The sequence below is a fragment of the Stegostoma tigrinum genome, unplaced genomic scaffold (assembly GCF_030684315.1).
Source record: "Stegostoma tigrinum isolate sSteTig4 unplaced genomic scaffold, sSteTig4.hap1 scaffold_537, whole genome shotgun sequence".
NCBI lineage: Eukaryota > Metazoa > Chordata > Chondrichthyes > Orectolobiformes > Stegostomatidae > Stegostoma > Stegostoma tigrinum.
This window is the reverse complement of record NW_026728469.1, coordinates 1-50,771: the sequence shown is the minus strand read 5'-3', so window position 1 is coordinate 50,771 and position 50,771 is coordinate 1. Positions and strand designations below refer to the sequence as shown.

Sequence of the window (50,771 nt, the reverse complement as noted above, 5' to 3'; positions counted from 1 at the left end):
TAATTAGGTGACTAATCAAGATCGTGTATCTGAAGTTCTCAACAAAGCCATCACCGCGCTCAAATTTGAACCCGAGCGTCCTCAGCAATTTGCTCTAGCACAGATCATTGAATCAAATAAAGGTGAGCAGTGGAAATTGCTTCAATTTAAGTTAAATCTATTTCTGAACAGCATAACCACTGCAAGGGAATTGATATTTTCTTTTGATTTCACCAAAAAGCTGCAGATATCTAAATTTGTATCATTGAACATATCCAAGCATGTTCAGCAGGATTCAAGTCTGAGGAATGTAAAGCCAATAAACAACTAATATCTGCACCTAATAAAAGCAAATTATTTCATCAGATTGCCCTAAAGCCAAATCAGAACAAAGAATCACAAATGCTGGAAATCAGAAACTGCTGGAAAAGCACAGCAGCAGTAGCAGCACTTGTAGAGAGAAGTCAGGGTTAGTGTTTGGAGTCCAGTAGCCCTTTTGTAAAACTACCTAAAGCCATATTGAGCGAAGGATGTACATCAGGATTTGGGTGTGGCATTAAATCCTGAATTATTTGCATTGTTAGCACATTGTTCTGCTTTGTTCATTCTTATTTTAACTGGTTATTCCAAAATAAATGTTTCCTGTTGCTGAAATTAATCTGTTCTTCCCCTCTTTTTGGCCCGTGGCTGAGAGACCAGAAACATGGATGGGGTCACTGCTGTCAAGTTGCTAATCTGTCGCAACCCTCCCCCAACCATTTCCTGGTGAAAAGTAGAAACGAGGTCTCATGGGTTTAATTCTGCTGTGGTTTAAAACTTGCCATCCAGGCTGTGTTAAGCAGAATGCATTATGAAAATGAAGTGTCCCAATGCCTTTGCAGCATGCTATCCCTGTCAGATTTCACAGAAAAGAAAAATCAGTTCCCTGGATGTAAGTCTCACTGACAAAGCTGGAATTTATTCTGCATCCATCATAGCCCTCAGAAAATGGCCATTCACTGGATCACTAACTCGTGTTTGATTTAGGTGCCCTCAGTGGTGTTAGTTTCAAGATTCCAACACAATGCTGAAGGAGCGGATAGCTTTTCTCAGTGTTTTCACGTTGAACACACTGCACCTTTTTGTGTTTGATGCTGGTATCAGCAGAAGTGACCTTGTAGCTGCTGGGTCATTCGTGAATCAATTGGGGTTTTGCATTGTTCTGTAGTAAGGAAAATCTGACATCTTTACCTGGGCTACTGTATGCTGACTCTTCACAGCCTCATATCTGGCCCAATAAAGCCACTGAATTGTACAAACTGTCATGAAGAAGGCATGTGCCATCGGACAGTGAGAGGTTTGAAATGGATTTTAGTCTTGACAAACAATGCTCATCCTGAGAATGGGTCTCAGATACAATGGTTTTCAGTTATTGAGTTTACCTAATTTGGTATAACTCCAAGATTTTCTCTTGTGTTTTGTAATACGTTCTGAATCCTTGCAGTACGTTTGTTCTGTTCCTCCCAGCCATTGATATTTCCGTACCCAGGAAGCAGTTGGATCTGTGCACAATCAATATGATGAAAACACGTGTGAATAATAATGTGCTTTCCCTCTGCTTTTTCAGTGCTCATACTTCCGGCCGATGCCATCCTGTATTATGCAATGAACAAGGAAGTGAGTCACGACTTCATCCTGAGATTCACTGAAAGAAGATCTTCATGTCTATGCAAGTTTTAGCTGTAAGAAATATAATGTTTCATGGGACTCTGTTGGATCTAAAATCTCTGCTCAGTATCAAAAACCCTGCAATATATGAATAAATTACTTTGGCAGTGTTCTACTTTAAATTATTGGACAATTTGGAGAGAGTGACTTGACTTCAGACAATTGCTTAACATTAACTTTTGAGTCCAGTGCTTGTTTGTCCTTTTCAAACATCTTGCACATCAGCTATTTTTTCTGGAATGCTGGAGAATTGAACCCTGCCACCGGTCTTCTATGAACATCACAGTCATGTATCAATTGGTTGGATGAGAAAAAGAATCTTCTACTTATCAATCTTGTTGACCAATTGTGATTGAATTTGCCTGGGTTCCTCAATGGTTGTTTGGTTAAAAAGCAAACCAGCCATTTGTTCAGCCAATGGCAGGATGATGAATACTTCAACTGAAGTGTTTGGTTTGGCCTTTAAACTCTTCAGCACTCCATTCCTGCCTTCAATATTTTTATTTCTCCAGTGGTTTAAACTAATTTGGACAGAATGCCATTGACATGCCTTCAACAAAGGGTAACTACAAAAAATAATAGAGTTGTTTATTACTGCCAGTCATATTGCACTTGTTTCAGACCTTAACTGTTTTTACTTAATGTTCAATTTTACAACAATTTAACATAAAATTATTGTGCCATAGTGGGACATATGAGTGAGACTGTGTGAGTGAGAGTCAGAGTAAGCGATGTGTGAGTGAGACTGTGAGTGTGTGTAAGAGTGAGACTGTGAAGTTAGAGTAAGACTGTATATGTGAGTGAGACTGAATGACAGTCAGTGTGAGACTGTGTGAGTGATGCTAAGAGTTTGTGTGAGTGGGTGTGAGAGAGTGGGACTGTACGAAGTCAGAGTGAGACTGTGAGTGAGACCATATGTGTGAGTGAGACTGTGAGAGAGAGAGTCAGAGTTAGATTGAGAGAGAGAGACCAGGGATTTGTATGTGAATGAAACTGTGCATTTGTGAGAGTGAGACCATATGTATGACTAAGAACATGTGTGAGTGAGAGAGTCTGAGTGGGACTGTGTGTGAGTGGGTCTGTGGGTGAGTGAGTGAGTCTGTGTGTCAGTGAGTCAGAGTGAGACTGAGAGAGAGAGAGAGTAGGAATTTGTATGTGAATGAGACCATGCATTTGTGAGAGTGAAAACGTGTGTGACTAAGAACATGTGTGTGAGTGAGAGAGTCTGAGTGGGCCCGTGTGTGAGTGGGCCTGTGTGTGAGTGAGTCAGAGTGAGACTGAGAGAGAAAGAGTAGGAATTTGTATGTGAATGAGACTGTGCATTTGTGAGAGTGAGGCCATGTGTGTGAATAAGAATGTGTGTGTGTGAGAGAGACTGAGGGAGACTGTGTGTGAGTGAGACTGTGTTAGTGAGACTGCGAGTGATCCGATGTGAGTGTGACTGTGAGTGAGAGTTTGAGTGACACAGTGAGATTAATTGAGAATGTATGATTGAGTGTGAGACTGAATATTAGTCAGACTGAATAAGATTGTGTGAGAATGTATGAGTGAGAGAGCATGTGTAATTGAGTGAGTTTGAACAAGACCATGTGTGATTGAGACTGTGAACTCAGAGTGAGATTGTGTATGAGTGAGGCTATGTGAATGTGAGAGGCAAGGTGTGTGAGAGTGAAATCGTGGGAAGTCAGAGTGATACTGTGTGTTTGAACCTCCAAGGAAGACCGTGTGAGGGTGAGACTATGTACGGGTGAGACTGCATGCGAGTGAGACAGCGTTATGAGTGAGACTGTGTGCGAGTGAGATTATGTACAGGTGAGATTGCGTGCGAGTGAGACTGTGCGCAGGTGAGACTCTGTGTGAGTGAGTCTCTGTGTGGGTGAGACTGTGCACTCAAATGAGACTGGCTAAGGTATCAGAGACAGCCTGTGTGAGTGAGACTGAGTTGGTGCGTGAGAGTCAAAATTGGGCATGTGTGTTATTGAGCCTGAGTTTGTGCGTGTGACACAATGTGAGTGTCTGTGTGGGAGGGAGTCAAACTACGTGTATGAGACTGTGTGAAGTGAGAATGAGACTGTATGTGTGAGACTGACACCATGTGTGTGAGTGAAAAAGTCAGAGTGAGACTGTGTATGCGTGTGACTGAAGCTGCAAAGTCAGCGTGATACTGTATGAGTGAGAGTGTGTGAGATTAGGTTGGATTCCCTACATTGTGGAAACAGGACCTTTGACCCCACAAGTCCACACTGCCCCTTGAAGCATCCCACCCAGACCCATCCCCCTACAACCCACACACCCCCGAACACTACCGGCAATTTAGCGTGGCCGATGCACCTCGCCTGCACATCTTTGGACTGTGGGAGGAAACCGGAGCACCCAGAGGAAACCCACGCAGACATGGGGAGAATGTACAAACTCCACACAGACACTCACCGGAGGCTGGAATCGAACCCGGGTCCCTGGCGCTGTGAGGCTGCAGTGCTAACCACTAAGACACCGTGCCACCCTTGAGATTGTGCTTGTGATACTGTGTGAGACTGAGTGTGAATAAGACTGTTTGAGAGTGTGAGGGAAGGGAGTCAGTCCATGTGTGTGAATGAGTCCATATTTGTGAGTGAAACTGAGTGTGAGTGAGGCTGCGTGAAGTGTGAGTCAGACTGACTGAGTGTGTGTGAGTGACTATAACAGGCTGAGTGAGACAATGTGTGTAAGTGTGAGACTGAATGAAACTGTCAGAGTGTAAGAGTGAGAGAGTGTGTGTATGAGAGGATATATCTGTAAAGTGCAAGCCATCTCAGGGGGAAAAAAAACTAACAAACTAACCATTTATCCAGACCATTAGGTGGGATGATGAGTACTTCAGCTGGCCTGTTTGGCTCGGTCTTTAAAGTCTCCAGCCAACCTTTTGTTTCCAGAGGCTTTAACTAATTCTGCATTAAAAACCCATTGATATGTTTTTAACTGACTGCAACTGCAAGAAATAACAGCATTGTTTATTATTGCCAGTGGTATTGCACTTGTTTGAGACTTTAATTAGTGCTCAGCTTTATAATGAATTTATTTTGAATGGTTATGTTGTGAGATGCGCGCGTGTGTAAGAGAATATATATTTGTAAAGTGCAAACCATTTTGGGGATAAAAGGTATTTAAAAGATGCACAGGGGACCAGATCACCTCAGACATGAATACTGAAATACACTTGTGTTCCTAGTTTATCTGCTTATGTTCCATTACTCAGACCTGTCATTGTTTCAAGTGGGTCTCATTGGTTAACAGCCTAATCTGACACTCATTCATTGACCTTTTTATCTTCATGCAATCACATCTCACGTGCAGAACAGTGTTGGTTATGTATATTCACTTTTCAAATGGATCCAAAACAAAAATCCATTCAAAGTAGCAAAATATCAGGAATTTTTAACAGTATTTGAGTCTCTGTCAAATTCACATTTGCACGATGTATAAATTAACACCAGGAACAACAAGCACTTTAACATTTCTGGCATTCCTTTCTTCCACAGGCAATGTTCGAGCCTCCTTCCCAATGTGAATCAATGAGCTCTGGTGAGGAAGGGCGTTAGAGAGCTCACCGCCCTGATTTTTGAGAGGTCGTATGTATTTTATTTCCTTCTCCTCCTGTAAATCGCTTGGTGCTCGACATAGGATTCACTAATTAGACATTTACACATAACCACTTTAAAATTAAAATGGTTCAACATCGAGGCTATGCCAACAATACCAGCCACAGATAGAAGAGAAAATCATCTGAGTTCTTTGTCTAAGTTTGTTTCTAAAAATAGTGTTCAATAAATGTTTTCAATGTTCTTACATTTGTTTTAAATTAAAAAACTTAAATTGCAATCTTTTGTTTCATTCTTTTGAAGTAGAAGACAAATTCTGGGCTGAGGGAGTATACTTCATATCTAATTAGCGCTGCTTCACTAAATATAACCTCCTATCAGCAATTTGTGTTGAGAGCTCACCTCCACGAACCATGTATCAGGGGCAATTGACAGTCATAATCCTAGAGAGCAAGGCAGGTACCTTGGCACCACGCAGGAAATCTCTATTTGTGGGGTGGGGGGGGCAGCTGATGGAGAAACTGGTTGAACAAATAATGGCTCTGACAGGATTGGAAGAGTTTGTTTGCAATATGTGGGAAAGGTGCCTCCATTAAAAATGGCCTCTGATATCCGTCTACTCACTTGCATCACTGACCCCATGCCATTTGTAAAATGCAAGCTTTAGTGCAAAGGTCACATTGGCCTTGATGCACTTTCAAAGAATTTCTGTGCAAGACTGTTGAATAATGGTGTTTGCAGTGACTGTCACATCAGCGCTGTGGGGAAACTCGTGCTGGCACAAGCATTGGTGGGACAGATAAAAGAGTTAGCTCCAGGAATAGTGGGTGTACTGTTGTAGTTTTCCTCATCTTTGGATTCTGGGGAAGTATCTGGAAAACTGCCAATGTGACACCCCTATTCAAAAAGAGAGGGAGGCAAAAGGCAGGTAACTTTAGGCCAAACATTTAATGTTGAAAAGGTGTTGGGATCAATCATTAAGGAAATAATAACAGTGCATTTGGAAAGCAATAATCTAATTAAACAGAGTCATCATGACTCCATGAAAGAGAAATCATGTCTGACTGTTAGTTTTTTGAAGAATGCTGAACCAGAGCAGTTCGGGAGGAACCAGTACATGTGTTGTATTTGGACTTTGAGTATGTGTTCAACAAGGTGCCTCACAAAAGGTTCAGCCTTACGATAAAAACCATGGTGTTGGAGGTGGTAAGTTGACATGGACGGAGAATTGGCTAACAGCCAGGAAGCAGTGAGCAGGGATTAGAGGTTCTTTTCCAACTTGGTGACCAGTGGAGTTTCACAGGGATCAGTACTGGGACGGCAACTGTTTACAACAAATATAAATAACTTGGGTCAATAGAGTGTAAGCACCTGGGCCAAATTTGCAGAAAACATAAAAATAAGTAGAAAGGCGGGTTGTGAGAGAGATACAAACAGTTCACAATGAAATATTGCTATTTGAGTAGACGAAAAGCAAATGGATTATAATGTGGGAAAGTGCAAATTTGGTATATTTGGAAAGACGAATAAAGGAGTTGTTTTATTCAAATGAAAAAAAAAAGCAGAAATCTGCAACAAAGTTAATTGAGTTCCTTGTGCACAAAACACAGGAAGCTAGCACACAGATGCAGCAGGTCAACATGAAGACTAATCGAATATTGGCCCTTACTTTAAGGGGTTGGAATGTAAGACGAGGGAGGTGTGCTGGTGGGACACATTTGAACTATGTCAGCAGTTTTTCCTCCCTTATTTAAAGGATATCATTTTACTGGAGGCAGCACTAAGAACGGTCACTAGATGATCTCCAATGTGTTGGGATGACCTTATGAGCAAAGGCTAAACAGATTGGGACACGACTGTCTGGAATTTAAAAAAAAACGAGGATGTGATTTTGTTAGAACATAGAACATAGAACAGTACAGCACAGAACAGGCCCTTCAGCCCACAATGTTGTGCCGACCATTGATCCTCATGTATGCACCCTCAAATTTCTGTGACCATATGCATGTCCAGCAGTCTCTTAAAAGACCCCAATGACCTTGCTTCCACAACCGCTGCTGGCAACGCATTCCATGCTCTCACAACTCTCTGTGTAAAGAACCTGCCTCTGACATCCCCTCTCTACTTTCCTCTAACCAGCTTAAAACTATGACCCCTCGTTTTAGCCATTTCTGCCCTGGGAAATAGTCTCTGGCTATCACCTCTATCTATGCCTCTCATTATCTTATATACCTCAATTAGGTCCCCTCTCCTCCTCCTTTTCTCCAATGAAAAGAGACCGAGCTGAGTCAACCTCTCTTCATAAGATAAGCCCTCCAGTCCAGGCAGCATCCTGGTACACCTCCTCTGCACCCTCTCCAAAGCATCCACATCTTTCCTATAATAGGGCGACCAGAACTGGACGCAGTATTCCAAGTGCGGTCTAACCAAAGTTTTATAGAGCTGCAACAAGATCTCACGACTCTTAAACTCAATCCCCCTGTTAATGAAAGCCAAAACACCATATGCTTTCTTAACAACCCTGTCCACTTGGGTGCCCATTTTAAGGGATCTATGTTTCTGCACACCAAGATCCCTCTGTTCCTCCACACTGCCAAGAATCCTATCCTTAATACTGTACTCAGCTTTCAAATTCGACCTTCCAAAATGCATCACCTCGCATTTATCCAGGTTGAACTCCATCTGCCACCTCTCAGCCCATCTCTGCATCCTGTCAATATCCCGCTGCAGCCTACAACAGCCCTCTATACTGTCAACGACACCTCTGACCTTTGTGTCATCTGCAAACTTGCTGACCCAGTTGAATTGTACAGGATTCTTAAGAGGCTTGACAGGGTGAATGTTGAAAGGATATTCCCTTCATGGGAGACTTTATGACCAGAGGGCGTAGTCCCCAAATATAAGGTGCCATGTTAGAACTGAATCTGAGAAGTAGCTTTATTGTCACATATACTCAAATGCCAAGTACTGGGCCATTTTAGGTCCAGAAGTACCCAGGTTAAGATTCTTAAGTACAAAGTCTTGGTCAGGAAGACAATTAGAAAAATAAAGAAAGAAAAGTTCCAGGATTATAGATCAGAGGAATAAGTGAGAACAGTAAATTTTAAAAAATCACCATGATAGATCATAGGAATAAATTTTAAAATATAAATGTAAAGTTCAGAATGTCAGTCGTTTTAACCCAGTTCGCGCTGGCACCGAGCCTCCAGTTTGAGTTTTGACACCTGACCATGCCAGGCTTCACTTTGAGCCTCTCGAGGCCGGGAGACTGCTCTGGAATCACATCAAGGCCAGAAGACCACGCTGAGGGCATGTCAGCCGACAGATCAGCTTGCCAGACCCACACTGAGGCCTGACATTCAGGACATTACTGAGAAGAAAGAAGCAAAAAAAGGAGGGAAGAAACAGAAAAGAAATGGACAGAGTGGACAGGTCCTACTCCTCAGCCTAAGACTGAGGTGAGGAGGACTTTGGTCTCTGGTACTCATGGAGTCATTGAGCTGTACAGCACTGAAACAGACCGTTTGGTCCAATTGTCCATGCCAACCAAATATCCTGAACTGATCGAGTCCGATTTGTCAACATTTGGCCCATATCCCTCTAAACCTCCCTATTTATATACCCATCCAGATTCCTTTTAACTGTCATTGTACCCACTTCCACCACTTCCTCTGGCAGCTTGTTCGATATATGCAACACCCTCTGCGTGAAAACATTACCCCTTAGGTCTTTTTCAAATCTTTTTCCTCTAACCCTAAACTTATGTGCTGTAGTTTTCAACTGCCCTCCCCTGGGAAAAAAGACCTTGGCTATTCACCCTCCCCATGTCTATCATGATTTTTAAAAAATCTCTCCCCTCAGTCTTTGACATTCCATGGAAAATAGCCCGAGCCCGTCCTCATAGCTCAAACCCTCCAAACCTGGCAATATCCTTGTAATGAATCCTCGTAATGACAGGAATATGAATTGTGTCAAGTTTCACATCTTTCCTATAGCAGAGAGACCAGAATTGGATGCAGTATTCCAAAAGTAGGCTAACCAATGTTCTGTACAGCTACAACATGACCTTGCAACTCCTCTGCTCAATGCACTGAGCAATAAAGGCAAGCACACCAAAAACCCTCTTCACTATCCTATCTACCTGCAACTGCACTTTCAAAGAACAATGCACCTGCACCCCAATGTCTCTTTGTTCTGCAACACTCCCCAGAATCTTACTGTTAAGTTTATAAGCCCTGCTGTAATTTGACTTTCCAAAATGCAGACCCTCACCTTTCTCTAAATTAAACTCCATTTGCCACTCCTTGGCCCACTGGCCCAGCTGATCAATGTCCTGTTGTACTCTCAGATAACCTTCTTCGCTGTCCACTACACCTCCAATTTCGGTGCCGTCCACATTTCTACTATCCATACTTCCTCTGTTCACATCCAAACCATTTACATAAATGACAGAAAGCAGTGGAGCCAGCATTCATCCTTGTAGCACACCACTGGTCACAGGCCTTCAGTCCGAAAAGGAACCTTCTATCACCCTCTGTCTCCTACTTTTGAGCCAATTTTGTGCCCAACTGGCTAGCTGTCCCCGTTTTCCATGTAATCAAACATTGCTTAGCAGTCTACCCATGCAGTACCTTGTTGAATGCCTGACAAGTTCATATAAACAACATCCACTGCTCCACCTTCAACAATCTTCTTCATTACTTCTTTAAAAAATACTCAAACAAGTTCGTGAGAGACAATTCTGCATGCACAAAGCCATGTTCACCATCTGTAGTCGGTGGCTGCCTTTCCAAATACCTGTAAATCCTGTGCCTCAGGATCCCTTCCAACAACTTATCCACCACTGGAGTCAGGCTCACTAGTCTATAGTTCCCTGGCTTTTTCTTACCACCTTTCTGAAATAATGGCACCGCGTTAGACACCCCCCAGTCTGCTGGCACCTTGCACATGGTTTTTAATGATACAAATACCTCAGCAAAGGGCCCAGTAATTTACCCGAGCTTCCCACAAAGCTCTGGGTTACACCTGATCAGGTCCCAGGGACTTATCCACCTTTATGTATTTTAAAACCTCCAGCACCTCCTCTGTAATATGGACTGTTTTCAGGACATCACTATTTATTTCCCCAGGTTCCCAAGCTTCCATGTCTTTCTCCAGGGGAAATACTGATGTGAAATATTCATTTAGTATCTCACCCATCTCCTGCAGTTTCACACACGGACGGCCTTTTTGATCTTTAAAGGGCTCTACTCTCTCCCTCATTACTGTTTTGCCCTTATTATTGTTATAGAATCTCTTTGGATGCTCCTTAACTGTACTTGCCAAAGCTATTTCATGTCCCTTTTATGCACGCTTGATTTCGCTCCTAAATATACACTTATTGTCCTTATGCTCGTCCAGGGATTCACTCAATCCCAGCTGTAACAACACAGCATATGCTTCGTTTTTCTTAACCAGACCCTCACTTTCTCTATTTTCAGCATTCCCGGCACCTACCAGCCCTGCCCTTCACATTACCGTCAACAAACTGTCTCTGGACTCTCCTTATCTCTTTTTGAAAGGAGTCCTGATTCCCAATCTTTACCTGCAAATAATCTCTCCTAGTCAGATTTTGAAAGTAATAATGTGGAAGAAACTGTGGATGCTCTAAATTGGAAACAAAAGCTGAAATTGCTGGAAAAGTCTGACATAATCTGTGGAGAGAAATCAGTGTTTGCGTTTCAGGTCGATTGACACTCCCTCAGAGCTTAGGAAGGGTCACTCGACCTGAAACATAGAACATAGAAAAGTACAGCACAGTGCAGGCCCTTCGGCCCACAATGTTGTGCCGTGGAGTAATCCTAATCCAAAAACAAAATAACCTAACCTGCCTTCCCCTCAATTCACTGCTGTCCATGTGCATGTCCAGCAATTGCTTAAATGTCACTAATGAGCATCTGATTTCTCTCAACAGATGCAGTAACACCTGCTGAGCTTTACCAGCAATTGCTGTTTTCGTAACTTTTGGAAGTTCCTGCCTAATACCATGAAAATTATTTTTTTTTTCAATTTAACTTTTTGATCAGTCTGTCCTTTTCCATAACTATTTTAAAACTGGTAGAATTACGATCACTTGCCCCAAAGTACTCCCTTCCTGTCACCTCAATCGTTTGCCTGCCTTATTCCTAACAGGTCAAGTTTTGCTCCTTCTCTTGTACGTACATCCACAGACTGAATAAGAAAGTTTTCTTTCACACACTGAAAAAATTCCTTCCCATCCCACCTCTTAACACTATGCCAGGCCCAGTCTATGTTTGGAAAGTTAAAATCCCCAACCATTACAACCTTGTTATTCTCACAGACATCTGAGATCTCCTTACTTTTTCATCTCAATTTCCCATTGACTACTGGGGGTGCCTTTTGTACAATCCCAACAAGACGGTCATCCCTTTCTTATTTCATAGTTCAACGCAAATAATTTCCTTGGGCAAACTCCCAGGAATCCTCCCTAAGTACTCGCTAAGTACAGCCATAATGTTATCCCAAACAAAAATCACCACTCCCCCTCCTCTCTTTCCACCCCTTAAGTCCCTCATATCATCCACAAACAAAGCTGTTTAATCCTGGTGTCAAATTTAAGTCCTTTAAGAAATTTCCAATAAGTGTTGATATTTAACCCCAATCCCGAGCTCTAATTTTGAGTAATAACCTATTTAATTATATTTTTCAAAATCTTACTGATGTTTTCTGAAGGCCCAAACACATTATTTGCATGAGGGAAGCAGCAGGGACCTGTGGGGCAATATTTTCACACAGAGGGTGGATCGCATGTGGAATGAACTGCCAGAGGAAGCGGCACATACATGTACAGTTGAATTCTGCTTATTACAAAGTTCAAAAGACATTTGGACAATTACCTAAAAGAGGAAAACTTTACAGGGATATAAAAGCAACTGGGATTAGTACAGTTTGGGAAACTTGGTCGGCACAGACAAGTTGGACAGAAGGGTCTATTTCTGTGCTGTATGACTCTGAGACTCTAATAAATGCTCATGTTTATATTACTACCCTTCATTATTGGAACTAATGGATATTCCTGCAATCCTTAAGTGGAAATATGAAATGCAAACTTGCTTTCAGTAATGTATGTTTCCCATGGCCTGATATAGATGTTTGCAAAAATCTGAGCTCAGACATCCCCACTGAAAGATTTAACTTGGCTGCAGTGACAAATCTGATGTGTCCTGTTCTGCAGGGAAACCAGCTAATTGCTTAAGTTGTGAAGGTGACCCATGGCAGCTGATATGGGGGATTTTCTCAATAATTCCAACATGGGTGTATTTGTATAATCTCCGCTGCATCACGTTTGGCAGTCATCAGCACAGTTTCAGAACACAAATGGCAGGTACATGAAGGCAAATTATGGTATTTATCAAATCAGATGATCGCAATATGTTTGATAAAGCTACCCACCCAGTTCCTGTTCATTACTGAATTCCCCAGCAAGGCTCCCTGTCCATACAACCTTAATATTTTCTGCAAAGTAGAAATTATTCTTCAAGGTTAGCAGTTGAATTCTGCTCTTTATAACTTCTGCACAATCAGCTCTGTTTAGAGCATTAGCTACCCCGTGGTGATGAAGCTTTGGTCACAAGGTCTTTATCAAAATGATGTTTGATGCTCATTGCTTACATCTTGTTCCCTTTTCTTAAAACAAAAGCTGCATGTTCATTTTTGCAGTGACTGAGCTCTGAGGTGGGTCAGCTGTTTTATTGGAAAATGCATCTGGGACCAAAGCAGGGTGAAGGATTGCATCCTGAAATGTTAGCTTTGTCTCTTCACAGATGTTGCTTGAATATTTCCAGCACTTTCTGTTTTCCCCAACTTCCCCACATTCTGATGTCCTGCATCTGTAGTATTTCGCTTAATTACATTTAGGTTGAGTTGGCCTGTGAAAGGCCTGAGTAATTTTTTTTTGCATATTACAAAAAAAAACTGTCCCAGCAATGTCAAACGGCTTGGAAAACATCAGCCTTTCAACCGCCGACCCTTAACTATTGAAACAGCCATTCCTCATCCCTGTTAAATTTCTGCTGGAATATGCGATTTGCAGCAAGCAGAATATTCAGTTCTTCATACGGGGTTGGTTTGGCCTCTATAGTGATTAGGTGTAGTGAATGAATGGAGAACTGAAAACCAAAAAATAATTTGGAAGAGGATCGCATTGTAGCAGCACATATTGTCCATTTCTGCAGAGGCAGCTGAAACAGTTGGAACAGCAAACAACATATTTTCTGAGAAAAGCTTGAAACATAAGTAAGATTCACTGCAGCTAAGGCAGGTTGCACATGGTTTGTATCTGTCCTGTCCACAGTTCGTTGCCATTGAAATACACTGCATGGAAAAAAAAACTAATAGTCCAGTATAATAAAGTGTGAAACTGGATGAACACAGAAGGCCAAGCAGCATCTCAGGAGCACGAAAGCTGATGTTTCGAGCCTTGACCCTTCATCAGAGAGCATCTTCATCTCTGATGAAGGGTCTAGGCCCGAAACGTCAGCTTTTGTGCTCCTGAGATGCTGCTTGGCCTGCTGTGTTCATCCAGCTTCACACTTTGTTATCTTGGATTCTCCAGTTCCCATTATCTCTGCAGCATGTTCTAAACAGTTTAGTTTCCTGGATGACCTCCTGACATTTACACCTCCTTGAGATTTCCCAAACTGATCATGTGGGAATTGTGGTAATGTTGGCTAGACTGAGAACTGGAAATTCATCTTTTCAGATGTTACCTAGAAATGGTGACGAAACGTCTGAAAACTAACCTTCCAGCTCAGCGAGCAAACTCACATCCAGAACCTCAACCTGAGCTACAAATCTTCTCAAAACTCACTGGCAACTATGGGCGCAATACGCTAAAACTGGCCCGAAGATGGGAAACCAGTGCCATCCGACAGAGTGCCACCCGCGAACAGCTGTACTTCCTGCATGAATGCCTAAGGAAACAGGTACTACCTAAATGTCTCAAATACAAACCTCCCCTTAACACCACATGAGACAGAAGAATAGCAGAGCAAAACGGCCGCAGAATGCTTAGAGAAATGATCAATGATGCCCACAACAGACTCCGTAAATACAACCGGGAAATTTCGCGCCAAAAAACTTTACTCACTAACGCGACAGACCATGAATGGACAGGCACAGTACCACAACCCAGGGGAGTGGACGACGGTCCGGAAAGCGAGGAGGAAGGTGCATCGGCGGGCCCAGGAACCGCAACCATCAGGCGGGAAGAGGCAGCTACAGGGGGGCTATAAGAGCTCCTCTGACAAGGGGGATTCGGAGAGGGCCCGCCCGAAGCAGAAGTTAAAGATCTCAAGGGAGAAGGAAAGCAGCACCACACTTCCAGGTGACGGGAGGCGTCCTGAGGCTCCCTCCGGCACCCAGCCACGCGCCGTTGGGGCGCTGGAGGGCCCCCCGGAACTTCCAGGCGGGAAGGAGGAAACAGCACATCCCCAGCCTGACCCGGAGCTGGACTCTCCTGCCTCCGTACCCCCGACGGGGGGATGCCACCCGGAAGGCAGCACGGACGGTTTCCTCAGCCTGGAGAGTGTCCAGCAGTTAGCCCGGGCAATGGGCATGAAGGGACAGATGGAGGGGCTGGACCTTGGACTTGGGGAGGGTATTGCGGTCACTGCCCACAATGGGGGTACGAGTTGCGAGCATTAATGTGCGCAGTGTCAAGACCAGCGCAGGATGTGTATCCACGTTGGCCTACCTGACCACCGTCAAGGCAGACCTCCTGTTTCAGCAGGAGTGCGGGATACCGCACCTCGGCAGGTACGGGAAATGGTCCGGCGCCTGGAACTGTGGGCCTTCGATCTGGTTGGGGGGTAACGAATGTCGGTCCTCGGGCCTGGCTATTCTGCTGCAGGGGCGCGACTTCACCATCTCTCAAGTTCAGGAGGTGGTGGGGTGGCGCCTCCTAGTGGCTGACATCACCTACAGGAACGCTCCCCTGAGGCTGATCAACGTGTACGCCCCAGTGGTACGGAGTGAGCGGTTGGCCGTCCTGCAGTGTCTTCCACCCCTGCTGGCTACGTCCAGGCTGGTCATCCTAGGCGGAGACTTCAACTGCATCATCGATGCAGATGGAAGATCCAGCGCGGGGACAGCGGGTGGGGGGTGTCAACTGGATGTCACGTCCAGATTCCTGATGGGCACGGTGAAGGACGCCAAGCTGCTCGACATTTTCAGCACAACTGCAGAAGCAGCGCAGCGGAGGTACACCTGGTCGCGGCCAGACAGGTCTATTCGCTCAAGAATAGACTTCCTGTTTGTGTCACAGGCATTCTCAGTCAGGTCCACCAGTCAGGTCGAGCCGGTGTTCTTCTCTGACCACTGCCTCCTGCTGGTGGACTGTCACTTACAGGATGACCAGCCGGCTGGCAAGGGGACGTGGAAGCTCAACACGACTCTGTTGACCCCAGAGAACGTCGAGGACCTTAAAAGGGAGTACGCCGGTTGGAGAACCGTGAAACCCCTCTTTGAGTTTCCGGGCGACTGGTGGGAGATGGTGAAGGAGAACATCAAGAGGTTCTTTGTCTTCAAGGGTGTTCGGAAGGCGAGAGAGAGGTGGGGAAAGCTGTCGCGACTCCAGAAAAGGGTGAAGAACCTGCTCCTTCTGCAGTTGATGGGGGCGATGTCACTGAGGAACTCCGCAAGGTGAGGGGCCAGCAAGCCTCGCTCTTCGCTGCGGAGGCTTCCAGGATAATCTTCCGGTCCAGGGTCCGCTCCGTGGAGCAGGACGAGACATGCTCGCGTTTCTTCTTTCAGAAGGTGCACAAAGAGAGCTCTGTGCTTAGCCAGCTGAAGGAGGACGACAGCTCGGTGACGTCGTCTCGGCCCGACATTTTGAGGATCAGCAGATCCTTCTATGCCGGACTGTACAACACGAAGCCCACGGACAGCATGGCCTCCGTCATCTATCACGGAGGTCTTAGACGACGGCACGAGGGAGTGGCTGGACCGGCCGATATCCCTGGACGAGCTGACCAGAGCCTTCAAGTCCTTGGAGAGGAATAGGACTCCCGGGAGTGACGGCTTACCGGTCGAGCTGTATTCTGCTCTGTGGGACCTGGTCGGCCAGGACCTGCTAGTGGTGTACGATAGTGCGCTTCGGGCAGGGGAAATGTGCAAGTCCATGAGGAAGGGCATTATCACCCTCATTTACAAGAGGAAGGGGGAGAGGGAAGAAATTAAGAATTGGCGTCCCATTTCACTATTAAACGGGGACGACAAAATCCTGGCCAAGGTCAGAGCCAACCGGGGCAGGTCTGTCCTGGAGTCAGTTATTCACCCTGACAAAACCTGTGCTGTGCCGGGCAGGAAGATCATTGGGAGCCTCACGCTCATCAGGGATACGATCGCCTACGTGCAGGACAGGCGGGTGGACACCTGCCTCGTCAGCCTGGACCAGGAGAAAGCCTTTGACAGGGTCTCTCATGCTTACATGAGGGACGTCCTCTCCAAATTGGGGTTTGGGGAGGGCATCTGCTATTGGATCCGGCTGCTCGACACCAACATCGTTAGTGCAGTCTCGAACAACGGGTGGGAATCGGACAGTTTTCCTGTCAGATCTGGAGTCAGGCAGGGCTGCCCGCTCTCTCCTGCCTTGTTCGTGTGCTGTGTGGAGCCCTTCGCCGCATCCATCAGGAAGGACGTGAGCCTGAAGGGCGTGACTATCCCAGGCAGGGGAGGCCTTCAGGTCAAGACCTCCCTATACATGGACGATGTCGCCGTCTTCTGCACTGATCGTCGGTCAGTGAGTAGACTATTGGACATCTGCGGCCAGTTTGAACTGGCCTCGGGTGCCACAGTCAATAGGGGTAAGAGCGAGGCCATGTTCTTCGGGAACTGGGACGACCGCTCCTTCATCCCCTTCACTGTCAGGACGGACTATCTGAAGGTGCTGGGTGTTTGGTTTGGTGGAGCTGGGGCGTGCACTAAGACTTGGGAGGAGCGTATCACCAAATTGAAGCAGAAGCTGGGCAGGTGGACGCTCCGGTCCCTCTCCATCGCGGGTAAGAACCTGGTTGTCAGGTGCGAGGGGCTTTCGGTACTGTTGTATGTGGCGCAGGCCTTGCCTATTCCCTGGACCTGCGCCGCTGCGGTCACCCGGGCCATCTTCCACTTCATTTGGGGGTCGAGGATGGACCGGGTCCACAGGGACACCATGTACAAAGACCTGGATAATGGGGGAAAGGGCGTACCGAACGCCACCCTCGCCCTCACGGCTACCTTTGTGTGCGGCTGCATCAAGCTGTGCGGAGACCCTCAGTACGCAAACACCAAGTGTCACTGCTTACTGAGGTTCTATCTGTCCCCGGTGTTGCGAAGGATGGGCCTGGCCTCATTGCCACGGAACGCTCCAAGTAGTTGGACTGTCCCGTACCACCTGTCCTTCATGGAGAAATTTTTGAAAAGAAACACTTTTGGCCACAAGGCCGTCAGGCAGTGGTCAGCACGTAGTATCCTCGAGACCCTTCGGGAAAAGGAGAGGGTGGATCCCGTCGTGTGGTTCCCCACGCAGACTGCCAAAGTCGTTTGGCAGAATGCCTCATCACCAGAACTTTCAAACAAGCACAAGGACATTGCTTGGCTGGCAGTGAGAGGGGCTCTGCCAGTGAGATCCTTTATGCATGCCCGGAATCTCTGCGCCACCACACGCAGCCCTCGAGGCGGCTGCGGGCGGGACAAGACTGTCGATCACCTCCTTCTGGAGTGTGCCTATGTGCAGGAGGTCTGGAGGGGGATGCAGTGGTATTTGTCGAGGTTCGTCCTGAGCAGCTCCGTGATGCAGGACTCCGTGCTCTCCAGGCTGTTTCCTGAGACGCACACTGAGACCAACATCAGCTGCGCCTGGAGGACCATCAATGCGGTGAAAGATGCTCTTTGGTCTGCCCGCAACTTGCTGGTCTGCCAGCTGAAAGAACTGACCCCAACCGAATGGTGCAGACTGGCGCACTCCAAGGTCCAGGACTACATGCTGAGGGACGCGCTAAAGCTTGTGGCAGCCGCCGCCAAGGCACGGTGGGGAAAGACCACCGTATGAAACCCCTCATCCAGAATAGAAAAAAAGGCCCTATCTGGTTACTGGGCCCAGCTGGCGCCTTCCCCAACTGGTCAGGGGGCCAAAGGGGACTGCGTGGGGAGACGACTGCCGGGGTATTTTCTTTGCTTTGTTTTTTACTTCTTTGTTTTTTTTTTCCTTTAGTTGGTGTACGTACCCCCTGGGTAAGGCGGAGCGGCTTGCATGACTGGGTAGGTGTGTAAATATGTTTTTTTTTGTACATCTTATGAATAAAGTATATTTTTTCAAATGAAAAAAATGGTGACAAAACGTCTGAAAACTAACCTTCCAGCTCAGCGAGCAAACTCACATCCAGAGCAGATCAGGTCTGAGCTGTGCAGTCCTACTGAGGGGAGCTGTGAATGGACGTGGGCAATTACAGCCATAACGCAAAGAGACATCTCCATAAATATTCCCAGGCTCAACGCTGAGGGAACACAGGACATCATCCCACTGACAAGGCAGAACTGTTTGCTTCTGTCCTCAACAAGGAGTGTCGAGTTGATGTGGTTTGATTTATTACTGTCACATGTACTGAGATACAGTGAAAAGTTATGTTTTGCATGCAGTGCAGCCATATCACACAGGCGTACCTTTTGTATCTTCTTATTGTGGCCTCTTCCTGAAAACCTCAATGTCATTGATGTTGATCTTGAACTAATTTGACTCACTCCATGGAATATCGGGAAACAGCTGAAGGAACTGGATATGACAAAAGCTGTAGGCGCTGACAACCCTCCAGCAATAACACTGAAGGGTCATGTTCCAGAACTGGCCTGGACACGAGCCAATCTGTGCCAGTATATCTACAGCATTGGCATCTACCCAGAAATGTGGGCAATTGCCCAGCAACGTTCTGAGCGCAAAAGCAAGAAAAAAAACCCAGTCGAGTGAATTTACATCCAGTCAGTTGTCTCCCAATGTTCAATGAAGTGATGGAAGGGAAGTGGACAGGACTCTCATGCATCACATTCTCAACAATTAGCTTCTCACTGACACTCTATATCTTCTAATGTTCGCTGTCTTTGTTCATAGTCTCAATTTGCTTGCCGTTTTAGATTTATCACCTTCCTTCCGGCAGGGAGGTGGCGTTCAAACACAATCACATCAAACATGAGCTTTCCGAATGGTGGGCCAGAGCCAAGGGACGAGACAGAGAGGGAGACAGAGAGAGAAAGAGAGAGAAATGTGGAGAGAAAGGGGGGTGGAAGAAAGGGGAGAGATGGTGAGAGAGTGGATGAGGGGGGAGATGGAGAGAAATGGAGAGGGTGAGAAAGGGACAGAGAGAAGGAGAGAGAGAGGATGTGCGAGCTCAGAGATAGAGAGAGGGAGAGAAAAAGCCCCCGTCTCACCACTGACTGGTCCCTTTTGGTTAAAGTGACACAATGCCGACATCTGCTGGCCTCCACACGCCACTACACAGGGGATGGTGATGGGTGAAAAGCATCAGAGGTTCAGTCAGGGAGAAAGAGAGAGGAGCTAGCTCACAGCAACAGCAACACACATGCAGAGTGTGCTGGTGTAGAGAGGATTGCAACTGTACTGAGACTGGTCTGAATAAATATGCTAATGTTCAGAAATGTTTGTGTTCCCTCTGCAAATGAGGAAATGGTTTGCCTTTGAGCATTGTCCTGACATTATACACAGTTAATAGAGTATTCCCTTTGCAATTGTATTCAGGTACCTTCGAGTAAACTGTTTTGTGAGGAGGCATGGTGAATCTTATTGCACTTTCTGCAATTTGTCATGATTTGGAATCTACTCTCTCAGATCCTAAGCGGGAAAAAATTCAAATGTGAAGGGAGTGAGATAAGCAGTGGGTTTATTCATGCCTCATTCTGTTCATATCTCAGGGACAACATCTACCGGACAAAACTGCTTTGTGTCTCCAAAGACATTGGTTGAAGAACAAAACAACTGCAACCAGAGAGGTTCAGAGACTGTGATGCCTTGTGAAGCAAAAAAGAAAATCGGTGGCTTGTGTAGTGTCGTGGGGAGGCAAGAGGGAGCGAGAGAATGAGTCCTTGATTCATAACTTTTTTATTCATTCATGATTCATTTGTTCTAATTTCCCCCCAGGGAGTCCCACTGCAGCCAGAGATAGAAATACAGATGCAAACACACAGAGACAAACATTAACAGGACAGGTGTTTCACTTTAAACAAAAGAGGGAGAGACAGAATGCAAGAGGAATGGGGGCAAAACACATTTCAATGGATTCACCCCCAAGACAAGAGACAGCCCATTGCACAGAGACACAAACAAAGGGAGAGACAGATACTAATGCACACACTCAGAAACACTAAACAACAACTCATATTCCGCTTGGGAACCCTGCAGCCCAATGGTATCAATGTGGGTTTCACCAGCTTCAATATCTCCCTTCCCCCACTGCATCCGAAAACCAGCCCAGCTCCCCCCCAGCTGCCTAACCTGTTCTTCCTCTCACCAATCCCCTCCTCCCACCTCAAGCCGCACCTCCATTTCCTACCTGCTAACCTCATCCCATCCCCTTGACCTGTCCGTCCTCCCCGGACTGACCTATCCCCTCCCCACCCATACTGTCCTCTCCTCCTATCTTCTCCTCTGTCCGTCTTCAGTCTGTCTCCCCCCCTTCCTATTTATTTCACAATCCTCTCCCTATCTCCCCTTTTCTGATGAAGGGTCTAGGCCTGAAACATCAGCTTTTGTGCTCCTAGGATGCTGCTTGGCCTGCTGTTTTCATCCAGCTCCAGTCTTTGTTATCTCAGATTCTCCAGTATCTCCAGTTCCCATTTTATCTCTCACACTCACACACACAGTTACAGAGACACTCAGACATATTTATACACTGACACAAACATACACAGACCTAGAAACACACAGCCACATTTATACACACAGAAAAACAAACAAAAACATTGATAGACACAGAGGCACACACTGAGGCACAGACATACAATCCGATACTGACATCCACACAGACACACTAACACACAAATACACAGAAACATACACACATACAGCCAAACACAGCCACATATATACCAACACACAGAAACACACACAGGGAGACAGAAACAAAGCATACACGTACAGATTCTATATACAGTAACTGACACTGCGCTGAGATTAACCACCGTTAACATAGTTTTTGTTAATCAAATAATGCCCAGTTTTTCATGATGAAATGTCAGTCAGAAAGTGGGAAAGTGCCTTGATGTCCCTTACTTTATTGTCAGGGCAAAAGTGAATGTAAACTCACTGACTTTACAAGATAACACGACGTGAAGCTGGATGAACACAGCAGGCCAAGCAGCATCTTTGGAGCAGGAAAGCTGACTTTTCGGGCCTCAACCCTTTATCAGAAATGGGGGAGGGGAACGGGGTTCTGAAATAAATAGGGAGACAGGGGGAGGTGGATCAAAGATGGATAGAGGAGAAGATAGGTGGAGAGGAGACAGACAAGTTAAAGAGGTGGAGATGGAGCCAATAAAGGTGAGTGTAGGTGGGGAGGCAGGGAGGAGATAGGTCAGTCCAGGAAGGACGGACAGGTCAAGGGGGTGGGATGAGGTTAGTAGGTAGGGAATGGGGGTACGGCTTGAGAGGGGAAGAGGGGATAGGTGAGAGGAAGGACAGGTTAGGGAGGCAGGGATGAGCTGGGCTGGTTTTGGGATGCGGTAGGGGGAGGGGAGATTTTGAAGCTTGTGAAATCCACATTGATACCATTGGGCTGCAGAGTTTCCAAGCGGAATATGAGTTGCTGTTCCTGTAACCTTCGTGTGGTATCGTTGTGGCACTGCAGGAGGCCCAGGGTGGACATGATGTCTGAGGAATGGAAGGGGGAGTTGAAATAGTTCGCGACTGGAAGGCCTGCTGGTTTTATGGTGAGGTTGGGGTTGGAGCGGAGGGCTGCAAGTTCTGCAGGGCAGAGGTTGTAGTGGGTGAGAGGGTGGAGAGGTTGAGGCGATTGATGTCTCAACACCTCCCTCACCTTCCTGGACCTCTCTGTCTCCATCTTGGGCAGCCACTAGAATCTGATATCTATTTCAAGCCCACCGACTCCCACAGCTACCTAGTATACACCTCCTACCACCCACCTTCCTGCAAAAATGCCATCCCATAATCGCAATGCCTCCACTGCATCTGCTCCCAGGATGAGGCATTCCACTCCGATACATCTCAGATGTCCTCGTTTTTCAAGTGCCGCAAGTCACCCCCTGCAGTGGTGGAGAACGCCCTCGACCATGTGTCACGCATTTCCTACAAATCATCCCTCACGCCCCGTCCCTGCAATAACAACTATTGTGATGAGAAAAGGGTGGGCATTGGTTCACAGATCATTGCCAGGGGAAGAGATTGGGATGTTTTGCACCCTGTAGCTTGTGGAAAAGAGTGAACATGAGTTCACACAACGACATAAGTCATTGCATGAAGGAAGTGTGAATGCTTTCACAGGCCGTTACTAAGGGAACAGTGTCGGGATGGTTTTGTAGACTATAGCAAGAAGAATATTGTGGGTTCCAGTTCGCAGCATGTTGGTAGGGGAGCTGAGGAAGGATGCGTTCACAGGCTGTTGCTTGCTGAACAGTGGAGATGTGCTGATAGGCCGTTACTAAGTTAACAGAGTGGGGGCACGTTCACAGGGTTTGGCTGTTAGAGAAGAGAGGGGATGGGTTTACTTGTTGTTGCTGTGAGAAACGATTGCGGATTGTTCACAGGTCAGAGCTAGGCTAACATAGACAGGATGGGCTCACAGGCCACTGTGAGGGTGTCCGAATGGAATAATTTCACAGGTACTTGCTGAGGAAATGGAGTGTGAACGTGTTCACAGGATTTTGCTATGAAAGGGAGTAGGGTGGGTTCAGAGGCCGTTGATTGGAGAGCAGAGTGGGGAGGGATTAACTGGCTGTTAGTGTGAGAACAGATTGTGGATGGGATCTCAGGTCACTGTGAGGATGACAGAGTGGGGATGGGTTCGCAGGTCACTGTTAGGATAACAGAGTGGTGAAGGGTTCATAGGTCACTGCAGGATGACAGAGTGGGGATGGGTTCGCAAGTTACTGTTAGGATGACAGAGTGGGGATGGGTTCACAGGTCACTGTTAGGATGACAGAGTGGGAATGGGTTCACAGGTCACTGTTAGGATGACAGAGTGGTGAAGGGTTCATAGGTCACTGCAGGATGACAGAGTGGGGATGGGTTCGCAAGTTACTGTTAGGATGACAGAGTGGGGATGGGTTCACAGGTCACTGTTAGGATGACAGAGTGGGAATGGGTTCACAGGTCACTGTTAGGATGACAGAGTGGGAATGGGTTCACAGGCCATTGGCAGGAGATCAGAATAATGAAGGGTTCACATGCCTTTTCTAGGGGATCAGCATGGGGATGGGTTTGTAGGCCGTTGCCAGGAGAACAGAGTGGGTTATCATCTCCCAAACCATTCACAACCTCATCACCTCAGGTGACCTCCCACTCACAGCCTCCAACCTCATTGTTCCCCAAACCCGCACCGCCCACTTCTATCTCCTTCCCAAAATCCACAAACCTGCCTGCCCTGGCCGACCTATTGTCTCTGCCTGCCCCTGCCCCACCGAACTCATCTCCACCTATCTGGACTCCATTTTCTCCCCCTTGGTCTGGGAACTCCCCACCTACATCCATGACACCACCCAGTCCCTCCACCTCCTCCAGAACTTCCAACTCCCCGGTCCCCAACACCTCATTTTCACTATAGGCGTCCAGACCTTATACATCTGCATTCCCCATACAAATGGCTTAAAGGCCCCCTGCTTCTTCCTGTACTGCAGACCTGACCAATCCCCCTCCAACGACGCCCTCATCCACCTAGCCGAACTCATCCTCACCCTCACAACTTCTCTTTTGATTCCTCCCACTTCCTACAAAGGGGGTGGCCATGGGTACCAGCATGGGCCCAAGCTATGTCTGCCTCTTTGTAGGTTACATGGAATAGTCCCTCTTCCATACCTGCACAGGCCCCAAACCCCACCTCTTCCTCCATTATATTGATGACTGCATCGGCGCCGCCTCTTGCTCCCAAGAGGAGCTCGAACAGTTCATCCACTTCACCAACAGCTTCCGCCCCAACCTCAAGTTCCCCTTCGGCCATCTCCGACACATCCCTCACCTTCCTGGACCCCTCTGTCTCTATTTCAGGCAACCACCTAGAAACCAATGTCTATTTCATCCCACAGCTACCTATAATACACCTCCTCCCACCCACTGTCCTGCAAAAATTCCATTCCCTCTTCCCAATTCCTGCACTTCTGCCGCATCTGCTCCCAGGATGAGGCATTCCACTCCCGTACATCCTAGATCTCCCCGTTCTTCAAGGACTGCAACTTCACTCCCGCCCCACCACCACCTCCCCACCCACACCCCGCAGTGGTCGAGAACGCCCTCATCCATGTCTCCCGCATTTCCCACAACTCATTCCTCACATCCCGTCCCTGCAATAACCGCCAAAGGAGAATTCCCCTAGACCTCACATACCACCCCACCAACCTCCGGATACAACGCATCATCCTCCGACACTTCCGCCATCTGCAATCCGACGCCACCAGCAAAGACATTTTTCCATCCCCCCGCTTGACTTCGGGAGAGACCACTCTCTCCATGACTCGCTTGTCCGCTCCACACTCCCCTCCAACCCACCACACCCAGCACTTACCCCTGCAACCACAGGAAGTGCTACAATTGCCCCCACACCTCCTCCCTCACCCCCATCCAAGGTCCCAAGATGACTTTCCACATTAAGCAGATGTTCACCAGCACATCCGCCAATGTGCTGCATCCGCTGTAACCGTTGTGGCTTCCTCTACATTGGGGAAACCAAGCGGAGGCTTGGGGACCGCTCTGCATAAACCTATGCTCGGTTCGCAATAAAGAACTGCACCTCCCAGTCACGAACCATTTTAACTCCCGCTCCCATTCCTCAGATGACATGTCCATCGTGGGCCTCCTGCAGTACCATAATGATGCCGCCCGAAAGTTGCAGGAACAGCAACTCATATTCCGCTTGGGAACCCTGTAGCCCAATGGTATCAATGTGGACTTCACCAGCTTCAAAATCTCCTCTCCCTCCACCACATCCCAAAACCAGCCCAGCTCGTCCCCGCCTCCGTAACCTTTTCTTCCTCTCACCTATCCTCTCCTCTCACCTCAAGCCGCACCTCCATTTCCTACCTACTAACCTCATCCCACCTCTTTGACCTGTCCATCTTCCCTGGACTGACCTATCCCCTCCCCACCTCCCCACCTATACTCTCCTCTCCACCTTTTCTCTCCATCTTCGGTCCGCCTCCCCCTCTCTCCCTATTTATTCCAGAACCCTCTCCCCATCCCCCTCTCTGATGAAGGGTCTAGGCCCGAAACATCAGCTTTTGTGCTCCTAAGATGCTCCTTGACCTGCTGTGTTCATCCAGCTCCAGACTTTGTTATGTCAGATTCTCCAGCATCTGCAGTTTCCATTATCTCAGACAAGCCCAATAGGTCTGGCAGCATCTGTGAAGAAAAAAAGAGTTAATGTTCTGGGTCCAGTGACCCTTCCTCAGAACTTTGTTTTTGTTCTTGCTTCACAGCATCTGCAGTTCTTTCAGTTTTTATGTTTTTGTTCTTGCTTCACAGCATCTGCAGTTCTTTCAGTTTTTATTTCATATTTAACTCACTGTCACATCTCTTCCAGGCATGCCCACCTTGAAGAATTTCTGCTCCTCTCTCCAATGGGATGTCTGTTCCGATCTTTCTTCTTGTCCACCGACATCAATTTCACTGTCACTCCTGGTGTTTGCCCAAGTATTTGCTAAAACTTCCTCGCACGGCCATATCACATTCTTCAGTGACTACCTCCAGCTCAGACTTCCCTCACGTGGATTCCAGCTGAAGTTTTATCCATCATGTTTTGAATCCTCCCACTGTCATAGATCTCTGAGATGTTCAACGTTCCATAGATAGCTGCTGTTGCCGCACCCAGAGATCCACACTCACTGCCATGTGGTGCCACATACACACTCTCAACCTTTCTTTCCAATAGCATTGCATCACACGGGCTCAGGGCTGCACCACTCTGTAGTTCCACTTCATCCTCCGGCTTATTCGTTGTGCTAATAAGAAACTTGTTTTCCTTCGAGGCATCAAGGCCCACAAGATGCAACAACTCAGAGATACCCATGACCCTTTGGAAACTTCCTCTCCTCCCCGTCCCTCAGCCTCCATCTCCTCCCCAACTCCACCTCCTGTCGGGTATTCACCATCCTGCCTAACCTTCTGCTCTCTGATGCTGAACGTTCTGTACTCAGCAAAGGCCTCAGCTTTATTCCTCTGCGTACTCACCCAGTTCTGAGTAAGGGTCACCGGACCCGAAACACTAACTCTGTTTTTTTTTATAGATGCTGCCAGACCTCCTGAGCTTTTCCAGCAACTTTGGTTGTTCCAGAAAATCTTCAACTGCACCTTCCTGCCTTATCCCCATAACTGCTGATTCCCAAATTAAACAGAAATTTGTTTAATACCAAGTGTGCATTGCCAAAAGAGCTTTTAAATATCTGATTGCAGGGTGTGGTGTATGTGTGTGTTCTGTGGAGCTGACTTGCCAAGGTGCTCACATTGACAAGAGACCATTCAGGTGTTCTCACCAAGGGAATAGCTGGACAGGATCATGGGAATTCACTGTCCATATGCAAATTCATACAGCAGGGAGAGAGCCATCATCTGTTCTGCGTGTGGCAAAGGATTCAAATCAGTCATTTACCTCATTATACAGTGACTTGCTTATTTTGATAAGAAAACTTCTCAATATTCTGTGAACAAAGTCTTAAAAGCAAAATGGACTTGCTGTCCACAAAAACCCACTGACACTGGCGGGAGATGATGGGAACTGCAGATGCTGGAGAATCCAAGATCATAAAGTGTGGAGTTGGATGAACACAGCAGGCCAAGCAGCATCTCAGGAGCACAAAAGCTGACGTTTCGGGCCTAGACCCTTCATCAGACAGGGGGATGGGGTGAGGGTTCTGGAATAAATAGGGAGAGAGGGGGAGGCGGACCGAAGATGGAGAGAAAAGAAGATAGGTGGAGAGAGTATAGGTGGGGAGGTAGGGAGGGGATAGGTCAGTCCAGGGAAGACGGACAGGTCAAGGAGGTGGGATGAGGTTAGTAGGTAGATGGGGGTGTGGCTTGGGGTGGGAAGAAGGGATGGGTGAGAGGAAGAACAGGTTAGGGAGGCAGAGACAGGTTGGACTGGTTTTGGGATGCAGTGGGTGGAGGGGAAGAGCTGGGCTGGTTGTGTGGTGCAGTGGGGGGAGGGGACGAATTGGGCTGGTTTAGGGATGCGGTGGGGGAAGGGGAGATTTTGAAACTGGTGAAGTCCACATTGATACCATTAGGCTAAGGGTTCCCAAGCGGAATATGAGTTGCTGTTCCTGCAACCTTCGGGTGGCATCATTGTGGCACTGCAGGAGGCCCATGATGGACATGTCATCTAAAGGGTGGGAGGGGGAGTGGAAATTGTTTGCGACTGGGAGGTGCAGTTGCTTGTTGCGAACTGAGCGGAGGTGTTCTGCAAAGCGGTCCCCAAGCCTGCGCTTGGTTTCCCCAATGTAGAGGAAGCCACACCGGGTACAGTGGATGCAGTATACCACATTGGCAGATGTGCAGGTGAACCTCTGCTTAATGTGGAAAGTCATCTTGGGGCCTGGGATAGGGGGTGAGGGAGGAGGTGTGGGGGCAAGTGTAGCATTTCCTGCGGTTGCAGGGCAAGGTGCCAGGTGTGGTGGGGTCGGAGGGCAGTGTAGAGCGAACAAGGGAGTCACAGAGAGAGTGGTCTCTCCAGAAAGCAGACAGGGGTGAGGATGGAAAAATGTCTTGGGTGGTGGGGTCGGATTGTGGATGGCAGAAGTGTCGGAGGAACACACTGGTGAGAAGCGGGTCACGCGCTTCTTGTGTGGGCCAATAGTCACTCAGTCATCTCACCAACTGAGACACTTGTGAGTTCGCCAGTGGCTGCAGGGGTTTAGATCCTCCAGTTAATCACATCCTGGAGTAAATAATGTTCTGATCACTGGGTTTTGCTTTTGCTCATATTGACAATTCTTGGTATTCTAGATACATGGTTAACAATTCAGTTTTACTGAATTAAAAACATTGTTGTTGATATTCTTTCCCATCTCAGTGTTTAACATCATCTGCTGGAGCTCAAAGGATAATCTGGAGAGGGATCATTGGTCGGAACAGAACCTTAGCCTGGACACACTCCTCGGGGTCACACTGAGAGAGGCAAATAGCACATTGCTCTTTCCCATCTTTCTGTTCTCACAGAAAATTCCCCACGTGGGTTAACAGTGAGGTGTGCTGGAAATGTTTTCCAGCGGTACTTTTTAATGGTTCCAACTCCTAGACACAGAACAGAAGCCACTTTATAAGTCTGTTTCGAGTCAGGAACAACGTTACTGAATCCCAGAAATGTGTGTCAGTTCAGATACTGGTGTCAAACTGTGAACTGTTCCAGAATGAAAGTAAACAGGTTGAAATTTCTAATCTGAAATTGACTTTTGCCATCACAATGTAACCATGCCTGGTGCTAACTTTTAAAACAGACCTGTTGAAATAAGTTGTTCAAAGTCTGCATTAAAATAGCTGGAGGAGAATGTTAACCTCAGACACGATGATACAATTGTCATTTCATCTGCCAGGTGAGCAAGGACTTCTAGTATCTTTCTAGGATTTCTCTGTTTTATTTTGTTAAAATACCAGAATAAAGAAATATACATTAAAAGAATTACAAGTCATAGCAACACGGGAGTAGACTATTCGGCCCATCAGATGGCTCTGCACATGGGCTTTCGTAAACAATGGCGCTTGTCTGAAATGGTATTACGTCCTGTCCAGTCTGTCCAAGGGTCTCAGAAACTGATATTCAGACTTTGAGGCACACAGTGACTACACCTAGAGAAATGGTGGTTAGTAGCAAGAAAATGCCTGAGGTGAAGATCAGCAGCAGGACAGCAGTAAGTGAAGGGCTCAGAGGTGAAACCTAGCAATCAGACTGGAGGGAGGACTGTGGTGAGGACAGCCCTGTCTAGACGAGAGAACACCTCGAGATTTGACCTTATTTATTTACTGCCATGTGTACGGTGTAAAACTTTGTCTTGTGACTACTACAGGCAAACCATAGTAAGCAAGGATATACAGGTCATAGGATGCTGGCACAGAGTGAGGTGTGTAGCTTACGTCACACAGGAGATGTGCAGAGCAAGATCAACATTTTAACATGATTTGAAGTTAGATAGTCCATTCATCAGTCTAATAATGTCTGGAAAGAAGCTGTTCTTGAACCTGCTGGTGCGTGTGTTCAAGCTACTGTATCTTCTGCCTGATGGAAGAGGTTGTGGGAGAGCATTACACAGTGGGAGGGGTCTTTTATGATGTTGGTAGCCTTTCTTTGTAGGCATGTAGTCCATGGGTGGAAGGTTGGCTTCCATGATGGTGTGGCCTGCGCACACCGTCTTCTACAGTTTGTACAGTCGTGGGCAGAGCAGTTGCCGTACCAGGGCATTTTGAACCTGGGCAGTATGCTTTCAATGGTGCATCTGTAAAAGTTGGTGATGGTCCTTATGACCTTGGCAAATTTCCTATGCTGCCTGCAGAAGAAGAGCCGTCATTGTGCCTTCTTGACTGTCATGTCTAACTGGTAAGTCCAGACCAGTTTGTTGATTATCATCACTCCTAGAAACTTAACTCTCAATTTCTGCTCTGTTGGCTGAGATGGGAATGTGTTCTCCTCCATTCTTCCTGAAGTCAATGCTTAGTTCTTTTGTTTTGCTGACATGGAGAGCGAGGCTGTTTATCATTGCATCATGACACCACGCCTCCAGTCTCCTTTCTGTAGGACACAAAACTCAATTCAAGTGGGCAAAATTTTCACACTTTGCCACTGAGCAACTTTCCAGAAGGTCGTGGGCCCAAACAGGCCAAGTAAGGGCAGGGCAACAGGAAGTTTTTCAAGCCATTCAGCTCAGAGGCTGCAGAACAGAACTTGCACTGCGGTAGTTACAGGGAATTGCTGAACAAGCACTAACCTCCATTCGACAGTGCCCCAATTGTAAGATGCAGAGGGAAATTGATACCAGTTAACAGTCTGCACTGGAGGGTTTATTATTGAGGGAGTGGGGGATGGAAGCTGATGGTGGTGCTGGTGCTGGTGCCTGAGTCTCAAATCAGCAATTGTCAATCCTTCAGCTACTTCCTGTAACATTTGGGTGACCACCTGACTGAGAAATTCATCCAGTGGCAATCTCCTCTTGTAAATCTCCAGTAAATCTGCCTCTACCACCCTCTCTGGCTGCACATTTCAGATAATAACCTTCCCCATTATTTAAGATTTTACTTTGACATTCTAGCCACTTGTGTGAAACAATGTGGAACGGAATGTTTGTCAGTGTTGACATGGCGACCTGTCTGCAGTGACATGACTGGGTTTCAAACTTCACCCTCTCCGCCGCTGCCTCCTCAATCAGCCTGAAACTATTTTCTTTCAAGCACTTGTCCAATTTCCTTTTGATTGTTCCTGAACCTAGGCATTGGAAAGATTTCTCGCCAGCGTAGATACTGGTGTACTAGCAGCTTGGACGAATTAATGAATCCCTTCCCACACACAAGAGCATGTGAAAGCTCTCCCCCCAGTGTGAATTCACTGATGTATCGACAGGCTGGATGATCGCCTGAATTTCTTGCTGCAGTAAGAGCTTTGGAATGGGGAGTATCCAATGGGAATGTGCTGGTTCTCCCTCAGTCCACACGGACATTTAAAGCTCTTATCCCAGTCACAGCAATGACACTGTCTCAATTTTGCAAATAAAAATATGTACCTCTTCCCACACACAGAAAAGTTAAATGGCCTCTCTCCAGTGTGAACCTGCTAGGCCATCAGCAAGGTGGATGAATGAAAAAATGCTTCACCACATTCACTGCAACAGATCAACCTCTCTGCTGGATGACTGCGTCAATGATATTCCAGCTCATATGAATAATTGAATACATTCTCACAGTCCCTACATTTATATGGTTTCTCCCCAATGTGACTCTGCTTGTGTTTTTGCAATCCAGATGATCAACTGCAGCCTCATCCACATCCACAACGTGCTGCAGTTTCTTCACTCTGTGAATGGGGTGCTTTCTGTTTCCAGGAATCAAGCATCACTGTCAGATCCTGATGTGATATTTGAGTTTTCCACTTGTACATATTCTCCATCCAATATCTGCTGAAACAAATTGAAAAAAGGGAATGAGAGAGAGAGGGAGAGAGAGAGAGAAACAACAAAAATACAAAATAAAAACTGAAAGAACTGTGGATGCTGTAAATCAGGAACAAAACTGGAAGTTGCTGGGAAAGGTCAGCAAGTCTGGCAGCGTCTGTGAAGATAAATCAAAGTTAATGTTTTGGGTCCAGTGACCCTTCCTCTGAACATCCGGGTCACCAGACCTGAAATGTTAACTTTGATTTTTCTTCACAGAAGTTGTCAGATTTGCTGAGCCTTTCCAGCAACTTCTGGTTTTTAAACAAAAATTCAAAGCAAGATTGTGAAATTGAGCTGAATAAAGCTGCTCTTTCATGGGGTCAGCAGGTGAAAGGGAGAGTCTGAAAGCTGCCAGATTTTACCAACTTACATAAGAGTCCATCAGGAAATGCAACCTACCACCAGGTTTTGGCCAACACAAGAGAAGTTGGGAAGTTAGCAAGGAAGGATTTCTACACTTGCATCTCAATGTGATGTTTGATGGAAACTGTCACCTCCACAAGTTGGAAAGCCAAGAGCAGCAGGTCTGTGTAAACATTATCTCCAAATTCCCTTCAAGTCACATTCTGATTTGGACATAAGTTGCTGTTCCTGAATTGTTGCTGATGAAGATTCTATAAATCTTTATCAGAAAGCTTATGGTTGTACCTTCACCACCTTGTCTGCAACAGTTCAACAACAGGAAAACTATCGCCTTCTCAGTGGGGAACTTGGATTAGACAGATCTCCTCAAGTTCCATTTATTGCAATTTTTCTTTGGATTTTGGTTAGTAAGCAGTGTGTTTCCTGTGCATCTGAAATTAATAATTATCTCGTATTACTGTAGCCACAGCAGTTTATTTTAAAACAGGTTTTTGAGGCCTGGCTGTAAATTGGATATCTTTGCGAGCACCACTAACGGATTTTTTGTTCTTCTTAGATTATCTTCTAACCCGATAAGGAAAATAATGGGGCCTCAAGGTTTGATATTTACAAAACTTTCTTTTAAACAGTTGAGCAAATTCACTTTCACTTTGAGTTTTGAGTGGACTTCTGAGGTTATTGGAATAGGAATTCCCTGCAGTTCAGTTCTCTAAATAGTGAAGGAGATATCGTGAACTAGATAACCTTAGAATGAGGAGTTAGAGTTTGCCCCACACCAGACATGTTGTAACTAAACCTTAAAGCTGCTGAGCATATTTAAGCTCGAGTATATAATAGCTCCAGGGAGAAGCTCTAGCATTAAAGCATTAAAGCCAAAAGTGTGTTAAACCTGCAAAGGTGCAGACACAGAGGCTCTGGTGTGAGTACTTCATAACTCTTGGATACAGGCTAGGCCATTTAGGACTGAAATGAAAAACACTTATTCATTGAAAGGGTAGTGAACCTGTAGAATTTTCTCCCGTAGAAGGCTGTGAAGCCAAGTCTGAACATATTCAACAAGCAGATGGATTTTTTTTAGATTTTAAAGGTGTCAAGAAGTGCAGGGCAAAAGCAGGAATGGTGTACTGAGATGAGGATCAGTCACGATCACAATGAATGGCAAGGCAGGCTCAAATGCTGAATGGTCTATTCCTGCTCCCAGTTACTATGTTTCAATGAGTGCTGTATTGGGTAATGTACAAAAGCTATTTTGTTTCTTTTTAATTTATGACTGGGTTTTTGCAATTTGTGTAGTTATATGTTTACTGTGTTTTTAAAAATAATTTTTTTCAAATTGTACTATAAGTAAATGGTTTGTTTTATTCTATTTTAATATTCATCTCTTTTGCTAGTTAGTTTCTATTTAATTGTTAAAGCAAAATCTGCAGCACTATATGCTTATGTTTTAGTGAGAGATAACATTGTTAATCTATTAGATTTCTGCCTGGCTTGTCTAACAATGACTTCAGCTGGGATCATAACATGTGGAGGGTCATGGGGTCTCTTGATGGGATTTTGGAGTTCCTTAGCTCTAAAAACGATCTGTGTCTTTCTTGTCCAAATAACAGCTACAGAATAGTTCCAGGGCATAAAGCAGAGTGTAGTGGGCATGTTCGTTGCACAAAACCTAACAATGGTTTAGATGTGGCTAAGAGTTTTCCGGAAGTGAAAGATAATTCACTGATCAATCTAAAATCTTTGAAAACTAAACCGAGAGAATTAGCAAATAAATTGAAGGTAGAAGTACAAGTAGGATCTTGTGAGGATGAGAAACTTCAAGTCATTTTACAACATTTAGAGTTGGAAGAAAGGAAACTTTGAAGCAGGATATCACAGTTGGAATTGGCTGATATATAGTTATAAATGAAAAGAGACAGGACTTTGAGAAAAATATAAATACCTGAAATTATAGAAAATGAAAAATAGAGAGTAATGAAATTAGAAGGCAAAGTGAACAGGGAATAATGGAGACAGAAAAGCAAGGAGAAATGCAAAAGGAGGTGGATTTTAAAAATCAAACTCCAAAGAGATAAAGAATTGGAGAACATGAGTTTGTCAAGGAAAAGGTGAGAATAGAGAAGTAAGAAACAGGTAATACCCTGAAGGGTAATAATGATTCCATTGAGGGAATTGATATACCCAAGAATCTATGCTTTGTATCTAAATTAACAAGGATGGAGCCAAGACATGCTTTACCTCATTTAAGAAGGTAGTTGCACAGATTAAATGACTAAAAGTGATTTGGACTCCCATGTTACAAAGTATTTTGGCACGCTATGACAGTATACACCAGCTTCCCAGGAGAACAGTCTGCAATGTAGGAAATTTTCTAAGTGACAACAATGAATGCTTATCTGCTCATCTCTAAAGCTTATGAATTGAGGGTGACATTTACTGATACCCCCCTGAAACCTCCATTAGTGTACATGCGCAAAACACACACGTGCAGTACACCAGCTTGTACTGCCAATGAATTCTTACCAACCGGTTGTTAATCTTCAAGCTTACTTGGGCCCCACCGCATTTTGTTTTGTAACTAGTAGGGTTTTCACAAAGTCTGCACGAGTAGAGCTTTCTGCATTGCGTATGTCAGGAAACTCAGCTTTAGTTGAAGTTAGAGAAACATTTTGAGAAGTTATGGGAAATTACCATCATGAAATAATTCAAATAGCAGCCTTTCAAATTTATAAACTTATTTTGATAAGCACCAAGTGTTCATGACCAGTGAAGCAGCAAATCTGGCAGATACTGTTACTATCTCACACAGACACATATGTGGAGAAATGAATGTATGGCGATATTTCATCTCACCTGATTTTATGTCACTGGAGATGTTCTTTTCTCTCTCTTTCTCAGTCAATTCTTGTTGGAACTAAAAAGAATGTAGTATTTCCTCAGCATGAGGAAATCCTTCTAACACACAGCCAGTATGTTATCACACCCAAAGTGATGGTACAGGATTTAGATGATTGGCACACATAAGAAATGTGAGAATTCAAACAGTGTGAAAAAGGTAGTATTTGCAAACAAGAACAAGGGAAGGTCTCAGACCTGAGAGAGTGAGGTTTATGGACTGTCATAGAGTCAGATACACAAATGGACTGAAGTTGAAGCGCAAAATGCAGCTTCGATGGTTTGACAGTGACATCACAGGCAGTCTGGCCAGAAGGTGGCCATAACTGGGTGTTAAATATCACAAGTTACAATGAATTTGAAATGAAAATAAAGGATGCAGCAACTGGATAGAAGGAAGACTGGTGCACTGGTACAAAAGAACTGTAGATAATCAAAGCACTATGGAGATTTCATTTCAATAAAACAAACCCCTGTGAACATTGGAAATTTTAAACTAAAACAGAAATCGGACAAACACAGCAGGTCTGGTAGCATCTGGTGAGGAAGAATAGTTAACATTTCAAACCCTGAGAATGTAGTACTGTATTCTTTGTTTCCAATTATGCAACGTCTGCAACATTTTGCTTTTATTGGTGGCATGAGGCTTTTCTCCTTGGAGAAGGGAAGTTAACTTGAGATCTGATTTGTGTGTGCAGAATCCTGAGATATCAGAACAGAGTCGATAGTGAGACATTGTTGACTGTGTTGGTGAAATCAGAAGCAGAGGATACCAGTTCAATGAGACTAACAAAGGAATTCTCATATGAGGAGGGTGAAACACCTTTCCCATTGCAAGTGGGAGAATGCATTGTCAGGTTCATTCAGCCCCTTTAGAAGAGAATTGGACAATTACGTGAATGAAAACGATGAGGGATTGGGACACGATGTGGTGCTCATGCACAGACACTGGGGATCAAATTCTGTCCTTCGATTCTGTAACAAGATGCAGGGAATTCTGGGACTGCATGTGGCTCTCATAACCTCCCCCATCCCCAAACATTCAAATCAGATTAGAGAAATGAATGTGTGCATCACAGGCTGGTGAGAACAAGTGGGTTCAGGGCTGTGTGGGACTTGCACCAGCACCAGCACCAGCACCAGCATGGTGGGAAATGAGGAATTTAAACTGCACCTAAACTGGAAAAATCAGATGCGCCAATGTAGCCTTGATGAAGAGTTCATAAAATGTTCTCAAAATAGTCGCTTTGAACAGCATATTCTAAAGCTGACCAGAGAGCCAGTTGTACTGGACTTGATGTTGTGCAATGACAGAGGTTTAATTAACAACCTCACAGTGAAGGCACTCAGAGGTAGCAGTGACCCTAATCTGATGGAATTTTACAACCATTTTCGGGGACAGGAGTGGGTATCAGACTATTATTTTAAACTTAAATTAGGGCAGTCATGTGGGTGTGAAATCAGAGCTAGAGTGAAGTGGCAATTTAGCTTCAGAGGTCGGTTGAGATACAATGGCAAATAATTAAGGGGATACATCAGTATACACCCATCAGATACATTTGAGTGAGAAAGAAAAGTTCCAAGTCAATAAGTATGCTCCAGTAATCATCACACAGATATGGTGACAGGATGACATGGATTTGGAGCAGGATATTGAAGGATTCATGACATTGGAGGATTGGAAACTGGGAAAAAATGGAGGAAATATTACATCATCTGTGGGTAACTATAAAATGCATTTAAGATGATGTCAACTACAAAGAAGAAGCATACAATTGCTGAAGTATGGGTGGCAGATTAGACAAAGCAGAAGGTATAAAATGGCAAAGAATGACTACAAGATTAATAAGGAGAGAAAAAAAAAGTAGGAGACAAAGTTAGCCAAAATACGAAGACAGTTTAGCAGTTTCCCTGCATATTTAAAACAAAGTTCATAAAGGAAGCATCTGTACTAAAGGAGAAAAGTCTGACGAATTACTAATAGAAAACAAACAGATGGCAGGTGAATTGAACGGGTATTTTTCATTGGACTTATTCAATAAGCAGGAATTAATCAGGAAATGGAGGAACTGAAGAAAATTACAATCACCAGAGAAACATATTGAGTGAATTGTCGGAACTACATGCTGAGACACGCTGCGTCCTGATGGACAGTATCCTGGAATTTAAAGGAAATGACCAGAGAGTTGATGTGTTGGTTTTGGTTTTGGATTTGAAAATTCCCTAGATTTGGGGAAGATTCAGAGATTGGGAAACAAAGAAATTTAAATCCTTTATTCAAATGGGTATAGACATAGAATGCAGGTAACTGCGCACCAATTAACTTATAACGTATTCCCTGTGATGGATGTTATGATCAAAGATGACTTAGCAGGGCATGAAGCAAATTTTAAGGTGAGCAGTCCGTGGTTCGGTAAGAAATCAACTTTAAACAATTTATTGTCATTCTTTCAGGAAGTAACACATTCTTGATGAAAGGGAACCAATGGAGCATAATGGCACAGGTTTCTTGGGATAATTCAAGAGACACTGCAGAAATTCATTCCAAGGAAGAAGAAACTTGCTAAGGTGAGGATGAGACATTCACTACTGCACGGGATGGTGGGTAAAGATATTCCCATTGGTGAGATCGTTAGCTATGATGTGAGAGTGAATTGGGATGGCAATCAATGTAACTTAGAACCAAATAGTACGGAAATAAGTGTAAATGACAAGAATTCCTAAATATTTTCAGGGAACTGTTCAACAGCATTGTTTTATTCATTCATGGATTTGCACTTTATTAACTGGGCTAAGTTTTGCTGCCTGTCCTCAAATGACCTTGACATGGTGGCAGTGAGCTTGTGTGCGTTTGGTTTGGAGACACCCACAATGCTGTAAATGAGGATTTTAATCCAAAATATGTTTTCAGTCCAGCGAGAAAGGATGTACGACTAGACTTGGTTTTTGGAAATGAGGCGGGCTAAGATTATGCAAGGGACCTAGCATTAATCCCAATGGTACACCACTGGACACTGGCCTCCAGTCACACAAACAGCCTCCTCCCATCACCCACTGTCTCATCAGTCAGCCAATTTTGTATCCAACTTATCAAGTTATCCTAGATCCCCTGTACTTTGATCTTTAATTTTATCATGTGGACTTTCCTGTTTGGTCTCACCGGTGAGCTCCTTTTAATGGTTTAAATGTTACTTTACCGTCCATAAATAATATAAGGATTGGGTGGTTGTCCCTGGTGTATTAAAATGTGTAACACAATCTTTTCCACTGCCTGTACCAGGGACCATGCGGAGGTTTTTTGGAGGGTTGAAGAAACAGATCTGATGATCCTGAGTCTGATGAGTAGCGAAAGGGAGTGGGATCCCAGTCATGGGAACAATCTGATTTGGCCAAATTGTCTTGAGCAGTGACAAGAGAGTGAACAGGAGTGGAGAGCTTGATGATGAGCGCGGCAGGCAAGACAGTGATCTTGACCATATCAACAGCTCCCTGTCAACCATCTGACTGGAGTTTAAGTGTTTAGAGATGTACAAATGTTGCATTTCTTCCGCTGTTGCATTATTTCTGAGTTAACTTGGCCCCACGTTAATAATGTCATGGCAGGATATGGGATGTGAAGATTTACTGAATTAAACTTTGAGGTACTCTGTCCTGAAATAAACAGTGAATACTGAACATATGTTGAGTACACGGAGGTATTTGTCAATCTATGGGGTTGACTAGGTCTGAAAAGTAACCAACTGGAAAACCTTTCCCAATCACTTCTTGCACTACTAGAGCAGATAGGCCTTGTGTTGACAGCAAATCAATTGTACTACAATTGTAGTAGCAGTTTAAACACACTGTATGTTTAACATATTTGAATGATTTGACTTTTATTGAGGATATTAATCCCTATAACTGGGATGAGAATTATCCAATATTATCAGAAACAGACCTCAATGAACACTGTTCATCTCCAAATGTGCTTAGCAGCAAATCTCTGTCACGCAAGTAACTTGTGAATTGGCTGGTATCTTAGCAGATTGGATGAGTGAGTGAATCTCTTTCCAAACTTACACCAAATGACAAACGAGAAGCTATCACATTCCAAACTCAGAAGTGCCCTGTGTACCTCAGATTACTCTGAAATGGCAAGGTATCTTAAATTTTTGAGCATTAAATGAAACCAGCTGATTCAAACTGCTACTGCCATTCAGAATTACAGGATTGGTGTTCAACAGTACTGGAATGCTGCTGTCCAACCAAAAAATGTTCTGCCAATCACATAAATGTGTAATATGGGATATGTGTGATGCTAGGCATGTCTGCCATAATCCCAAAGACTGGCTGATCGTATCAAACAGCATTTCCTTTTGAATGTTTGCAATGGCAAGGTACTGACCATACTCAACTAGTCCATGCTTGTAAAATGCAAATGACAGCATTAGATGTAATTCTGCAATTTGACAACATTTTCAAAGTATTTCATAGTTATGAATTACAGTTGCTAATTGCTAAGAATTACACTGACAATCAATTTAGAGTTGTCAGTCCAGCTCACAGTGTGGTCCATTTGCATGCACTGGAATCCATGTGTGTTAGTACACAAGACCCTGTTATTTGTTGACAGGCAAAACATATACAGATGCCGTACCTGTTTCAACTCAAAAAAATATAGGCATCAGCCATTAGGTGGTTAATTTTTCAGGTCAATGCCAATCACAGGCAATCTGCCTGGTTTAAAGTGTAAACAAAGCTTTGAAATGTCTGCTCCAGCCGCACAGGGTTTAAAATCACAAACAGTTTCCAAGTGAGGCAGAGTTTCAGCCAATAGGGGAGCTCCAGATCCAGTCCCACTCCTCAGACACCCCAAAAGGTTGGAGGAACGGCTGTTCATGCTCAGTCCTCCAACTAAACAAGAGTGTCATGAACACTTGGTATGGGAGTTGGAAAAAAATTTCTTTCCCAATCCTTCCAAATTAATGGGAAAATAAATTATAATTGGCGTTTTCCGCTATTTCTTAAATTCTCCCATTTCTTAGAGTTTTAATACTCAATTGTTTAGTGATAATTAACTGAGCTTTTAAAACTTTTCACTTCTAAGTGACTAAGCATAGTTCGCAAATATTAAGAGTTCACTAGATAGTTAAGTACACAGAGTACTGGGAGGTGTTTCATTCAATAATTCTGTTCTATTTTTAATCTTTCATGAGCTGTGTGCTCACAGTCAAGTTGGGGATGTCCTTACTTTCCAGGTGTTTGTTTTGCTGAGCTCTTCTCATTCTCAGCAGTTATGTTTGTATTTCCTCTGTGTGCATCAGTGACATTCAGTTCCGCATTTTTAAAAATATAAACTTTATTCACTGAGGTGTATGGGTTTGATTTAAAATGTTACCGGGATAAAACAGCAGGAAGATCTAAAAGATGCAAGAGGAAAATTGGTTTTCTTTTTTAGTGGAATGTGCTTCGCTCATGAATGCTTGTTGGTTGATCGACAACAGTCTAACAGCAAACTCCTATGGTTAAGTGGTTAAGCCAACAGACACAGAGAGAATGATGTAAATATAAATATTCCGATCTGAATCCCTCAGATCTGAAACATTTCTGAATGTGTCGTAATTCGCAAAGGCTAGGAAAGTAAAAGTTCAACCACAAATATCACATGAAGGAATAGGTTATACTCACTAGGAAAGCCTGAAGATCTTTTCCTTGGAAAAGAGAAGGCTGAGAGATGCCATATTAGCAATGGAAGGTTTTGTTCCAGTTTTGTGTTTACTAATGTACGGAAAGCAGAAATGTGCCCATTAACTTCCAGCCAGGAAAGGTCATCGTTCTACACCAATTTTGATTTGACAGCACATTTCCAGCTTTCATCATTGTTATTTCTGACTTTATACACAATTGTAAAGGGTTTTCTGATCAAGGGCTAGGATTTCTGTGCCATGGAAGAAAATGGCTGGAACGCACTTCTTGCTCTCCTCAAGATCAACTTGCTAGTTCAGTCCTGGCTGTAATGACCAGCAGCGATACTGTCAGAATCTGACTCCCAGTCAGTTGTGAACTCGCTGATGTTGCAGCAGGTTGGATGACTCAGTGAATCCCTTCCCACAAACAGAGCAAATAAATGGCCTGTCCTCTGTATGAGTGCGTTGGTGTTTCAGAAGGTGAGATGCACATGTGAATTTCTTTACACACATGGAGCAGGTGAATGGTCGCTCCCCAGTGTGAATTCGCTGGTGTGTGACCAGGGTCGATGATCGTGTAAATGCTTTCCTACACACAGAGCAGGTGAATGGCTTCTCTCCAGTGTGAGTGCATTGGTGTCTCAGCAGGTTATTGCTACTTTTAAAAGTCTCCTCACAGTCAGAACATTTAAAAGTTCTCTTCGCAGAATGAACTCGCTGGTGTCTCAACAGGTTGGATGAATTAATGAATCCCTTCCTGCATGCAGAGCAGGTATATGGCCTCTCCCCAGTGTGGGTGCGCTGATGTACACAGAGTTCAGGTGATTTTCTGAATCCAGTCTTGCAGTGAGAACACCTGAAAGGTTTCTCATTGGTGTGAACACGTTTATGGGACATCAGGTCCCCAGAACATTTGTAGCACTTTCCACAGTCTGAACATTTAAAAGGTCTGTCATTAGTGTGAACCCGCTGGTGAGCAAGCAGGTTGGTTGACTCTCTGAATCCTCTTCCACACTTGGAGCAGGTGAACGGCCTGTCCCCCGTGTGAGTGCGTCCATGTATTTCCAGCTGGGATGGCCAACTGAATCTCTTCCCACAGTACTCACATTTCCATGGTTTGTACATGGTGCTGGTGTCTTTGTGTCTCTCCAGGTTGGATGATTTGCTGAAACCTCTTTTACATTAAAAAACGTGTAATTTCTCTGGGTTGAGAATGGTGGAATGCTTATTCAGGCATCGTAATTGGTTAAAGCTCTTTACACAGTCAGTGCACGGTAACATTCTCATTTGGGTGTTTCTGTGTCTCACGATGAAGTTTTCCCCAACAGACAGAAGAGGCAAGCATTTCTATTTCCACATTGAAAAGCTGATGATAATCAGATCCTGACTAGTGATGTTTACTTTGCATTTGCCATTCACAAATCAGCTTCTCCCAATCGTCTGTAAAAGAAATACAGAATGTCAGTATTTTGCAACGATTTGTAGCTCAGGTCGTGGGTGAGATTGTTGACTTGCTCACCTTGAAAACAAAAACAAGCCAGCTCGGTGAGCAAGTCAACAACCTCAATGCCAGAATCATGATCAGTCCATTGATGGCAATGTAGAGTAAATAATTCTAGCTTCTCAGTCAGTCAGATTGATATTGTGAAGAGCCAGTGCAGACATGGCTGGTCAAAAGGTCTCCTTCCACACTGTAATATTTCTGTGACAGAATGTTCTTTCCACTCAAACTAATAAAAGCAAAAATAAAGAACAAAGTCATGAGGAAATTCCCAGTGTCAATGAGACATTTTTTTTACTCCATATTCCTTCCTGGGATGAGGGCACCGCTGGCTAGGCCAACACTTATTGCCCATCCCTAATTGCCCAGACGGCAGTTACGAGTCAACCACATTGTTGTGGGCCTCGAGTCACATGTAGGCCAGACCAGGTAAGGATGGCAATTTCCATCCCTGAAGAACTTTAGTGAGCCAGATGATTTTTCCAACAATCGACAATGGATTCACGGTCATCATTAGACTCTTAATTCTAGCTATTTATTTAAATCAATTTCCACCATCTGCCGTGGCAAGATTCAAACCTAGGTCCCCAGAACAACACCTGGGTCTCTGGATTAACAGGCCAGTGAGAATACCACGAGATGATTGCCTCCCCTTATGCTGACATGTTACCATTGTGGAAGGTATCAAATGTAATGGTCAGCAGTGTGTGCCCAGGGACAGCTGGGCATGGAAGACACTTCTCATGGAGGGCAGGCAGGAAAGTAGAATTAAAGTAACAATCTGATCAGCCATGATCTTACCAGAATGATAGAGAAAGCTCGCTGGGCTGACGACTGTTCCAGTTTCTTAAATAAGAATGCTCAGTAATAATACATGTCCCACTCCTATGGGTTTACCCAAGTATTACAGAATGCTGTTTTAGCCAGAATTCCCTGACTCACCAACTCTTCTCCACGTTGAGCAGCCACAGATGAGAAATCAGGGCTGAAGTGATACAAAACGAGAAGTTCAGCTCTCCTACGTATCAGGAGTTGCAGCCACAGCCACTCAACTGAATGTATCCAAGGCCCATGGCAACTCGAGGCTGCATAGGTCAGCTGTGGCTGGGAATGGGTGAAGCTGCTGAAAACCCCATTGTTAATTACGGTTATACGCCTGGCGCTAGGACCCAGCTGAGACCGTTGGAACTCCACTCACGATGTGACGTTTGGTCGCGCGTGCGCGGATCCCGGATAAGATGGCGCCCACTAAACTGGAACCACTTCCTGGTCAAAGGCCTGTATCTGGAAATACAGCACCTGCAGATTCATTTTTAGTTTTCATCACCTTCCAGAGGTGTTTAGAAACCCCTCCTGAGCCACCGTGGTTTCCATCTCTCCCTTCGCACTTTCAATCTTTACTTTGAACGTGACAAAAGAGCAGAGCATCATCCCCCATCGCCATTACTCGCAGCGGATACATTCCAAAGAGCGCAACGGCACGACGCCTGCGCAGTGCTCGCCTGTAATGTTAATCAGCGACCTTTACCAGCGCGGGGACTGCTGGGTAAAAGTCCTGCCATTGAAAGCCCTCAATCAATAAAAATTTTACTCTGATGGAGCTGATGGAAAAGGGCGCAGTACAAAAAAAAATACAGCACAGAAGCAGGCTCTTCAGCCCTCCAAGCATGCGCTGACAGGTTTTGCCCTTCCATATTAAAACTGTCTTCTCTTACATCCCTCTGTTCCCTTCCTATTCATAGACAATGTATACATAATATTTACTTTTTCAAAATTTCAAGTCTGAATCTATAAATAAGATAATTTTTAAAATTTATTTGAAATAAATCTCTAGTGCTACCCATCTAAAATTAAATTTGTAACTACATGGCAATGGGTAAATGGAAAGGAGGTGATGGGATAGTGCTCATGTGTAAGTGGTCAGTACTCCAGAACCCTCCCTCTGACACTTTTAGGCTGTGACTTTCAGATAGTCACTCACCTCCTTTTGGAAGAATTTGTTTTCCCTCAAAACCACTTAAAACCTCCAACTACTTATTTTAAAAGTGTTCTCAACCACCCCCCCCCCCTCCGTTATTGATCCCTGTACTAAGGGGAAATGATTCTCCCTATCTAAGCTGTCAATGCCCTCTACAGCTTTGTTCACTTCAATTAGGTCCCCACCCAGCCTCTCTACTTTTTCTTCAAAACTCCATCGCTCCGGCCCAGGCAACATCCTGCTGGATCTCTGCACTTGTGCAGTCACATCATCCTTTGGTGTTATTTATATAACTGATACTTAATGGTAAGGTCCTGGGGAACATTGCTGAACAAAGACTTTGGGGTGCAGGTTCAAAGAGTTCCTTTAAGGTGGAGCCAAAGTTAGATAGGAAGACTTTGGTATTCTTGCACTTATTGGTCAATGCATTAAGTATAGGTGTGTTGAAATGTCATATTGTGACTATATAGGATATTGGTTAGGCCACTTTTGAAATGTTGCTGTCAGTAAAGACACTTGAAGTGGTTCAGAAAAGATTTAAAAGGATTTCACTGAAGTTGGAGGGTTTGGGCTATAAGGAGAGGCTGAATATGCTGGGGCTATTTTCCCTGAAATGTTGGAGGCTGAGGGGTGGCCTTATAAATGTTTATAAAATCGTGAGACATGGATAAGGTGAGTAGCCAACGTCATTTTCCAAGGCTCGTAGTCCAAAACTGGAGCACGTAGCTTTAAGTTGATACCAGAAAGATGTAAAAGGAACCTAAGGGGCAATTTTTTTTTCATGTCAAGGGTAGTGCGTGTATGGAATGAGCTACAAGAGGAAGTGGTAGGGGCTGGTACAATTACAACATTTAAAAGGTATCTAGATGGGTGCACGAACAGGAAGAGTTTGCAGGGGTATGGGCCAAATGGTATGAAATGGGACCACATTAATTAGGATACCCGGTTAGCTTGGACGCATTGGACCAAAGATTCTGATTCCATGCTGTACAACTCTGTGACTCTAAGTTGGAGAGTGGTAGAGTTGCTTCTGAGACTAAGATCCTGAATTTAAAAAGAGGAAACTGTGATAGCATGGCACACAAACTGGCCATAATAAATTGGGGAGTTTTACTTAATGGGATAGAAGTGGAAAGGCAAGTGAAAATACTTAAAGAAAATATTGGGGAACTGCAACAGTTGTTCATTCCTTTCTGGCACAAAAATGAAATGAGAAATGTGGCCTAGCCATGACTAGGAGGGAAATTAAAAATGGTGATATAGAGTCTTAGGAAATAAGAACATGAAGTGCTGGTGTTGGACTAGGGTGGACAAGGTCAGAAATCACACAACACCAGCTTATTAGTCCAACAGGTTTATTTGAAAACACAAGCTTTCGGAGCCTCAGACCTTCTTCACGCACAGATCGCACTTTAGCCCTTGAGATGTTCTGCCATTCATGCTGATATTGCTGATCACCAACTCAGTACCTTCTCACTTTCAACACCCTTTGATCCCTTTGTCCCTCTGAACAATAATCTAAACCTTCTTTACAACGTTCAATATTTTGCCACAACCACTTTCTTTGGTATTTGAACTCCACAGATTCACTCCTCTCTGAATGAAGAAACCCCCTTCCCAGAATCAGTCTGGTATACCTTCATAGCACTGTGTCTACAAAGCCAGACTATCATTCCTTAGATCACGAGAACAATACTGCACAGAATACTCCAGGTGCGGTTGCACCAGTGTCTCAAACCCCAAATCAGACTCATTGATTTGATTTTTCAGTCAGCAGAAAGGAGTTAGGAATTTAATCCAGAGGGGAGAGGACGGAGAAAGGGAGAAAACTGGAAGCGGAGGACAGAAATGGGGAGGTTGGATGTGGATTTCAGTCGAAAGAGGAAGGAGGGTAGAGCCAGGAATTTACAGATTTGAGAAATAAGAGAGGAGAATAATGTTCCTCAGGATCTGGACTTGTCTGTTTTGAATTTCTATCCTGCAATGACAGTAAATGACTTGTAAGTTCCTTTTGCAGGACATTAGAAGAGAAGGATTTGCAGATATTAAACACAAACTGCATTACCTCACTCTTCTCTAAATTCAAGTCCATCTGCCATTTCTCCATCCAACTTTCCGATTGATGTACATCCTGCTGTGTCCTTTGACAACCTACCTCACTATCCTCACCTGCACCAATTTTCACAACATTAGCAAATCTATTAAACAGACAGCTTAGATTTTCATCCAAATCTTTGAAAAAATGACAAACCTTATGGAACACCACTGGTCACAGATCTCCAATCAAAAAACACCGTCCCCACCCACCCTCTGTCCTCTAACCCAATCCAATTTAGCAACTCACCATGGATTGATCTCATATGACATAATCTTCTGGGCCCAGCTACCATGAGGGAGCTTGTCGAATGCTTCAGTAGAGTACATGCAGACAACATCCACTGCACTGTCTTCATCGATCATCTTCACCACTTATTCAAAAAAAAAACACAATCCAGTTTGTGAGAGGCAGGAAGCCAAGATGCATGTTATCCACATGAGCTTCAGCAAGGCCTTTGACAAGGTCCCTTGTGGCAGGCTGATACAGAAGTCTAAGTGACCCAGGTTACATCGTGAGTTGGGTACAGAACTGGCTTTGTCATAGAAGATGAAAAGTAGCTACAGATCTGTGACCAGTGCCTTTCAGTAGGAATCAGACCCCTGTTGTTAACAGATAATAAAATGTGAGGCTGGATGAACACAGCAGGCCCAGCAGCATCTCAGGAGCACAAAAGCTGACGTTTCTGGCCGAGACCCTTCATCAGAGAGGGGGATGGGGTGAGGGTTCTGGAATAAATAGGGAGAGAAGCGGAGGCGGACCGAAGATGGAGAGAAAAGAAGATAGGTGGAGAGGAGAGTATAGGTGGGGAGGTAGGGAGGGGATAGGTCAGTCCAGGGAAGACGGACAGGTCAAGGAGGTGGAATGAGGTTAGTAGGTAGGAGATGGAGGTGCGGCTTGGGGTGGGAGGAAGGGATGGGTGAGAGGAAGAACAGGTTCGGGAGGCAGAGACAGGTTGGACTGGTTTTGGGATGCAGTGGGTGGAGGGGAAGAGCTGGGCCGGTTGTGTGGTGCAGTGGAGGGAGGGAACGAACTGGGCTGGTTTTGGGATGCAGTGGGGGAAGGGGAGATTTTGAAACTGGTGAAGTCCACATTGATACCATTGGGCTGCGGGGTTCCCAAGCGGAATATGAGTTGCTGTTCCTGCAACCTTCGGGTGGCATCATTGTGGCACTGCAGGAGGCCCATGATGGACATGTCATCTATAGAATGGGAGGGGGAGTGGAAATGGTTTGCGACTGGGAGGTGCAGTTGTTTATTGCAAACCGAGCGGAGGTGTTCTGCAAAGCGGTCCCCAAGCCTCCGCTTGGTTTCCCCAATGTAGATGAAGCCACACCGGGTACAGTGGATGCAGTATACCACATTGGCAGATGTGCAGGTGAACCTCTGCTTAATGTGGAAAGTCATCTTGGGGCCTGAGATAGGGGTGAGGGAGGAGGTGTGGGGGCAAGTGTAGCATTTCCTGCGGTTGCAGGGGAAGGTGCCGGGTGTGGTGGGGTTGGAGGGCAGTGTGGAGAGAACAAGGGAGTCACGGAGAGAGTGGTCTCTCCGGAAAGGAGACAAGGTGGGGATGGAAAAATGTCTTGGGTGGTGGGGTCGGATTGTAGATGGTGGAAGTGTCGGAGGATGATGCATTGTATCCGGAGGTTGGTGGGGTGGTGTGTGAGAACGAGGGGGATGCTCTTTGGGCGGTTGTGGCAGGGGCGGGGTGTGAGGGATGTGTTGCAGGAAATGCGGGAGACGCGGTCAAGGGCGTTCTCTACCACTGTGGGGGGAAAGTTGCGGTCCTTGAAGAACTTGGACATCTGGGATGTGCAGGAGTGGAATGCCTCATCGTGGGAGCAGATGCGGCGGAGGTGGAGGAATTGGGAATAGGTCATGGAATTTTTGCAGGAGGGTGGGTGGGAGCAGGTGTATTCTAGGTAGCTGTGGGAGTCGGTGGGCTTGAAATGGACATCAGTTACAAGCTGGTTGGCCTGAGATGGAGACTGAGAGGTCCAGGAAGGTGAGGGATGTGCTGGAGGTGGCCCAGGTGAACTGAAGGTTGGGGTAGAAGGTGTTGGTGAAGTGGATGAACTGTTCGAGCTCCTCTGGGGAGCAAGAGGCGGCGCCGATACAGTCATCAATGTAACGGAGGAAGAGGTGGGGTGTGGGGCCTGTGTAGGCCTGTTGTTAACATATTTATTATAAAAAAAATTTGGAGGAGAATGTAGGTGATCAAATTAGTAAGTATGTGAATGACAAAGATCATGGGAGCTGTGAGGTAGTGAGGAGGAATGCCAGAGGAGACAGCAGGACATAGATTGACTGGAGACTTGTGTGGAAAAAATGGCAGGTGGCATTTAATCCAAACAAATGTGAGGTGATGCATTTTGGAGGGTCTAGTGAAGGAGGGAAGTGTACAGTAAATGGCAGAATTCTGAGAAGCACGATCATAGAGCAGTATCTAGGTCTACAGTTTCACAGTTTCCTGAAAATGGCAACCCGAGTGGAGATGATGGTCAGGGCAAAGTGTATAAAAATTGGTCATGTTGCAGCTCGCTAGAACTTTAGTGAGGTTATATTTGCAATGTTGTGTACAATTCTGCTCGTCAAACCACCAAAGGGTACAGAAACAGGTTACCAGGATATCACCTTGTTTGGAGGATATTAGTTATGAGGAGATGTTGGATAAATTTGGTTTGTTTTCATTTGAATATCAGAGGCTGAGGGGCAACCCGGTAGAAATTTACAAAACTGGGAGAGACATGGGTAGTTGGAGTCGAGAGTAGAAATGACAGTTTGTGTAGGGGACATACGTTTAAAGTAATAGGGAAACATGTAAAGGAGGTGTGAAAGGTGAGTTTTTACACACAGAATAGTATGTGTCAAGAATGCATTGCCAGAGGAAGTGGGATAAACAGATACAATCACAATACTTAAAAGACATCTTGATGGATTCGTGAATTGGCAGGGAATAGAGAGATACAAACTGTGCAGGGGAAAGAAAGAGATTTCATGATTAGAAAATCGTGCGTTAATGGAGGCTTGTGGTTTAAAGGGACTGTTCCTGTTCTGTAGTATTATTTGAGACCTCAGTTTTTCAAATACAGACTGGAATATTGCTAGAGTAACAGGCAGTGACAGTAAGTTTTTCTGGATTGTATGCATGACAAGTTTCCAAAAACAGTGCATTCAGTTCAAAAAGAAAGAGCGCTCGTTTGATCATACTTCTTGGGAATGATGGGAGCCAAGTAGATCAAGTGTCAGCGGCGGATCATTCAGGAGACCATGGTCACGTGTAGGAAGGTACAGAATAATGTCAGATAATAACCAGCATTAGTTCAGAATAAGAAAGCTCAGTTGATGGAAAGTTGTCTTCAACAGAGCAAGGTCAAAGCTGGACAGCAATGACTGAGTGGAGGTTGACGGGACAAAGTACAATTAATAATTGCAATACTTTCAAAGAGAAGATGGTTCAATTACACTCAGAAAGGAAAGGAAGGGCAAACATTCACGGCTGCTTGTATGACAATTAGAATTTAAGAACAAAAAACAAGCACCTATGATAGGTGTCAAAGAGAAAAGTCCAAATTGACAGTCACGAGGAATACAGAAGGTTCAGAAGTTGGGGCAAGCAGATGAAAAAGCACACAAGGAAGGGAGAGAATTAGGAGAGAAAATGTTGGCAGCCAGTTGAGAGGGGCTCATAACACATTGGTTTGTCTCCTACATAGTTATAGCCAGAGGAACATGCAGGTTCTGGGTTCAGACAGGGGCAAACTTTAGGAGCCCCTTGGAATCATTGGAAGCAGCAGAGGCAGTGGATCAATTGTCACCATGAGTCAGACAATGAAGCTCTTTGAGCTCCTCACTGTTGTTGTTGTAGGTGAGGATGGAGAATACATGGGGGAGGGGGAAGAGATGTTCAATGAGAACAAACTTTTATTAGACATATCATTAAAAATAAACATACTGCAGGTCACACAGAAAGCTGTTTGATTTGACTCTAATGCTAAATATAACGACTGAGAACTGGAGTTATTCAAACCAATGGAAACAGATTCCATTGAAACGGTTCAGTACTGACTGTGATTGAAAGCAAAATACAAACATCCAACAGCTACCGACAAACTCACTTCCGTGTCAGCAAATGAGATAAATGAGTGAATCCCTTCCCACCCTCAGAGCAGACGAATGGCCTCTCTCCAGTGTGAACTCACTGGTGTAAATGGAGTTTAGTTGATCATCTGAACACATGGCTACAAAAAACACACAAATGGTCTCTCAGCAGTGTGAACATATTGATGATTCATCAGAACATTTAAAGCACTTCCCACAGTTTGGACATTTAAAAAGGTCTCTCATCAGTGTGAACAGCTTGTGTGCCAGGACTGTAGTTAATCAAGTGAATCCCTCCCCACAATCAAGGCTTGCATTGTGTCAGTCCTGGTAGTTAATTAAAACTGGTGTCCACACACACACAATACGTGTATGGTTTCACACTGTGAATAATGCTTTCTCCTTCCATGTTCAAAATCTGATAATGTTCTGTTTACAATAAACTGAGGGGCCCATAAAACGCTGGGATTATGCCTGGTGTCAGTTTCCCTTTGAATACTCTGTGAAATAA

General features: G+C 45.0%; 1 protein-coding gene and 1 long non-coding RNA gene across 5 annotated transcripts; one reads left to right on the top strand and one right to left on the bottom strand.

Annotated features, from left to right (window-relative positions):
* Positions 1 to 9: 9 nt before the first annotated feature.
* On the top strand, positions 10 to 5,490 carry LOC132208801 (uncharacterized). Its single transcript, XR_009444930.1, has 3 exons — positions 10 to 122; positions 1,586 to 1,700; positions 5,205 to 5,490. It is a non-coding gene; the product is annotated as an uncharacterized LOC132208801 (long non-coding RNA).
* A 23,592-nt stretch (positions 5,491 to 29,082) lies between these two features.
* LOC132208800 (zinc finger protein 436-like) lies at positions 29,083 to 47,365 on the bottom strand. Of its 4 annotated transcripts, none has more exons than XR_009444929.1 (3): positions 46,409 to 47,365; positions 40,587 to 42,025; positions 29,083 to 31,625 (listed from the first exon to the last, which is right to left on the bottom strand). XR_009444929.1 is itself a non-coding variant. In XM_059644139.1 (2 exons), the coding sequence occupies exon 2, from the start codon at positions 41,708 to 41,710 to the stop codon at positions 40,952 to 40,954; it is 759 nt and encodes a 252-aa protein (XP_059500122.1). In that variant the 5' UTR covers positions 41,711 to 42,025; positions 43,029 to 43,567; the 3' UTR covers positions 38,798 to 40,951. The 4 variants fall into 4 exon arrangements, 1 of the variants encoding a protein (XP_059500122.1); XR_009444927.1 differs by lacking the exon at positions 46,409 to 47,365 and adding an exon at positions 43,029 to 43,567; XR_009444928.1 differs by lacking the exon at positions 46,409 to 47,365 and adding an exon at positions 43,414 to 43,567.
* Between the last annotated feature and the right edge of the window lie 3,406 nt (positions 47,366 to 50,771).

What these genes read in the sequence shown, in the direction of transcription:
- LOC132208800 (XM_059644139.1), bottom strand. Translation starts at nt 41,710, where the DNA reads ATGTACAAACCATGGAAATGTGAGTACTGTGGGAAGAGATTCAGTTGG.